This window comes from Aegilops tauschii, chromosome 2 (genome assembly GCF_002575655.3).
Source record: "Aegilops tauschii subsp. strangulata cultivar AL8/78 chromosome 2, Aet v6.0, whole genome shotgun sequence".
NCBI classification, from domain to species: Eukaryota; Viridiplantae; Streptophyta; class Magnoliopsida; order Poales; family Poaceae; genus Aegilops; species Aegilops tauschii.
Genome location: NC_053036.3, coordinates 298,610,524 through 298,682,612, shown reverse-complemented (window position 1 = coordinate 298,682,612; position 72,089 = coordinate 298,610,524).

The window sequence follows — 72,089 nt, the reverse complement described above, 5'->3', positions numbered from 1 at the left end:
TATTGGATTACTCCATTTTTCCATGAACTTACTACACTAGATGCATGCTGGATAGCGGTCGATGCGTGGAGTAATAGTAGTAGATGCAGGCAGGAGTCGGTCTACTAATCTTGGACGTGATGCCTATATAATGATCATTGCCTGGATATCGTCATGATTATTTGAAGTTCTATCAATTGCCTAACAGTAATTCGTTTACCCATCGTTTGCTATTTTTCTTGAGAGAAGCCACTAGTGAAATCTACGGCCCCCGGGTCTCTTCTTTATTATATTTGCCTTTGCAATCTATTTTCCTTTGCTTTTATTTTCAGATCTATTAAACCAAAAATACAAAAATACTTTGGTGCACTTTATATTATTTTGCGTTCGATCTATCAAATTATTACAACTTTACCCCGTCCGTTTGCCAATTTCTGGCACCGTTACCCGAAAGGGATTGACAACCCCTTTAACACGTCGGGTTGCGAGTATTTGTTATTTGTGTGCAGGTGATGTTTACGTAGTGTTGCTTGGTTCTCCTACTGGTTTGATAACCTTGGTCTCATCACTGAGGGAAATACTTACCGTCACTGTGTTGCATCATCCCTTCCTCTTGGGGGAAATACCGACGTAGTTCAAGCAGACATCATGTACCAGGATGTGGAATGATCTAGCATAGCAAGGATATAAAAAACGAACAAGCCATGGAATGCTAGCTATCTTACGATCATGCAAAGCAATATGACAATGAATGCTCAAGTCATCAAAACAGAAGCGGTGGAAGTTGCATGGCAATATATATTAGAATGGCTATGGAAATGCCATAATAGGTAGGTATGGTGACTGTTTTGAGGAAGATATAATAAGGCTTATGTGTGATGGAGTGTATCATATCATGGGGTTTGGATGCACCGGTGAAGTTTGGACCGACGCTCGGGGTGAGAAAGGACAATGCACGGTACCGTAGAGACTAGAAAATTGCGGAAATGTAAGAGTGCGTATAATCCATGGACTCACATTAGTCATAAAGAACTCACGTACTTATTGCAAAAGTTTATTAGCCCTCGAAGCAAAGTACTACTACGCATGCTCCTAGGGGGATAGATTGGTAGGAAAAGACCATCGCTCGTCCCCGACCGCCACTCATAAGGAAGATAATCAATAATAAATCATGCTCCAATTTCATAGCATAACAAGAGACCATACGTGCATGCTTCGGGAATCACAAACCTTATCACCAATATTCTTACTAACCACAACCGTTTACTAATACCTCCCACATATTCCATCTCTATATCGCAAAACTATTGCAAGGAATCAAGCATATCATATTCAGTGATCCAGAAGTTTTATGTAGGATTTTATGACTAACCATGTGAATGATCAATTCCTGTTGACTCTCTAAATAGATATAAGACCATGCTCTAATAAATATAAGTGAAGCAAAAGAGCATTCTACAACTAAGGGTTTTCTATGTGAAGAGAAACATGCAATCCAAACTTCAAATGATATAAGTGAAGCACATGAAGCATTCTATAAAGCCATACTCAAAAGGTATAAGTGAAGTGCAATGAGCATTCAATAAATCAACCAAGTACTATATAATACCAACATGGTGCATCACTAAAAGAAAAATAAAAAGCACAGGACGCTCCAAGATTTACACATATCACGTGAACAAAACAAAATCGAAACATACTGATACTTGTTGAAGAAAGATAGGATGCCTTTCGGGGCATCCCCAAGATTAGACGCTTGAGTCAACTTGAATATTTACTTGGGGTGCCGTGGGAATCCCCAAGCTTGAACTCTTGCCTCTCCTCCTTGTCCTCATATCGAGATCTCCTTGATCTTCGAACACCTCATCCACACAAAACTTAATAGAAAACTCGTGAGATCCATTAGTATAATAATGCAAATCACTACTTTAAGTACTGTTGCAAACTCATTCATATTTTGTTTTTGCATTATAGCTACTATATTATAACTTCTCCATGGCTTATACCACCGATACAATCGATAGTTCCATCAAAACAAGCAAAATAATGCATCAAAAACAGAATCTGTCAAAAATAGGACAGTCTGTAGTAATCTGAACATTGACCATACTTCTGTAACTCAAAAAATTCTAAAAAATTAGGACAAAATAAACATTTTGCATAGCAGTACCGTGTAAATTTTCAGAAACTTTTGGCTCCAGTAAAAAAATGTAAATTCACGCACTACAGCCAAAGTTTCTATTTTTGCACCGCACATACCAACAAGTAATCTAATCATCCTAAAGGCAAATCTTGGCACATTATTTTATAATACAATGGATTTGTACAAGGGGATACTTATTTTTATTGAAAAAGTTTCTGTAATTCAAGATTCACAAAGTTTCCATGGGCATGAACAAAGTTCAAGGCATGCTCCCGCTTCCACGGTGCTCGTCTTTCTTACTTTCACTTTTCCTTTTGTAAAGTTTTAAGTTCCCCTCTATATTTTTTGTTTTAAACTTTTTAAAAGCACACAATAGAATAAAATGACTCTCTAAAACCTCCGGGTTGTCTCCCTGGCAGCGCTTTCTTTAAAGCCATTAAGCTAGGCATAAAGTGATCAAGTAAGCAATCCACCCTGATCCCAAGGTATACAAAGCCAATTTTAATCAACAATGATTTGTAATTTAGTAGTGAGCACAAAGCAACATATATCATGAAATGACAAAGTCTAACCCTCTTCCTATGCATCGGCATGTCATAAAAGAACACTTCATGCACATCAAGTAAAGGCCAATGCAAAGTATAAACAGTTTCTTGCAATTTTATCGTGTTGGAAACATAAAGAGGCGGAGATATAGTTCCTCTCCCATAATAATTGCAAGTAGGAGCAGCAGGAACATGCATATTATACTCATCAAAATCATCATGTGTAGTGGTAAAACGCAACCCACCAATGTAATCCTTAATAAGAGCAAACTTCTCCGATATAGTGTAGTTTGGATAATTCAAAAAGATAATAGGACTATCATGTATGGGTGCAATAGCAACAATTTCATTCTTAACATAAGGAACTATAGCAAGTTTATCTCCATAAGCATAATTGAAATTGGCATCATGGCCACAAGCATAGCAAGCATCAATTTCATCAAAAAGGGATATTTCAAATGAATCAATGGGATCATAGCATTCATCCTTCAGTAAGCATGAAGGGAAATTAAACAATGTATGAGTTGAAGAGTTACTCTCATTAGAAGGTGGGCCCAGGAAGCTAATCAGCTCTTCCTTATTTTGTTCTTCGCTCTCCTCCTCATCTTTTTCATCCAGTGAGCTCACAGTTTCATCAATTTCTTCTTCCATAGATTCCTGCAAAATATTAGTCTCTTCTTGGACAGCGAAGACTTTCTCAAGAAATACATCAATATCGAAATTGTATTCATAACTCTCATAGCAATAATTAAGTATAGGAAGATTTTCAGGTTATAAATAGCATCATCATAATCTTCATACTTTGCAAACAAAGATTCATAAGCACCCTTAAAAGCAAAAAATTCTTCTATTCGTTCCACATCATAGTAATCATATCTACATTAGCATAAGAAGCCAAGGTTTCATTATCATTGAATTCACATGAAAAAGGAAGGTGTGGAGCCTTCATCCTAGAGCAACAAGTATAATCATATCCCAAGCATAAATTCCAAGCATACCATTGCAAATAATCAATTTGATCCCATAAGAGTTTCCCTTTTTGCGTCAAGCGATAATCCCTAAAGTATTCACGTTGATCCAACGTGTCTCCCATTATCAAGTTGAACGGGGTTTTATCAGGATTATCAAAGTAGTGTTTAATATTTTTCACATAACGAGCATCGATGGTTTTAGGAGGTTCCCCATCTCCATGAGTATCAGGTGCAACTAGTTTTTTTGGTATTTCATGTTCCATATCCATAACTAAAGATAGAGAACAACTTAGAACAGAGAATAATATCTACTTAGTGATAAAGCAAACAAGCACACACGAGAATATTCACCCCACGCTATTGCTCCTCGGCAACGGCGCCAGAAAAAGGTCTTGATAAGCCACAAGTATAGGGGATCATTTGTAGCCTTTTTCAATAAATAAGAGTGTCGAACCCAACGAGGAGCTAAAGGTAGAACAAATATTCCCTCAAGTTCTATCGACTACCGATACAACTCTACGGACACTTAATGTTTGGTTTACCTAGAACAAGTATAAAACTAGAAGTACTTTGCGAGAATAAAACTACGAATAACTTGCAAGTTAATAAATTTAGTAGTTTAGTAGAAAGTTTTTTGTCACACAAGAAAGTTATTTCTCCTGAGGTGACCGATAACTAGACCGGTGATCAGTATTGCAATTTTATATGAGGGTGATGCATGAGCTAACATACTTTCCGTACTTGGCTCATATGCACTTATGATTGGAACTCTAGCAAGCATCTGCAACTACCAAAGATCATTAAGGTAAAACCCAACCATAACATTAGGTATCAAGTCCTCTTTATCCCATACGCAAAACCCCCTTACTCGGGCATAAGCTTCTGTCACTCTAGCCACCCACCATAAGTGAATCATGAATGTATTGCAACACCCTATAGTGGGGATCCTGACATTTGCGCAACACGGAGGACACCATAGGACAACACGAAAATAAAATGTACAACTCAAACCAATCATGATCATCAATCAGCCCATACGACAAAACAGATCTACTCAAACATCATAGGATAACCACATATCATTGGAGAATAATATATAGTGTTGAGCACCAAGTTTAGGTAGAGAATTGCAGCGAGAATATAGAGGTTACACCGCTGCATGGAGGGGGAGAAAGTTGGTGTTGACAGTAGCAAGATTGTTAATGTAGATCGCCATCATGATCCTTGCCCCTACGGCACTCTGGCGCCACCGGGAGAGAGGTGGAGAGAACCCCCCTCCTTATTCTTCCTTGGCCTCCCCCTAGATGGGAGGTGGGTTTCCTGTGGCACCTCGGCTCGGAGAAACCGGAACGCCCCTATTCCAGCCCATAGATCGAGGTGAAGTCTTCTAGAATACGGCGCTGCTTAGCATAGAACAAACCAGCTCTCTATTACAACACGAATACGAATACAAGGTCTCCGATATTACAATCAATAACATCGGCATGGCGACGCTATGCCAACCACAGTTGCTCTATGCAAGCAACATAACAACTTGAGGAAGCGGAACCTCTACTGGCAGCGGAACAACGAACGACGATGATGGACTCCAATCCGCAGGGACTCTGGCTGGAACGTTTATCCTAGCTCGCGAACACAGGAACCACACCAAACAAGCAAGCAATCCAGGCACGACCTGCAAACTGGCATGACACGCCAGGTCAGTACATTGAATGTACTTGCAAGCTCAGAATAACCAAAAGCAGTCAAGACAAACAACATCATGGCATTTACAGGTTAACAAGGATTAACATGATACTATCAGACCAATCATAACATGGACATGATACAGCTAGAACCATACGAGCATGGCATGAACATATGAGCATGATGATACTAGCATGCAACATGATGACACTATCATGCACCAACTTACTCTGCCCGGGTTACCGCGTAACCATCACATGCACAAGCTTACCATCACGGACATCACACGATCATCTCAGGATCCAATCAAGCTTGGTATTATAATACTGCAGTAATCAGTACATGATCACAAGGAGCTTGACCTTTACCCGTGATTCTCGCATAACACCACAAATATCCAACAACTCGGTATCCTCGATACAACGGTGATCCTCTCACGATCACATAAAGATCAACTAACTTCGGTATCCATGATACCTCCGTGATCATCTCACGATCACAACCAATCTCTTTCTCATCCTCGAACCAAGGTTGTTATTAATCAGGTTATCATTATTACTGTTGACCCATAGTGTGACCGACTACGAACTAGGCCCATGTCCGCGGGCACGACTATCGATAGATTTAATACACACTCTAAAAAGGTTAGTACACTGTACCCACACTACGGAACCCATGGCCTCGCACTCCCATTCGGGTGGACCAACGGCATTATTCCGACAAAACCGCTCTACTGCCATGACACTCTCCCGGCCACTCCGACCAACTCCCCTCTTGGGCTAAGTCATGGGTGGCCCCGATGTCAACCAAAGATATCCAACGGCCACCGTCGTGGCAAAACAAATCAATGGTCCCAAACGAGGACAAGGTATACCAATCACAACAACGGGCACACAAGGCTTATGTCTGCCTACCTGATCAGGGTAGCGCGCGCCCATAACCTTCTCTCGTTGGAGGCACCGGCGCAAGGCATGACAATAGACCCAGTTAAGACCTTCCCATAAAAGGAAAATGTGGTTGCACTGGTTAGCTCGATTTGGTGGCACCATGACTCAGCCAACAGTTGTTCAAGTTTGATTATTATCCGGTTAAACTTGAATGCAAATGATGTTGAGTCATACAATATAACATGATGAAACTATCATGCATGATATCAACATAAACATGGGGGTGCAACATAATCATCAAGCATATCAACAACAATAAATCATATATCCGAATGAGCATGGCATACTGACGAGCATGAATATCACAGGTATAACACAACTCATAGCAAACATGACCACTATGTGACGCCTGGATAATTAAGCTACAGTAATCCCACGTTAACAATGCCATGTCACCTCCGTTGCTGTTGCCAATCTCGCGTTAGTTTGAAACCGATTCAAATTCAAATTCAAAATCAAGCAAACCATAAAAGTTTTCAAATAATAAAACTAAAATGTTCGGAGTGAACCAAATATTGCATAGGTAATTTTGGTGAAGAAACCACACTTTTATAAAAGTGTAAAATACTCTAAAATGTTTTAAAAAGTAGCAAAAACAATTAGTTGAATGCCTTTTACAATAAATAAAATATTAAACTATGTTAATTAGTTGCCCAAACTTATGTGGCAGTAGCCTATTTATTAACACTAAAATAGGGACTACTTTTATAGTTTATAAAACTAAGATAAAGTGAAACTAAAAATAAAACAGTAATAGAAAGATTAAGAAAAACAAAATAAAAAAAACATAAATAGAGAACACCCCCCCCCCCCCCCCGCTGGGCCACGGCCCAGATGGCCTCGGAGCCAACCAGGCCGGCCCAGCTGGCGCCTACAGCACCCCATGGGGCGACCGAACCCTAGCGGTCCCTCCCCACTTCCCCCACGTACCCCACTCCCCCTCTCGGTCCACTCCTCCCCTCCCCCGTTTCACTCCTCCCACGATCCCGATCTGGATCAGGACCCCGCCGCCCGCCAACGCCCGTCGCCTCCCCGACCCAGAGGCGGCGCCCCGCCACCTCGACGTCGTCGACCAGGGCCTCGTCGCCCCGTCCACGACTGCGCCGTCGCTGGATCCCGCTGGACTGCCTCGACCGCCACACGTCGTCCCCGTCATCCTCCTCACCGGCCGACCTCGAGCCTCGCCGCCCCCTTCTCACGGCGAACGCGAGCACCGCCCGTCTTCCCCATCCCTCCCTCTGCTTGCCGCTACAGCGCCCGGGCACGGCCACGCACGGCCGTGCACCCTCATGCACGGGCCCCACCCCGGTCCTCCCCTGCCGCACCCTGACCCTGCCGCTGCGTCCGTCCGCCCGCTGCCTCCTGCAGTGGTCACTGCTGCTGTCGCCCGACCTACGCGCCCCCCGTCACCAGCCTTGCCGCAGCGCGCGTCGCGCCCCTGCCTTGTTCCTGCCTCGCTCGGCTGCGCACTCACGCGCGCTCGGTCGCACGGGGCCGCGCCGACAACTGCTCGCTACTCCCGCCACCCGCGCATAGACGTTTCCGCAGCGGCTCCCGCTCCATGAGTCCTTCAACGCGTCCTCCCGTCATCGGAGTTGTGCTCCCGAGCACCTCCGCCGTCCCCTGTGCCTCGCCGGCGTGCGCAGTGCACACGCGCCTAAGCCAACGGGCTGACTCACTGACGTGTGTGCCCGCCCAGATTATTTTTGACCTAAACGCTAATTAGCACTAACCGGCACCCTAATAGCCACCAACACGTGGGGCCACCTCACTAATTAATCAGATTAGTTAAATAAAACTCTGTTAAAAAATGAACCACTGACAGCCTGGTCCCACCTCACTAATTAGATTAACTAAAACTCTATTAACAATCCCTGTCACTGACCAGTGGGTCCCACTAGCTAGGTTTGACCAGTCAACGCCCTGTTGGTTGCAGACTGGACCTGCTGATTGGGCGTTGACTTAGTCAACTGTCCCCACCTGTCAGCCTTAGGTGCACACTTCTGGGTACACTTCCTATGTACCCATAGCATTTAAATACTAATTTATTTTTGAATTAAATTAAATCCAGAAATTAGAAAATCATTTAAAACTTTGGAAATTAATATAAAGCAAACCGTAACTCGGATGAAAATACTTTGTACGTGAAAGTTGCTCAGAACGATGAGACGAATCCGAACACGCAGCCCGTTCATCCGCCACACACCCTTAGCATATCAAACAAACAACTTTCCCCCTCCGGTTCATCTGTCCGAAAATGCAAAACACCGGGGATACTTTCCCGGATGTTTCCCCCCTTCGCCGGTATCACCTCCTACCGCTTTAGGGCATATCTAGCAACGCTCATTGTCATGCATCGTCATGCATATGTTTGCATTATATTTATTGTTTCTTTCCCCTCTTCTCTCGCTAGACTCCGAGACCGACGCCGCTGCTACCCAGTACGACTACGGTGTTGACGACCCCTCCTTCTCGGCTGAGCTTCCAGGCAAGCCCCCCCCCTTGATCACTAGATATCGCCTATTCTTCTCTATACTGCTTGCATTAGAGTAGTGTAGCAAGTTACTGCTTTCCGTTAATCCTATTCTGCTGCATAGCCTGTCTTTGCCACTACTGTTGTTACCTTTACCTGCAATCCTACATGCTTAGTATATGATGCTAGTATTCCATCTGTGGCCCTACATTCTTGTCCGTCTGCTGTGCTATACTATCGGGCCGTGATCACTCAGGAGGTGATCACGGGTATATACTGTATACTTTATACATGATACATGTGGTGACTAAAGTCGGGTCGGCTCGTGGAGCACCCGTGAGTGATTCACGGATTGGGGGCTGAAAGGACCTTTGTCCCGACGGCCCTCTGGGTGGATCTTTGTGGCAGAGCGACAGGGCAGGTTGAGACCGCCTAGGTGAGAGGTGGGCCTGTCCCTGGTCGGTGTCCGTGGTTACAACAATTAACACGCTTAACGAGATCTTGGTATTTGATCTGAGTCTGGCCATTTGGTCTATACGCACTAACCAACTACATGGGAAAGATATGGGCACTCGACGTCGTGGTATCAGCCGAAGCCTTCTTGACATCAGCGACTGAGCAGCGCGCGCCGGGTTGGACCGCGTAACGCAACTTCCTTTGAAATGGAGGTTGCTAGGTCTGCTCTCCAGCCGCGTACGCAACATGCAGGTGTGCAATGGGCGATGGGCCCAGACTCCTGCGCGCATAGGATTTAGACCGGCGTGCTGACCTCTCTGTTGTGCCTAGGTGGGGCTGCGACGTGTTGATCTTCCGAGGCCGGGTATGACCTAGGAAAGTGTGTCCGGCCAAATGGGATCGAGCGTGTTGGGTTATGTGGTGCACCCCTGCAGGGAAGTTTATCTATTCGAATAGCCGTGTCCCTCGGTAAAAGGATGACCCGGAGTTGTACCTTGACCTTATGACAACTAGAACCGGATACTTAATAAAACACACCCTTCCAAGTGCCAGATACAACCCGGTGATCGCTCTCTCACAGGTCGACGAGGAGAGGATCGTCGGGTAGGATTATGCTATACGATGATACTTGGTGAACTTACCATCTACTCTCTTCTACATGCTGCAAGATGGAGGCTACCAGAAGCGTAGTCTTCGACAGGACTAGCTATCCCCCTCTTATTCTGCCATTCTGCAGTTCAGTCCACCGATATTGCCCCTTTACACAGATACCCATGCATATGTAGTGTAGATCCTTGCTTGCGAGTACTTTGGATGAGTACTCACGGTTGCTTTTCTCCCTCCTTCCCCCTTTCCATTCTACTTGGTTGTCGCAACCAGATGTTGGTGCCCAGGAGCCAGACGCCACCATCGACGACGACTCCTACTACACCGAAGGTGCCTACTACTATGTGCAGGCCGCTGACGACGACCAGGAGTAGTTTAGGAGGATCCCAGGCAGGAGGCCTGCGCCTCTTTTGATCTATATCCCAGTTTGTGCTAGCCTTCTTAAGGCAAACTTGTTTACTTATGTCTGTACTCAGATATTGTTGCTTCCGCTGACTCGTCTATGATCGAGCACTTGTATTCGAGCCCTCGAGGCCTCTGGCTTGTATTATGATGCTTGTATGACTTATTTATGTTTTAGAGTTGTGTTGTGATATCTTCCCGTGAGTCCCTGATCTTGATCGTACACGTTTGCGTGGATGATTAGTGTACGATTGAATCGGGGGCGTCACACATTAGCATCAACAATAAATGCCAAGCAAGAACATGTCAATCATACTACCAAGTAAGTATGTACCCAACTAGATGCAACGGAACATGCATAGCAACGGTACAGACCATAAGCATGCACAAGAACGAACATCACTACTACCAGCATGTACTACTACTAAGCATAACATGTGAATATGATACTAGTAAGTAGTTCAAGATAATAAAATGCATCGGAACATAGCTTGAAAGTGAACATGGAACCACGAGCATAACTGAAACAACGGCAGTAGTAGCAAACAAGCAGACAGACAATGGGCAAACTTTTATTAAATATTCAAGTAGAAACCATGACTTCTGCATGGCTATCATGCAAGTCGCTGTTATGGCTTGCCTGGGGTGACGGAGACTCCGGGAAGAAGTGCGGTGAAGCCACGGAACGAAACGCCGGACGGTTCTCTCTCATAGGGGGCTGATTAGAGGCAAGGAAAAAATGGTCATTTTCACTTTGGGACCACCTAGTGAAAATACTACCAACAGAAAGGTCTCGACGAGACAAAGAAGTGAGTGTTGGTTTCACCTCAATCGGAGTTATGGTTGCGGAGTTATGAGGTGATGAAGATCAGGGACCTATCTCTGAATATTTTCATCACCAATAAGTTCCTGGGAGGAAAAACCGAACACGCCTTCGGGCAGATTACGCTTTCTGCAAAGAAAAGCGTATTTTCAGCCGCAGTGCAAATGGAATACGCCTTTCAGAAACGAAGATGTATTTTTGGAAATGCGCCTCCACTTACGCTGACTAGACCTGGGGCTTCTGTGGCTGACTGGTGGGGTCGGGAGCGATGCGGGGCCCGCCTAGCCTTGTCTTCTTCCTCGCTCCTATCTCCCCGACGAGAGACAAAGAAGGGTCGAGGCAGGGGATTCCGGCGACGGGGTGGGCAGCTCCGGCCGTCCCGGGCTTAGGCGAGAGCACCGGCCGATTTGGGGAGGAGTGTCACGCCCATCTAGACGAGAAGAGGGCGCCGGGGAGGATCGGGGCGACGGCGATGCCCGGAGACAGAGAGCGAGCCTGAGCGGCAAACTGAGCTGGGCTCGCGGCCAAGGCGGCTCCAGAGGCAGCAGAAGGAAGTGGAGAGGCTCGCCAGAGAGAGGGGGAGAGGATGAGTGGTCAGGGGGTGGAGGAGGAGCTCGGCTGGCTCGATTGCCACGGTGGCCGAGAGGAGTAGGCGGCGGCTGGACGTGGAAGTCGTGGCCACGGTGCACTCCGTGAGGGGCAAGGGGATGGGGAGACGCACCGGAGAGAGAGGAAGACGATGGTGGTGGTGGAATGGCAAGAGGGTGGCTAGGTTCGCCGGAAACGAGCTAAGTCCGGCGATGGCCGAAGATGAAACGGCAAACTCTGGTCAGATGCAGCTGCTCTGGTGGACTAGAGAGGTGGGGAGGGAGTGATGAGCTGCGAAGGACCCGGGTCAGCTATATATAGCTGAGGGGAGGGCTCTAGAGCTTCACGGGCGAGCTCACGCCAAGCTCTAATGGAGGACAGTGGCTGGCGCGGCACGGGCATGGCTCTAGCAACGCATTAATGGCGAACCAGGATGAGGCAGAGGCACAGGGCGACGCAGGAGCTCACGGCGTAGCTACTAGGCATGAATGGAGGTCGAGCCGAGGAGGGAGACGACGGGGACAGCGGTGGATCGAGCCAGAGCGCGAGTTTGCCATGACGCAAGCGTGATCACCGCATGCACTGGCGCAAATGGCTCATTTTTGCCGGAACGACCATGTCCAGTAGATATTCCTTGGTGCCCTTAGTATAGATGAAGAAAGAATTCAGTCCAGGGGCAAAGAAGAGATTGGCACCTAGCTCCAAAATATTTCAACAGCAAGGTGTTTGTTGCCTCCTGAGGTTCACATGTGTGGAGATGGACTCGGACCTTTGGCACAGCATGATCAACCACTAAGATGATGCTGATTACCAAAAATGAGCTTAAGAGGAGAGGTTTAGAGGGTACTTGCTGTAGAAACCACCATAATGGCCAGAATTAGAGATGATGAAGTTGCACTCACATGAAGAGGCAAGTTGAGCTGAAATTGGGCATGGCCCAATGATTTGAAGATATGAACATGCCCAAAAAGTTTCATGCCATTTGGATGAACCAAACTAGCACTTGCTTCACATAGCATCTCTCTGGACAGAAACTTGGAAAGATTGCACAGGGCAAATGGATTGATAAAATGAGCCAAAACTTGGTGGAGAGAGTTGATATGGATAGGAGAATGTCCTGTTAAATTTGCAGCTTAAATGAAGCAATATAAAATATGGTTGCTTCGCAAACTGAAAATCTGACCAAAAACTAAGATTTGGAGCTGGGCTCACATAGACGATTTACATGAGCTCAAATTGGGTGGAGAGTCATGATTTTATCATATGAAGGACCTTGCAAAATTTCAACTCATTTGGATATGCCTAGCTAGTACTTCCTTCACAATGACTTCCCTTAGACAAGAACTTTGAAAAACTGCTCAGGAATATTTACTAGGCAAATTGAGTTGAATTTTGGCATGGGGCAATTATATGGACAGGAAAATATGTCCAAAAAGTTTGGGATCAATCAAGCAAAGATAAATGACACTTCCTTCTCAAACAGCCACTTAGGGCAGAATTAGAAAAGGAATATTTGTGAATTATCTTTGATGATGCCAGGGAAGGATTTTGACATATTTGAGGAAGATATGACCCAAACAATTTATGAGAATTATTCAGAAATTTTGGGAGTGACAGAAATATAGGTTGCTTCACAACCTAGGGTTTTAAAGGGTTATTCCTTTAATAGAAAAGAAATATTCCCAAGAAAAAGAATATTGAATTAGGTCAAGGATGAAAATGACATGATCTTGGGATGATGATGAGGATGACAAGCCACTATAAAACCTAGGAAGACATGATCTTCCCAAGTTTCAGAACCACATAGCCACGAAAGAGCAAAACAAATCAAGAAACCCAAGAAAATCATCAGAAAAAGAAAAGGGCAAAATCCAGGATGTTACATTTCCCATCTAGTCCATGGCCTCCATGGCAGCGGAGGGGCGACAACCACTCCGAGATTGGATCTCCCTCCCTGTTCTCTTCTGTTTCGCACTCCTGTTTTCTGGCCGAAAACCGTTTCTTAAATATCAGGAGATCCGTAACTCCGATTGCGCTGAGATTTTAACATGATTTTTTTTCCGGATATAAGCTTCCTTGTGACCGAAGTAGAGCCCTAACCAATTTACGGGGTGCTCACAAGGCACCACCGTGCGTCGGGGGCGCCCTGGTATCTTGTGGAGGCTGTGGGCCACGTTTGCGTTGATTCCACCTCCCAAAATTCACATATATTCCAAAATAATTCTCCATAAATTTTTATCGCATTTGGACTTTGTTTGATATGTGTCGGGGATATACCCCGCGGTATAACCCGGCCTGAAGTATGACCCGTCCAGGACTTAGCGCCTCATCGGTAACCCGCCCGAGCTTGGCGACTCATTAATGACCCGGTAGGCGGGTCAGACGAATGACAAGACCCAAGTGCTCAGAAGGCGTTCATGAGGAGGCCAGCTCATGTTATGGAACCTGGTGGGCCGGCTTGATTGGAAAGGCATAAGGAATATTTCCTTTAGAAAGGAAGCAAGATCTGGACTAGGATTCCACTTGTAATAGAGAATAGACTAGTCCTAATCTTACTAGGACTCTACAAGTAAGCCGCCCCTGCAACTTATATAAGGAGGGGCAGAGCACCCCAAGAGGGAGAAGTTGGAGACAGACGGACAAGTCTTAGACAAGATCAAAGTAGATGCTGTCGAGATAGAGGCAGCGAAACACTACCCTTGTAATCGAGATCATCATTATCATCAATATCAATCAAGCAGGATGTAGGCTTTTACCTCCACCGTGAGGGGCCGAACCTGGGTAAACTCGTGTCTCTCAATTCCAATCAACCATGTTCAAGCTACCTAGTTGCGATGGCCTCACGACTAAGTCCTCGCACTAGGACATCTGCTATGACAAAATCATGACAGTTGGCACCCACCATGGGGCCTGCGCACGGTGGTGTTGAGTTCTTGGAGGGAGCTCTTTAGGAATCAAGAAGATCGCGATGTACTAGATGGAGAAGAGCCAGTGCAGAAGGATCTACATCGCTGACGAGCGATTGGAACATCATGTACAAGTTGGAGGCTGAGAGATTTTAGGGTTGCGCACTGTGCGGCCACTGCACGCGCTGTGGTTACACTGAGACGCACAGGAAATTCCCATGGCAATCGTTTTGTCCAATCCGCCGAGTTGCGGTTACTGCTCCGCGCCTCGACGTCTGCTTGAAGTCCAAAGGCGATTTGCTGAATGTTGCTAGGGCACCCTACCTCGACCCGGCCTGGATCGAGCCCTCCACTTGCTGGAGGACCCCTCTTCCCCGCTCCTCCGATGGCTAGTGGACCATCTGCTCCACACACGATGGAGGGGAATGACAACTCGGCCTTCCCTGCTTGTTCGCGTGGGCTGTGCGCCTCCCCAAGGTCCAGCCGCAAGCCGGTATGCCCACATCCTTCTATTGACTAGCCAAGTGGCCCGAGACCAAATCAGACAACTAGTGCCACAATAACACGCGACATGGAGGTTGGTTAAAAAAAGCAACAACCGGGAGGAAGGTGCAGACACGGACTCGCCTCCGTCGATGCTGCCTTGCCTCGCCGGCTCGCCGCAGCTGCCTCGCCTCGCCAGCTCGCCTCTTCACCCGCGGCCGCGCCGAGCCACCGGGGCCGAGCCACCTCCCGCTCGGACTCGCCTCCTCCATCACTTTAAGCCGCCATAGCCGAGAGGCTTCGCCTCGTCGCCTGGTTAAAAACCGCTCCCGCGTCAAGCACTCGCTGAGCTGGATGCACGCTTCTGCCGACCGGGTCACTGTTGTCACCTCCAAGCCGTCGTCACCGGGTTGCCGTTTTCACTTCCAAGCCACCGTCACTGGATCGCAGTCGCCTCGCCGCGGCCCTCTTCTGCCACGGGCCATCCCCTCGTCTTGCCACAGCTGAGTCGCCGCCTCCGTGGCCTCGGCAAACCGCCCCGCTTCCGCTGAGCTTCGTCGCTACCGTCGCCCGCATCTGTAGTCGCGAGTCGCCGCCTCCGCAGCCTCCGCAAGCCACCCTATTTCCGCCGGTTTTCACCACTGCATCTACCCGCCTCAAGCTGCCCCGGCCAAGAGATCTTGACTCCGCCTCGGCCGTGCATTGCCGCGGCCCCGAGCAGCTGCTTCCGCGCTCACCTCGCCTCGCCAGGGGGTTCCACAGCCGCGCCAAGCTGCCCTCTCCTCGCGCGCACCACCCACCCTCGCCCCTGCTTCAAATCGCTGAGGCCCTACTGCTCCCGCTCCGAGCCGGCCGCTCGACCCACCTCGATCCACCTCCACCATCGTCGTCGCGCTTGAGGCTGCGCCACGAGCCGTTTCCCCCTGCTCTAGCCAGTGACGCCGACCCAGCCAGGCGTACCGCGTCACGTTGCTTGATACGTCTCCAACGTATCTATCATTTTTTATTGTTCCATGCTATATTATATTCTGTTTTGGACATTAATGGGCTTTACTATACACTTTTATATTGTTTTTGGGACTAACCTATTAACCAGAGGCCCAGCCCAGAATTGTTGTTTTTTGCCTATTTCAGAGTTTCGCAGAAAAAGAATATCAAACGGAGTCCAAACGGAATGAAACCTTCGGGACCGTGATTTTCGGAACGAACATGATCCAGAGGACTTGGACCCTACGTCAAGACATCAACCAGGAGGGCACGAGGTAGGGGGGCGCACCTACCCCCTCGGCGCGCCCTCCACCCTCGTGGGCCCCACGTTGCTCCATCGACGTACTTCTTCCTCCTATATATACCTACGTACCCCCAAACTACCAGAGACGGAGCCAAAAACCTAATTCCACCGCCGCAACCTTCTGTACCCATGAGATCCCATCTTGGGGCCTTTTTCGGAGCTCCGCCGGAGGGGGCATCGATCACGGAGGGCTTCTACATCAACACCATAGCCTCTCCGATGATGTGTGAGTAGTTTACCTTAGACCTTCGGGTCCATAGTTATTAGCTAGATGACTTCTTCTCTCTTTTTGGATCTCAATACAATGTTCTCCCCCTCTCTCGTGGAGATCTATTCGATGTAATCTTCTTTTGCGGTGTGTTTGTTGAGACCGATGAATTGTGGGTTTATGATCAAGTTTATATATGAACAATATTTGAATCTTCTCTGAATTCTTTTATGTATGATTGGTTATATTTGCAAGTCTCTTCGAATTATCAGTTTGGTTTGGCCTACTAGATTGATGTTTCTTGCAATGGGAGAAGTGCTTAGCTTTGGGTTCAATCTTGCGGTGTCCTTTCCCAGTGACAGTAGGGGCAGCAAGGCACGTATCGTATTATTGCCATCGAGGATAACAAGATGGGGTTTATATCATATTGCATGAGTTTATCCCTCTACATCATGTCATCTTACTTAAAGCGTTACTCTGTTCTATTGAACTTAATACTCTAGATGCATGCTGGATAGCGGTCGATGTGTGGAGTAATAGTAGTAGATGCAGGCAGGAGTTGGTCTACTTGTCTCGGATGTGATGCCTATATACATGATCATACCTAGATATTCTCATAACTATGCTCAATTCTGTCAATTGCTCAACAGTAATTTGTTCACCCACCGTAATACTTATGCTCTTGAGAGAAGCCACTAGTGAAACCTATGGCCCCCGGGTCTATTTTCCATCATATTAATCTTCCAACACTTAGCTATTTTTATTGCCTTTTATTTTACTTCGCATCTTTATCATAAAAATACCAAAAATATTATCTTATCATATCTACCAGATCTCACTCTCGTAAGTGACCGTGAAGGGACTGACAACCCCTTTATTGCGTTGGTTGCGAGGATTTATTTGTTTGTGTAGGTGCGAGGGACTCGTGCGTGGCCTCCTACTGGATTGATACCTTAGTTCTCAAAAACTGAGGGAAATACTTACGCTACTTTGCTGCATCACCCTTTCCTCTTCAAGGGAAAACCAACGCAGTGCTCAAGAGGTAGCACTGCTCCCCTCCTCCCATCCGCGCATTGGCCGTCTCTTCCTTTGCCGCTCAAACCGCCACGCCTAGAGCTGCCGGCCCTCTCTGCCTTCGCTGCTCAAACCGCTGCGCCTGGAGCCACCGGCCATTTTTGCCTCTCCAACCCGCCGCGTGAGTCGCCCATGCCGGCTTTGCACCGCCCGCGGCGGCCTCTACCTCCGCGTGTCCGTGCTAGTTCCACCCGCCGGCTCCGGCCTCCTGCTGACTATGCATGCCTGCCGCCTTCACCGTCGCGCATCGAGCCGGCGCCAAACTGGCTCCGCCTCTGCCTGTTACAAATCGCCGTGGTTTGCGCTGTCGCCTCGGCCTCACCATGGCCTGACACGCCCCTGCCGTGGCCCCGCCACCGAGCCGCCTCCACACCACCTCACAACAGCCCGCCGTCCCCTCTACCGTCGAGCAGTCGAGCCGCCCGCTAGCCATCGAGCCCCGCCCCGGCCGGCGCCGGGTCACCGCTGCCACGCCCGTGCTGGCCGGCCCGCTAGCTATCTCGCCCCACTCCGGTTGGTGACGGGTCGCCGCTTCCACGCCCATGCTGGCCGACCTGCCAGTCCTCTCGCCCCACTCCGGCTGGCGCCGGGTCCCTGCTGCCGCTCCCGCTGGCCACCTGCTAGCTCCGCCCTGCCCCGCCTCTGTAGCCCATCCGCACGAGCTGGTTTCGAGCGCCCCTGCTCCAACAGTTTGCTAAGGCAAAAAAGATAGAAGCAAAGAAGGCCGGTTGAAACAAAAAATGCATTGATCTACATATTGAAACTTGGTTTGCTCCGTCTGCATTCATCTGACAAAATACCAGGTGCTATCCACCCTATTTATTTTATCAATACACTTTAAAGTCCTCTGAGAATAATTATTCTGCCTTTAATATTTTTATACAGATGACAATTGTTCCATGTTCATGGTAGACACGACAAAATCTTCTGTCGTCCAAATACATCAGGACAATTATTCACTCGAAAGTGGCGTTATACCGCGGATATGGAGTACATGACAGCATCATTCTGCACCGACGTTTGTTCGTGTTGTGCCGCTCAATGGAAGCGCTCACGTTGCCGCCCTTGTGGATTGGTCTACATCAACACATCAGGGCCACGCCCGCTCACACAAGCTTCCCAATGGACATGCGCAAGCCGCCGCCCCGCGGGTACGGTCTGCTTCAGCATATTGAGAAAACAAAAAGAGTAGGCCACAAACGAAATATCCCTAGAGAGGTTGGGTGAGGTGGCCACTGTTTGAGCCGGCGATTCAAAAACCAGCAAAAGAAAAAAAGAAAAGAAAATGGCCCTGGAAGAGCCAGATGAGCCGAACCAAGAAAGAATAAACAACAATGTAAGGACATATGATGCACATCAACTCGCCATCTCGCCTCCAGTTTCAACAAATTTTCAGTGTTCCGCTGTCAAGTATATGTCGGTTTATGCCACGGCCTAGTATGAAGAATCTTAAGCCGACTACTCGAGTCATCTTAAGACTCAGGGGATACATAGACATGACTCGTCAGATGTGGCCGGGCGCAAAAAATCAAGAACCCCAGTCATTTCAAGGAAGACAACCTGGACCTGGGGGCTGCTGACTTACCGGGAAAAATTTAAAGGTTGCCAAAGAGGACTAGCTGCCTTGTTGCGCAGTTCAAACATGGGTATCCTGCCATATTGGTGAAAAATTTAAGGTTGCCAAAGAGAACTGCCACGATGCAATTCAAACATAGGTATCCTGCCTTATTGGCGAAAGGTAAGGTTACCAAAGAAGACTAGTCGCCATGATGCACAGTCTAAACATGGGTATCCTGTTCAATTTTGATCAATTGTTCACTTGGGGGCTTCCAACTCACTGAGTTTAGCTTTCTCACCCTCTTGGCCTGGCAAAAACGCCACATATTATTGGTTAAACCTGCATGTCTACTTGACACGACTCCGAAAAGGTGACCCCCTGTACTCTTGACAGTCAATCTTTATGACCCTAAACTTGCCAAAGTTAAAACGGCGGCTTGAGTCACGTGAGAGCCGGCTTACAGAAAGCGAGGATAAACCAACGCTATCATGCCAACTTCACTGAAGCAAGACTCGAGCCTCGAAAGCCGGTCTTTTTATACTCTGTTATCATACACATACATCATCATACATTGCGCCATATATTGCATCATCATTGCATCATCATACAATGCATCATATATGCATGGATATATTGGTTTATGTCACAGGAGCCGGTTTTCAAACCGGGTTACATTATTCAAATCTTTAAATAGCCAACATGGCTGAATTTTCATTATGGTTATCATAACCAGTATTGGATAATTGAGGTTAACTAGTATTGGATAATTGAGGTTTTCAAAGCTGCTTCGTAGAAATGGCTATTATTCCCTCATCCAAAAATACTAGCTTACAGTAAGGAGCATGGTTCAACATTGATATGCAAAGCATTCAGCAACATCATCCAGACAGTGGATATGGTTTTATTCTACAATGGAAGAAAAAGTCCCGAGTCGCCGCAGGCACACGACCTGACACTTAGGGACTACATTATTCAAATCAAGATTATATCAAATATGAAAGTCCCATCTCATTGCAAACATGCACCATTGCACTTGGGGGCTAATGCAAGTTGATTTTCAAATCATCACATTGTCAACAGACCCGGTTATCTCAGAGAGATGAGCCGGCCTTCCATCATTTTCTTAAGTTCCAGCCAAGTATTATCTTACATAGCCGGCCCTTGGGGGCTACATCATTCAGTTCTTTACCAAAGTCATAAAGGTCCAAATTGGAAGACCCGGCCCATCAATACTGATGACCCGGCCCTTGGGGGCTACACATTGCTCGTCAATTTTACATAATGAGATCTACAAAGCCCCTACTCATTATTGCATAATGACCCGGCCCTTGGGGGCTACACTAGCTAAAATATTCTGAGCATAAGACAATTATAAGTCCCAGGTTGCTGCAGGCAAGACAACTCGACACTTGGGGGCTACACATGTGAAATACAAATCATTCAGCTTATGACTGGCGACTCGGATGAACAACCCGAATTTCTCCAAAGTTGCAACATTTATATTGAAGCAAGTCTTAAGCTATCACTACATTCCCCTCTTAAGACTTGGGGGCTACATGGATATAAGGGAGGTACACCTTCAAGTTGACAGTTTTGGGCAAACCTGGTATCATATTCCTAGTGGAGAAATTTGCAAAGTTTATCTCCTCCAAGCTATTCATAAAAAAGCCTGGAGAGCCAACTCAATGATTGGAAGCTATATTTACAAAAGCAAGCACTAATTCGTCACAAGGTATAACGATTTGGCCTGAAGAACTTAGGAAGACCAATTATATGACCCAGCGCCTGTAACAATCATGACCGGTATCATCAATCTCTATAAACTCAACAGTTTTGACGATCATAACTCGACAAGTTTTACATCCTCAAGATGGCTAAAAATCAGATGAATATCTTCAATATAATATTTTTTGTCAAGCCAGAGTGTTTTAAGTCGACTCAAATGGATTGTTTTTCTGCAAGAAACCAATGTCAACAAATTGATTTTGAAGCTGGCCTACTGCTATAAGAAAGAGACACGGACTTACAGGAGGGATTCCCTTGAATATCACGAAGAGATACAGTATGGAATAATTCAAGAATTGCACGACCCGACAAAGATTGACTCAGTCGAGTGTTTTCATAGAAGGAAATGACAAGGACTTAATGATGAACAGATGCCGGCTCAGAAGAACCCTTGACCCGGTGCACAACCTGTCAAATTTGTTCTTGTTTTTATTTTGTAGGATAAGTTTAACATGGATAAATCCAAATTAAACTAGGGGCTAATATTGGGGATATACCCCGCGGTATAACCTGGCCTGAAGTATGACCCGGCTGGGACATGGCGCCTCATCAGTAACCCGCCCGAGCTTGGCGACTCATTAACGACCCGGTAGGCGGGTCAGGCGAATGACAAGACCCAAGGGCTTAGAAGGCGTTTCATGAGGAGGCCGAATCATGTTATGGAACCTGGTGGGCCGGATTGATAAGAAAGGCATAAGGATTATTTCCTTTACAAAGGAAGCAAGATCTAGACTAGGATTCCACTTGTAATAGAGAATATAATAGTCCTAATCCTACCAGGACTCTACATGTAAGCCGCCCCTCCAACTTATATAAGGAGGGGCAGATCACCCCAAGAGGGAGCAGTTGGAGACAGACGGACAAGTCTTCGACAAGATCAAAGTAGATGCTCTCGAGATAGAGGTAGCGAAACACCTCCCTTGTAATCGAGATCATCATTATCATCAATATCAATCAAGCAGGATGTAGGCTTTTACCTCCACCGTGATGGGCCGAACCTGGGTAAACTCGCATCTCTCGATTCAGATCAACCCCGTTCAAGCTACTACCTAGTTGCGACGGCCTCACGACTAAGTCCTCACACTAGGACATATGCCGTGACAAAACCACGACAACATGGATATTATGTGAAACAAAAAACATGCAACAAACAGGAACTGGCACTCGGCACTGGATCAATAAGTTAGTCCAATAGATCATATAAATTGTTGCCAAAAGTATGTAAAAGTTGTATAATATTGGCATGGAACAATCAAAAACTATAGATACAACGGAGACATATCATGGTCTACCTACAATATAACAAGACCACACACCAACTTTCAGCCCATTTTGAGATTATTTTTATCCCACTATAAAATAATATTTTAATGATGTCGCGGGCGTGTGCAAGTGTGGTTGGTCTCAGAATGGACAACAGAGGCAACGGGGAGAAGCATGAGTGGATGCAAGTTTTGAAAAGAATGATGGCATGGAGTGCCGATGCAATGCGAATGATGCGATGATGAATGCAACAAGCAAATAGAAGACACGGCGACAACGAAATAACTGGAAGGCGTCTGGAACATTGGAGTCAGGCTGTTACAGCCAACTCCCCATCGACAAGTGGCTGCATGCACCTGGCCATGTTGCACTCGAGCAGCGAGTGTCTCCAGGAGTCAATCGCGCCAGAAAGAGCGCAAGTACTGGTGGTCGACGTTTTCCTATGATCCTGTACATCCTCAGTTGGCAATGAATGCCTTGCTAGTCTCCAGAGAAACATACTTTACCTGGTATTCCACAATAGTTTACATGAGGATGCATCTCTTGATGAAGCCGAAGTACTTACACCACTCCTGAAAGGTTACGTTGAAATCTTCGTCCAGGAGTGTGAAAGTGATCCTGATGTGGAGTGGAACTCCTAGGGCCGATCTTTCACGAATTGGAGGGGATCACGAGAAGAACACGAGAGGGAAATCACTCAATCAACAAGATCCAAATCACACATGTGCTAAATCCACATACACAAGAGGATATAAAAAGATCCAAAGTCAACACAAGAGGATACATAAGGTAGCTAGTTCATCCCAATCCTTGGAGGAGAGAGGTCTTGAATCCTAGGAGAACATTCCCATGAAGGGGTCTTGAATCCAATTGGGGGATCTTCTCACATGGAGGCCTTAATCTCCGTGGGAGTAGGGGTAAGTGGATGAGCAAAGCTCTATCTCTATCTTGAGCTATCATAGTGCTAACCCTAAAACGTAGGTGGAGGAGCAGTATATATAGTCTAGGGGTAGATAGAGGTACATGGGCCTCGGTCCAAGTCATGCACGCAGGCACGGTCCGGATGATCCGGGAGGTGGTTCGGATGATCCGGGCATCAGAGGTATGGATGATCCAGGGCCGTCCAGATCGTCCGGCTATGTCATAGTAGCCATCGCGGATTTAGATGTCTGGGTGCATTCGGATGATCCGGGTGTTGGTCCGGAGGATTCGACTTTGCTCGAAGGGGTGTTGTGGCTTCGGGTGATGGGGAAAATTGCATGAAAATCAAAAAAGTTCTAAGAAACACCCAAGATCTAATCTAGGAGATGTATAACAACGAGAGGGGACTGTTTCTACAGACCCTTGTAGACCAAAAGCGTTAGCATCATAACGCGGTTGATGTAGTCGTACTCTTGACGATCCAATCGCGATCCAATTCGATCTAGTGCCGAACGGACGACACATCCGAGGTTAGCACACGTATGGCTCGCGGCGTCCTCCCCTTCTTGATCCAGCAAGTGAGGGAGAGTAGGTAGATGAGATCTAAACAAACACAACGGTGTGGTGGTGGTGGTGGTGGTGGCGGCGACGAAGTTCCGACAGGGCTTCGCCAAGCACTGAGGGAACGTGGGGGAGGAGTAACGGAAGGGAGACACGGCAAGCCCGGAAGGTTTCGCTGCCCCTTGCGCCTCCCCACTATATATAGGGGTTAGGGAGGGGCGTGCCATCCCTAGCTCCCCTCCCAAGGCAGGGGGCGGCCGAGGGGGGACAAGTGCCCTCCAAGCCAAGTGGAGGGCCCTCCCCCTTAGGGTTTCCCTTCCCCATGTGCACGGGCCTTGTAGGGGCTGGTGCACCTGGCCCAATAAGGCCAGGGTGTCTCCCTACCACCCATGCTACTCTGTGGGATGTTGTGGAACCCTTTACGGACTTCCAGACCCCTCGGCAATCCTCTGGAACCTTTTGGAAGCTTCCCGGTACAATACCCAAAAAAACCAAACTTTTTCCGGAACCCCGATAACAACTTTCCATATATGAATCTTTACCTCCGGACTATTCCGGAGCTCCTTGTGATTTCATGGGTCCCATCCGAGACTCCAAACAACCTTTGGACTTTCCACTATTAATATCTCAATACTACCCTAGCGCTACCGAACGTTAAGCGTGCGACCCTACGGGTTCGAGAATCATGTAGACATGACTGAGACTCCTCTCCGATCAATAACCAATAGCGGGATCTGGATTCCCATATTAGTTCCCACATATTCCACGAAGATCTTTATCGGTTGAACCACGATGTCAATGATTCACTTAATCTCGTATACAATTTCGTTTGTCCAGCGATATGTTACTTGCCCGAGATTCGATCGTCGGCATCTCCATACCTAGTTCAATCTCGTTACCTGCAAGTCTCTTTACTCGTTCTGTAATACAAGATCTCATGACTAACTCATTAGCCACATTGCTTGCACTAGTGGAGAAAAGCCTAGCTACGGTATGCCAAAAACAACCTTGGTGGCATGGACAGCCGACGCCACCAATATGGCGCGAGTGTTAAATATTAGCGCTGGCGTTAGCACCTACGCCATCAGTATTTTGGACAGTAATGGCGTGCCACGTTGTCCATGCCAGTAGTACTAGTCATCAGTTTTGACGTTCCATGTTTCCTAGACGCCAAATTTTCAAATTTGAAACAAAAGCTTTGCAGCAGCGATTTCAGCCAGAATGAGAGCATAATCCAGTTTAAGAACAATCACTAAATCAACTACAAATAGAACCATGACAACATTTAAGTTCAACAATGCTCTTATTGATATAGTTCAAGAAAGTAGGCAAAGTAACACACATATGAATGTACAATTTCAAATGAATAGAGGTGATAATAACATGATATCTTCCATGCATGCCAACTAGCTAACTACGACTTTACGGCGGGCGGAGTCAGGGTCATAGTCCGGAGTAAGTGCACCATCATCACTGCCAGCAGGCTTGTAGTAAACCATGATCTCGTCACGATCATAGTCGAGGTAGAACGTGGCTCTCTCCCCAGCTTCCATCTCATAAGCATCTGCAAGGGCTTTCCAACCAGGGCAACCGAAGTAGGTGCGGTTTGCGTCGTTGGTGACAAGACAATTGAATTTTTGGGCCGTCGTCATCTTCATGAGGGTGCACTAGAATGTGATGGTGGCATCAGCTGGAACTTTAAACTTCTCTAAGAAGTCACGCCTTGCCCCGCAAGGGATGACCTGAGCAAAATTGAAAGAAAGAAGTAGCTAGCTAGTTACACAATTTTGGGCACAACCATATACATCATGCATGAAACTCAATCAAAACATGTTCAACTGAAACACATCGTCCTAATGAGGAAGCCATTTGGCAGATCTATGAAGAACTTCTTATCCCTTTGGCATCTCACTAAACCACATGTCTCACATGGGGCATGCATTTACTGCTTTCATGCATGAAGTTGAGAAAAAGTAAGCATACGTAAGATGCACATAAATATAATGCAACATAAGCAGTTAGTAAAAACCAGCGCTATTCGCCCATCTAGTTACTAACACATGTGTTGAGGATATACCCCGTGGTGTGACCCGCCCAGGAGGGGCCGGGTTACATAGTTGGAGAGTTAACATGAAGAAGACCCAAGGAGGCCCAAGAAGGTGAAGTATGAAGACGACGACTCATAAAGGCGGGCCTGGTGGAGGCCCAAGACCCGAACGTGTGAACCGACATATGTTAGCTTGTCTGTTAAGGCAAGGCAACTTAGAAACCATGCCGGTCACGTTGTGTGATCTGGTTCGGACTCTTGTAAGCCACCAGGCTTCGACCTGTGTCTATAAAGGCGAGACTCGGCAGCGGGTTAACTTAAGAAACAATCGATCGAGAACTAGGTCAAGCATATCCGCTCCCTTGTAATCGAAACTCAAGCAATACAACTAGAAGCAGGACGTAGGCTTTTACCTCATTGTGAGGGGCCGAACCTGGGTAAACCCTTTGTGTCCTTTGTCCCGTTCAACCCCTTCGAGCTAACCTATGTTGCGATGGCTCCACACCTAAGTCCTTTCACTAGGGCATCTGCCGTGATAAACCTACAACAGTTGGTGCTCACCATTGGGCCAGAGCACGGTGGTTTCGAGTTCTTGAAGGGAAGCTTCTGAAGGATGAAAGGGTACGCCGTGGGCCGGATGACCAAGAGTCACTGGGGCAAGATCTACATCGACGATGCTGGCTGGGTCCCTGAGGCCGATTCAATTGAGTATGGGTAACGGGTCCCCTTCGGCGGAATTCACGTCTTCATCGACAAGATCAGCGAGTCAGAACCTAAGCCGGTTCTTGCACCGACATCATCGAGACGGCTCAGTGCGCACGACCCGCCAGGGCTCAACCCGGCCGGAAGCACGCTTTCGTTGGCTTTGTTCATGGGGAGGATCTTGAGGAAGGATCTATGTCTGGTGGAGAGACGGCCATCTATTCAGGTGATGAGTCCTCAACTGGCGAAACCGAGTCAATCTATCAACTTAAGACAGCGGGCTTGGGGCCTATTTCGATGGTGACAGTATTCTAGACCCCTATGAGCTGCCGAGCAGGGCCGCTATTTCATGGCTGGCACACAACCAGTGTTAAACTCCTCAACTGCAGTGGCCATGACGTCCGGCTCAACTGCCGCTGCGGCGGCTGGGGCGAGCGGCTCTGCGCGTCCGCCAGCTCAAGTTTTATCCGAACTCTTGGATGCTTTGGCGACTCTGTTGGGCATAGAGGTGACTCCGACGAATCAGGTGCAGCATAATGCGGAGGTTGCAAAGCTGCGGGATGAGGTGACCAAGGCCCGAGAGGACCTGGAGGCAGAGAATGTCAGGATGACCACGGAGCGAGCTGCCTTGGAGGCCGAGACGCAGTGGATAAGGGCAGAGGCCGTTCATTTAAATCTGGAACAGAACGCGTCAAATGTTGTCCTTCGAAGGAGGCACCAGAGCCACTTACCTTCGCAGTTTGAGGGGCGGAATCCTTTTAACACACCCAGGGTAGGACCGAGTAACTCGCCTGGTGTGACCTGGGCTGCTGAGGCGCCTGGGACTGGGGCGGCGGCTCAACTCCGTGTGCCGGACCCGCCTCGTTAGGACCTAACCCCCCCCCACCTCAACAATTTCCAACACCTTCTGGTCATTACTCCAACCCACTGGATAATATGATTGCCGCAGCTTCGCGATTGGCAGCTATTCCAATCGAAGGCGAGTCTCCAGTTGTGATAGAGACCCGGAACACCGTGGAGCTCCTCCAGACGGCTGTGGCTTAGCAGGAGGCTTACTCGTACAGCCGTGAGCGAATCCACTCAACACCGCGCCAAAGTCGAAGTTACAGCCGGCGCATTGAGTCGCCGGCGGTTTCCAGTAGCGAACAACATCGTAACCAGCCTCGCAACGATGACCCACCCCGTGATGACCATAGTACTAAGGTCCTTGTGGATCAGGCAAGAGCCCGTCATGAGGCAGAATTGGCGGCTGAATTGGGGGCTCATCAGCAATTTTAGATAAATCCCTCGGGGTCTGTCGAGGCTGGGATGACTTCTAGGACGGTTGGTGTACCGCGTCTAGCGCCAGCTCTACGTAATGAACGCCTGCCCAAAGATTTTAAGTGTCCCTGTAAGGTACCTAATTATACAGCTGATCTTCCACCTGAGGCTTGGATTGAGAGCTACGAGTTGGCTATGGAGATGTTGGATGTTAACGATGTCGTATGTGCCAAATACTTCACCATGATGCTGGACGGGACGGCTCATACCTGGTTGAAAGGGCTACCTACCAATTCCATCAATTCATGGGCTGAGTTGAAGGCGCACTTTATTCAGAATATTGAAGACACATGTAAGTAGCCTCTATCGATTATTGATATGGACGCTTGTGTGCAGCGAGAGGATGAGATGGCCCACCACTAGGTTCGCCGGGTTTCAGCTATTATCCACTCATCGGATAGCATTACAACCGGTGTTGGGGATATAACTATTAGGCATGACCCGCCTAGGAGGGGCTGGGTTATACCTATGGTGATTCATGAAGCCCAAGACAGCTCTGGAAGATGGCGGTTCAGTTAAGGGCCCAAGGCCCAAAGGCGACTCAAGGCCCGTAGAGATAAACCGCCATATGTACATAACTTGTATTGTAAGGCAGGGATAGTTAGAGACCGAGACGGACACTGTTTATGAGCCGGCCGGGACTCTGTGAGCCGCTGGGCGTCAACCTCTGTATATAAAGGGACGACCCGCCGGCGGTTCAGGGCAAGTAACATCAGGTCGAAAGCTAGGTCAAGCGGATTCGCTCCCTAGTAATCGAAGCATAAGCAATACCACCTCAAACTGGAGTAGGCCTTTACCTTCACCGCAAGGGGCCGAACCAGTATAAACCCTCGTGTCCTTTGTCCCGTTTTAACCCCTTTAAGCCTCCTAGTTGCGATGGCTCCACGCTTAAGTCCTTTCACTAGGACATCTGCCGTGACAATTCCACGATAGTTGGCGCCCACCGTGGGGCCTGCGCACGGTGGATTTGAGTTCTTGAAGGGCAACTTTGAAGGGCTCAAGGGATACGCTATGGGCCGGATGATCAAGAGTCATCGCGGCAAGCTCTACATCGACAATGCAGGCTGGGGCCCCGACGCTGGCTCAATTGAGTACGGTTACCGGGTCCCCTTTGGCGGAATCCACGTCTTCATCGGCCGGATCGGTGAGCCGGGCCCTGAGCCGGACATCTGCATCGACATCGTCGAGACGGCTCAGTGTGCGAGACCCGCCCGGGCTCAACCCGCCATGAAGCATGCCTTTGGTGGATGCATCCATGGAGGGGAATTTTCTATAGGATCTGTGTCTGGCGGTGAGACGGCCATCTACTCTGATGGTGAGTCGTCCACGGATGAAACTGATTCGTTGTATCAACTGCAAGACGGTGGGCTTGGGGGCTGTTCCGATGGCAGCAGTATTTCGGGCCCCTTTGAGCCGCCGAGCCGAGTGGGGATCTTCATGGCTGGCACGCAACCCGTTCAAAACTCTACAGCTGCGGCAGCGATAACCTCCGGGTCAGCGACAACCGGGGAGGAGGCCCTGCGCGCCCACCGGCTCAGGTGCTGATAGATCTCATGGATAGGATGACAGCCCTGTTAACCGCCGTGGTTAATCCGGCGGATCAGGCTCAACACGATGTAGAGGTGGCACGGTTATGTGAGGAGGTAGCACAAGCCAAGGAAAACCTAGCAGTAGAGGATGTCAGGATGGCTACAGAGCGGGCAGCTTTGGATGCTCAAGCTATGCAGATTCAATCAGAGGCTTTCCAGCTTACGATGAATCTAAACACATCTAATGAGGTCATGAGGAGAAGGCACCAGAAGGCTCAATCCCATCTGCCTCCGATTTATGATCCTAGAAACCTCTTCTGCACACCCGGTGCAGGCCCCAGTAACCCGCCGGAGGCAAACCGGGTTGCAACGACCGGGGATGGGACGCCGGTTCAACCACGGGTGATGGAACCCCCTCGTATGAATACTGCTCCACCTCATTATGTACCAACACCACCGGGTCATTATTCTAACCCTTTGGAGAACATGATCGCTGCGGCAGCATGGTTGGCGGCTCTCTCGGTGGAAGGCGACCCTCCAACGGTGATTAAAACATGAAGGGTCAGAGAACTTCTTCAGACGGCTCTGGCGCAGCAGGAGGCATATTCTTATAGCCGAGATAGGATTCATTCGACCCCTCGCCCAAGCCGGAGCCCGAGTTATAGCAGGCATATAGATTCAGCTGCCGTTTCAAGCAACGCCTGGCGCCGTGACCAGCCGCACGGGCATGACCCGACGCGTGATGGAGCTCCTAACTTGGTTGATCAGGACAGGATACGCCAAGAGGCTGAGCGGGCAGCTGAGCAGGCGGCTCAGCGAGTAGTTTACCAGTCTTTTCCGGTTTATCCGACGACTTCTATTGAGGCAGGCGTGACCACGAGGACTGGAGGTGTCCCTTGTTTGGTACCGGCTCTGCGTAATGAGTGTTTGCCCAAGGATTTCAAGGGGCCTCGGAAGATGCCTAATTACACGGCCGACTTACAGCCCGGGGCATGGATTGAAAGCTATGAGATGGCCATGGAACTACTGGAGGTCAGTTTCGCAGCAATGGCCAAGTACTTCACCATGATGTTGGATGGAACGGCCCGCACTTGGTTGAAGGGGCTGCCACCTAATTCCATTGGTTCATGGGCGGAGTTAAAGGCCCAGTTTATTCAGAACTTCAAAGACACATGCAAGCAGCCCATGTCAATTGTGGATTTGATTAATTGCAAGCAAGAGGAAGGTGAATCCACGACCCATTGGGTACGCCAGGTCAAAGCCATAATACATTCATTTGATAAGATGGATGCCAGCTCTGCAGTCTTAATGTTGGAGAAAAATTGCCGTTTTACACCTCTGAACTAGAAGCTGGGGTGGGTCAAGCGCGATTGTAATGACATGGGCAACCTAATGGCGGCTCTAGTCAAGTACGCCGACTCTGATAGTACCAAGGATCCCGAGTCTGACAATGAGAAGACAGGGAAGGGAAAGAAGAACGGCAATGCCAAGGGTCATCAGCATAACCCGGCGAATCAAGGAGGCAATAATAAACGTAAGGCTGACGGTAGCTCGGAGTTTGTGCCTAACACCAATGCGCAGGGCAACAATCAACAACGAAAGGGGAGACCACCTCCTCGGTCCGGCGGGTCAGGTCCCACTCTTGAGCAGTTGCTAAATGAGCCCTGTCCAAGGCACGGTACTCGGGAGAAACCAGCCACTCACCTATGGAAGGACTATACGATCATGAAGGCTTTCAAGAATTCTAACATGTTCGACGGCAATCATGGGCCGGGTGGCAGCTCAGGTGGCGGCGGTTTTCATGGCCCGGGCGGCGGTTCAAATTCCAACTTTCAGAGCTCTCAAGGAAATCAAGGTGGCTATAATCAGCAATCTGGCCAGGGAGGTCAGCAACAGCAGCAGTCTGGATATCAGAGCAATCCAAAGCAGCCGAATAGTGGAAAGTATCATGTGTTCACCACCAGTTTGTGCAAACGGGACCAGAAGCTTCATAAAAGGGCTGTGAACGCTGTTGAGCCGGCAGTTCCTCGTTATTTGAGATGGTCTGAACAGCCTATTCTATGGAGTAGGGAAGATCACCCTCCCCGGGTTGACAATCCGGGTCACTTGGCCTTGGTGGTGGCACCACAGGTTGGTGGATATAAATTCACTAAGGTACTCATGGACGGAGGTAGTAGCATCAACATCCTCTATTATGAGACTTTTCGTCGCATGGGATTGACTGATAAAAATCTTAAGACGTCCAACACTGTTTTCCACGGAGTGGTGCCTGGTAAGTCGGCATACCTAGTGGGTAAGATTGAACTGGAAGTAGCCTTTGGAGATGAGCATGATTCTAGGGCTGAGAAGTTAACTTTTGAGGTGGTCAAAATTAAGAGCTCGTATCACGCCCTGTTTGGACGGCTGGCTTATGCCAAGTTCATGGCACGGCCGTGTTACGTTTATCTACAGCTCAAGATGCCGAGTTATAAGGGCACCATCACAGTGCATGGGAGTCAGAAGATAGCCTTGGAATGTGAGGAAGGTGATGCCGCTTACGCTGAATCTGTTTGTGCAACAGAGGAATTCTACAAGGACAATGTTGACCCGGCGGACATGACGTCTTTGAAGAAACCAACCACGGAACATGAGCCGGTGCTGAAGTTTAAATCGGCCGATGAAACCAGGCTTGTTGATTTTGTTCCAGGCGACTCATCTAAATAGTTCAGTATTAGTGCTAATCTGGATCCCAAATAGGAAAGCGCGCTCATCGAGTTCATCCGTGAGAACCGGGACATCTTTGCATGGAAACCTTCTGACATGCCAGGTGTACCAAGAGAACTCGCTGAGCACACTCTCAATATTGATCCAAAGTTTAAGCCGGTCAGGCAGTTTCTTCGGCGGTTCAATGAGGAGAGGCGTAAGGCCATTGGTGAGGAAGTGGCCCGGCTCTTGGCGGCCGGGTTCATTATTGAAGTTTTCCATCCGGAGTGGTTGGCTAACCCGGTGCTCGTGCTTAAAAAGAACGGCACCTGGCGTATGTGTGTGGATTACACGGACTTAAACAACGCTTGTCCGGCTGATCCTTTCGCTCTCCCTCGTATTGATCAAATCATTGATGCTAAGGTGGGTTGTGAGCGTTTGAGCTTTTTGGATGCTTATTCTGGTTATCATCAGATCAAGATGGCAGTTAAGGACCAGGAGAAGACGGCTTTCATTAATCCGTTTGGAGCCTTCTGCTATGTGTCTATGCCTTTTGGGCTTAAGAGTGCCCAGGCGACTTATCAGTGATGTGTGCAGAACTGTCTTCACAATCAGATTGGGCGCAATGTTCATGCTTATGTGGCGATATTGTGGTAAAATCCAGAGAGAAGGAGACCTTGATAGGTGATCTGAAGGAAACCTTTGATAACCTCTGGGTCTACAAGATGATGCTTAACCCGGCCAAGTTTGTTTTTGGAGTGCCAGCGGGCAAACTTTTGGGTTTTCTGGTTTCTAAGAGAGGCACCGAGGCTAACCCGGAGAAGATTAAGGCAATCACTTCTTTGGCTAAGCAGGCGTGTATCGATGATGTTCAGTGTTTGGCGGGTCGTATTGCTGCTTTAAGCCGGTTCATAAGCCGGTTAGGTGAGAAGGCCATACCGCTGTATCAGATGATGAAAAAGACAGATGACTTTGTCTGGAGTGATGCTGCTAACACTGCCTTTGAAGATTTGAAGAGAGCTCGCTGAGCCGCCGGTCCTTGCTGCTCCTATTGATAAGGAGCCATTATTGTTATATGTGGTTGCTAACACACATGCTGTCAGTGTGGCCATGGTCATAGAGCGCAAGGAGGTGGGCAAGGAATATCCAGTTCAACGACCAGTTTACTACGTCAATGAGGTGCTTATTGAGTCCAAGCAAAGATATCCACACTGGCAGAAGCTCGTTTATGGGGTGTTCATGGCAAGCCGGAAGCTTAAGCAATATTTTCAGCGTCATCCCATCACTGTGGTTAGTTCTGCTCCTTTAGGAGATATCATTCAAAATAGAGAAGCCACAGGACGAGTCGCCAAGTGGGCCATTGAACATGGGCCTCATGGTTTAAAGTATGTGCCACGCACTGCTATCAAGTCTTAAGCACTAGTGGACTTCATTAACGATTGGACAGAGCTGCAGATGCCTGAAGAGAAGCCGGACAACACATATTGGACTATTCATTTTGATGGGTCCAGGTAATTGGAGGGCTCGGGGGCTGGAGTTGTTTTAGCTTCCCCTCGAGATGACAAATTTTGTTATGTGTTACGGTTGATGTTTCCCTATACTAACAATGCAGCTGAGTATGAGGCCTAGCTCCATGGTCTTCGGATGGCTAAGGAGATGAGCTTAAGCCGGGTAAGGTGCTTTGGCGACTCAGATTTGGTGGCTCAACAAGTATCAGGCAAGTGGGATTCCAAGGACCCTCTCATGGCGGCTTATCGCCGTGAAGTTGATGCCATTGCTAGACACTTCAAGGGTTACCAACTGGAGCACATTCGCAGAAAGAATGAGGCGGCTGATGCTTTAAGTCGGCTGGCGTGTCAGCGTAAGCCGGTGCCACCGAACACTTTCTTAGATATTTTGCATAACCCTTCTGTCAAGTGGCCTACAGAGGAAGACTTGGTTGTTCCAGACCCGGAAGCACAATTGGTGGCGGCTCTTCACGTCATCCCAGATTTGACAGTGCCATATTTGGCTTATATGACCCGGGGCGAGTTGCTTGAGGATGAAACCTTGGCTAGACAAATAACCCGGCAGTCTAAGTCAATGACAATTGCCAATGGTGAGTTGCATCATCGCAGTGTCACTGGGGCGTTTCAACGCTGTGTCTCTCCTGAGGAAGGTCAAGAAATTCTTTGTGAGATCCAGGAAGGAGATTGCGGCCATCATGCCGGTTCAAAGTCTCTTGTGGCCAAAGCTTTCCGTCATGGTTTTTATTGGCTGACGGCTCACGCTGATGCAGAGGATCTAGTTAGTAAATGTGATGGTTTCCAGAAATTCTCACGACGGGCTCACGTGCCGGCTCAAGAATTGAGGATGATTCCAATTACTTGGCCGTTTGCAGTCTGGGGGCTTGACATGGTTGGGCCTTTCAAAAGGTCCAAAGATAAAAAGACACACCTTCTGGTGGCGGTTGATAAATTCACGAAGTGGATTGAGGCAGAGCTGGTTAGTAAGTGTGACGCAACCACGGCGGTTCAATTCATGAAAAAGGTGACCTTTCGTTTTGGCTTTCCACACAGCATTATAACTGACAATGGTACTAATCTGTCCAAGGGTGCCATGGAGGAGTTCTGTCAACGTGAGCATATCCGGCTTGATGTTTCATCAGTAGCTCACCCCCAATCCAATGGTCAAGCTGAAAGAGCCAATCAGGAAATCTTGAAAGGTATCAAGCCCCGGCTTATGGTTCCTTTACAATGGATGCCGGGTTGTTGGTTGGAGGAGTTACCCTCTATGATATGGAGCATCAATACTACCCCTAACAGGTCTACGGGTTATACGCCTTTCTTCATGGTTTACGGAGCACGGTTCTACCTAGTGACATCCGTCATGACTCGCCCCGCGTGGCGGCTTACATTGAAGCTGATAACGAACAAGCCTGTCAGGATGCACTTGACCTGTTAGATGAAAAACGTGACTTGGCAGCAGCCCGCTCGGCGATTTACCAACAGGACCTGCGCCGTTATCACAGCCGTCGAGTTAAGTCCAGAACCTTTCAAGAAGGTGACTTGGTGCTCCGGCTCATCCAGGATCAAACTGATGCACACAAGTTATCCCCACCTTGGGAAGGGCCCTTTGTGGTCTGCAAGAACTTGCACAACGGGTCATACTACCTCATCAATGTTCGAGAGCACAAAGACTCACGTAAGTCGGAGGAAGAGACCCACCGGCCATGGAATATCGCTCATCTTTGGCCTTACTATACTTGAGCCACCGGATCTCATGATGTACATATTTTGACGATGTATATATTATGATAAGTAATAAAGCATGATCTATGTCCTTTTCATCCTCAATGATCATATGTTTTCATCATCATAATTTCAAAACGACCAATTGGGGGCTGATCGTACTCGAATCCAAATTAACCCTTTGGTCCGGCTCATGATCGTATTCGAATCTAGCCGTTAAACCTCATGGTCACTAGGGGGCTTCCTGTTCAAACATAGGTCGTATTCGAACCAAAGAGAACATAGCTGTCGGTACCCTCTTGATCAACACAATGCCAAACTCACTAGGGGGCTTCTTGATCGTATTCGAATCATAGCTTAACCCCTTTTGGGTCCGACTTTGATCGTATTCGAATCAGAGTTGTTAAAAAACTCTCAAGGTCATTTGGGGGCTTCCTGTTCAAACATAGGTCGTATTCGAACCAAAGAGAACATAGCTGTCGGTACCCTCTTGATCGGCGCAACGCCAAAGCCACTGGGGGCTACATGATCATATTCAAATCCTAGCTTAACCCCTTTGGTCCGGTTTACTGATCGTATTCAAATCAGAAGCCTCAATTTTTTCTTTCTATTTTGCTTAAGTTTTTTGGAAGGAGTCTTTGTTTTTGTCTTAAGGCTTTTGTCCAGATCTAAGTATAAGTGTGGTTTAAATTTAACCTGGCTTGATTTTGGATGATAAGTCGCCAGCGTATGACAATCATCGTACATTTGGAAGTCTTGGTTTCTAAAGGATTGGGTTATCACCCTTACTATTTAGGTCACATGAACCGGCAGTGCAAATTCAAAATCACAGGTATGATATAATAGTTGTGTTTCAAAACTATGATTCATAACAGGCTTATCTGTGTCTCTTCTTTCAATATTAATGGTCGTATGTAATATATTATGACCCGCCCTGTGGAAAGCCACCAAAGGGTTATTGTGATTTGTTTCTGTGTGCAGGACAGTGCAAAGACTTTCTTATCCATAAAGAAAACAGATGATAAGTTTAAAAAGGGGAAAGTATAAGGCGGCGGCTTAACAGTGTTGAGCACCAAAACATGCACAATGGCATGACAAAGCAAAGTCATTTGTACCCTATTACATGACTCGCCGAGTCCAAATGATTAAATTGTTTTCCAGCAAGGTATAAAGATGAGCCGCCCAACGGGTCAATCCTCTTGTCAGCCTGAAGCTTCCGGATCAACCCTTTCCGCTCCTCTATCCTGTTCCCTGTCTTGGAAGGTTAATGATGACCAGTCAATGCCATTCAAAGCTTCAAATTCAGCTTCATCATCAATTAGTCCGGCCGGGTCAACTTCAGGGCCGAAGGTACGCTTACGGATTGGAGGGATCAGGCTGGTCACTTTATAATGCGGCGTTGGAATCCTCTGATTTTCCGCGTCATAACCCGGCTGGTACTTGGTGAGATCTGCCTCATCAGCAATCAAGGTGGCCACGGGTCGTATTTCCTTTACACAAGCGGCGAAGTCCTCCTGTTCAAATGATGTGACATCCTCCTTAAGGCTTGGATATCCAATGGCGATGTCGGCCGGGTCTAACTCCGGTAGCCACGCTTTGGCCCGGCTTAAAGCAGCTACGGGTCCGGCTCTTGCAGCTGATCGCCTTAATTCATTGAACTGCTGGGTAGCACAGAAAGCCGCTTTAGCACATCCGCCAGGAGTGTGGGGACTTCATTTGACAGGGCAACTGTAGCCAAGGCATGCTGGGATCCAGTATAAAGTTGTTCCACGAGCGTGTAAACCGCCTTCAGCTTCACCAGCATGTCCTTGTTGAGGTTGGAGCTCCTGGGGTCTGCATAGCAATATCAGGTGAGTTAATGTCAATTCATATGATCACTAGAAAGATTCACTATTTGACACTTACAGGGCGACTTACCAAAGATTGCTGAGACCATCTGAGATACATGACGTTTTAAGCCGAACAATTCAGTTGTCACCTCTTCAAGAGCCGTTTCTGCTATTTCACCTTGTTGGGTTAAGGCAATTTTTTCTTCAGCCCAGGCCTTTTTCTCAACTTCAAACTCAGATTTCAATTTCTCTTGTTCAGCCACACTGAACTCAAATTTGGAATTGGCCTTCTGAGTTTCAATCTCCTGAGCCTCCAGGCAGTTCTTCAATTTAGCCAGTTCTGATTGAAATTGAGTAGTGGTGGCCTGGACAAAGCTCGGGTCAAAAATCATGAATATTAGCATACAATATTAAGTCCCAAGCCTTTTGCAAGCAACAACACTTGGCACTTGGGGGCTAATGTCTAATGAAGGTTTTATCTAAAGTGGCGGTTCATGAAAGTAAGTCCCAGGCACTTTGCAAGTAAGAGTACTTGGCACTTGGGGGCTAATGCATATTGCTGTTAAATCTACACAAGGACTACATTCTGTACAATCATGTGAAGGACCGGCTAATTCATATTGATTAAACCGGCCCTTGGGGACTATGAGTTAAGCCGGATTTTTTACAGGTTTGACCAAAGGATATTACTAATGCTTATACGTCTGTTCTAAGTCTACAGCATATTCATCATAAGCTAGACTTGGGGGCTGGCATAGTAAAGATAATTCAGTGAAGGGAAAGAGTTTATACCTCAAATTTCTGGTGCATTTGCTTCACCATATCAACTTCAAGGTCACGACTGCTGTGCACTTGGCTAAGATATCCAGAAAAAACTTCCCCAAGGCTCATGTGAGTATAATCAGCAATGTCAAATCTGACCTTACGACGTTCCAAGTGCTCTTCTGTGGCAGAACACTTGGCTAGCACAGTAGGTCTCCCCGACTCAGTGTAGCCAATCTTGGTGATTTCAACATCAGCATCTTGTGGGTCGTCTGTCTTGGCCGGGCTAGAGACTTCAAGGTTTTCAGAGCCATCGGCGGTTTGATCGGCAGGCGGGTCAGTAGTTGATGTTGGCGTGTCATGCACCGGTTCAAGCGGCAGCTCAGGAACAGAGGCCTCAGGAGTAGCCGTCTGGAGTTCCGGCTCTTTGAAAGATGGATCTTCGGCCGACTTGCTCTTCTTCACCTTCTTGCTCGTCTTCGCTTTTCCGCTACATAAAGATCAAAATGTCAGTACAAATATAAAAATTGAAATGAATATAGGATAAGTAAATTATCATTACCCTGGAGCGGTCTTAAAGGCCGGCATATTGGATTGGAGCGAGTCGCCGGAGGAAGGTGAAGTTTCCTGATAATTTGAGTCAGAAGAGTTGAGTGGTTGACGAGTGAGACCCGCCAAAGGATAAAAAGGAGTTAAGTCAGAGGTCACCTCTTTCCGGCGTTTCCTTGGTGTATTTGGTAAGCCGGAGGAGAGTTCTGTGTCCTTGCTGGTCCGGGTCTGCCTCCTGCTCTCATGAATCTGTCGCTTCAAAAGAAATTGAGGATCTTGATAAGCTAAAGGATGTGAAAATCTTATTTTTCGGGTTACTCTTCGGATTTTCTGTCTTGGCAAAGGCTCGGAGTCGGAGGAAATAATAGTCACCTCTTCATCCACTCCGTGACTCGTTCCCGTGTCCTCCTGATGATAATAAGTGTCAATAAGGTGGTTAAAAAAGGAGCCTAGAGAGTCAAGGGCTACCTCCGACTCAGAGGTATCTTCTAGTCGAAGCAAGTCTGAAGCACTGCTTTTGTTTCCTTTCTTCTTGGCGGCGGCTTTCCTGGTGGCTCTCTTGGCCTTCCGGGCTCTCTTTGTAGCTTCATTATTTGCTTTCCCAAAATTGTGATTAGCCAGTGAAAATTGGCAAAAGTCTGAGTAAAGACAAAACATCAAGGATGAAGATAAAAATGCTCAATTTAGCGGCTTACCCCTGGAGCCGGGTTAGCTTTGCATAAAGGGCTTAAGCCCACCTTACCACACTCTACTAGGCTTTCGTTCAAAAGCGACTTTGTCATATCATCAATGACGTCGTCAGGTAAATCGTCAGGGTTGTGCCGCAAAGGATGATTTTTCTCGCCTGTGTAGGTGCACATCAAACCAGAATGGCGGCTCAATGGGATGATCCGCCAGGCAAGCCAAACCCGGACCAAGTCGATACCACTTAAACCATTCCCCAAAAGAGGCTTGATTTTAACCATGGTAGGGGCGAGTTTCTGGCGTTCAGCAGCGGACAACTTGTCTGGCAGAGGATGAGTAGACTCGAGGCGCTGGGCGCGAAAGCCGGGTAGAGGGTTCTCATCAGCCGGAGAAGTGTCTTGACAATAGAACCATGTCTGGTTCCAGTCTTTGGGGTGACTTGGTGGGTTCGCATAAGGGAAAATGGCATCTCTCCGTCGTTGGATTGAGACCCCACCAAGTTCCAAGCTAGGCCCGTTGGCACGTTCATTCTGGCGGTTCAAATAAAATAACTCTCTGAAGAGCAGCAAGCTGGGTTCTTCTCCAAGATACACCTTACAGAACACTTGAAAGTTGCAAATATTAGACACGTAATTGGGTCCGATGTCTTGAGGACGGAGGTCAAAAAAGTGTAGGACGTCTCTAAAAAACTTTGAGCCGGGTGGGGAAAAGCCCCGGTTCATGTGGTCAGTGAAGACGATGACTTCCCTCTCTTTGGGCTGAGGCTTTTGTTCGGTTGGATTAGGTGCACAGTAGGACATGATTTCCTTCTTCGGCAGATATCCAGTCTTCACAAAGTCATCAAATGTTTTATCTGTGACGATGGACTTGACCCAATTGCATGAAGTGGGTGTTTTGGGCGGCATTATGAAGATGGAAGCCAAACAAAGAGTGAAATTGCCGGTTCAAAATTAAGCCAGAGAAAAAATATATTACAGTACATATTCAAGGTGGCGGCTTACAAAGGGGCCTAATGGTATATGACTAAAATTATGTCAGGTTACGTAACCGCCATGAGCAGTGCAAATTATTTAAGCCGCCATGATAAGTTGGATGATGTGTGTTGAGCATTTCAATTTAAGTCGGCGATTTGAACCGCCATGGCTAGATGGATCTAACAAATGCAGTTTTTGCCTAAGTGTTACATAAACAAGTTTCACAGACTGCAGATATTATTTTGGATCAACGGCTGCTCAGGAAAAGAAAAATAAATCTAGACCTAAAAACCAGTACAGATGAGTTCATGAGCTTTCACAAGATCTTTTCTTCCAGGAAAGGGGATCTACGGATATCAAAGGTGGAAATAAAACAACTACCGCATTGGTTGAACACCATTTTCAGATCAAAAGAATCTTGAGGTACAGCCTGGAAGATGAACTACGAAGAACACAGGAAAACTCGCAAACCCTAATGCGGATCTGAGGTATGGGCAGGCAGAAACTTACAGCTGCAGATCTGCTGCAGAGGGTCGCCGCCGTTCTCTGGATCGACTCAGGTTGATGCACGGACCGAGGTTGAGGAAGACGAGGTGCTCTGCGGCGACGGCGAAGCTCAAGCGGCAGAAGGGTTGCGAGAGGAAGAAGACGCTGGAAAGGGGGAGAATGAGGAAAGACCGGTCGTGCCTATTTATAAGGAAAAACTCTTAAGTGGGCGTGAAAAACGAGGAGGCCAAAAATATGGTATCCAGCTACCAGGACGCCTCGATTCTCGGGATGGTGATTAATATAAGGATCCGTTGGGATCCGTTGGATAAAGTGTGAAATAATGGCAGATGATGTCATGGCAAGTTATCACAAATCCAGAAGATGACGTCATGGCGGGTTACCAATTCTTGCACAATGAAGAGCAGAAGATTTTCTATAAGTGTTGAAGATTGACATGAACCAGTTCAAATCAATCTGGGGCCTAATGTTGGGGATATAACTATTAGGTATGACCTGCCCAGGAGGGGCCGGGTTATACCTATGGCGATTCATGAAGCCCAAGACAGCTCTAGAAGATGGCGGTTCAGTTAAGGGCCCAAGGCCCAAAGGCGACTCAAGGCCCGTATAGATAAACCGCCATATGTACATAACTTGTATTGTAAGGCAGGGATAGTTAGAGACCGAGCCGGACACTGTTTATGAGCCGGCCGGGACTCTGTGAGCCACTGGGTGTCAACCTCTGTATATAAAGGGACGACCTGGCGGCGGTTCAGGGCAAGTAACATCATGTCGAAAGCTAGGTCAAGCGGATTCGCTCCCTAGTAATCGAAGCATAAGCAATACCACCTCAAACTGGATTAGGCCTTTAGCTTCACCGCAAGGGGCCGAACCAGTATAAACCCTCGTGTCCTTTGTCCCGTTTTAACCCCTTTAAGCTTCCTAGTTGCGATGGCTCCACGCTTAAGTCCTTTCAGTAGGACATCTACCGTGACAATTCCACGACGGCCGGCTCTGCTGTTCTAATTTTAGAAAAGAATTGCCACTTCACACCCCTCAAGCAGAAGTTGGGGTGGCTTAAACGTCACTACAATGACATGGGAGAGCTCATGGTGGCTCTCATCAAGTATGCTGACCCAGACAACACCAAGGACCCCAGATCTGATGATGAAAAATCCAACAAGGGGAAGAAGAATGGTAATAATAAGGGTCAGCAACAAAATGTGACAAGTCATAGCCAGGGTAATGGTGGCAAGCGCAAGCAAACCGATGGCGGGTCAGATTTTGTGGCTAACACCATTGCACATCAAAACAATCAGCGTCGTAAGGGAAAACCACAGTTTGGAGGACCAAGATTTAACCTTGAGGCGATGTTGAACGAACCTTGCCCGAAACACAGTCTTCCGAATAAGCCAGCGGTCGTTTGTGGAAGGATTGTTTTATTATGAAGGAATACAAAAATTCTGGCTTTCATCAGAACCATAATAACAATAATGTCCTACATGGCGGGTCAGGATCCGGCTCACATGGGTCCGGCTTTGGGAACGGGGGCTCAAATCCTGGATATCAAGGACAGGGTAATCAGAGTGGTTATACTCAATAGCCCAGCCAAGATAACCAGATACAACAGTCAGGATATCAGAGTAACCCGAAGCAACTTAACGGTGGCCAGTATCATGTTTTGACCACAAGTCTTTGCAAGAGAGATCAGAAGGTTCATAAGCGCGTGGTCAATTCAGTTGAGCCGGCGACACCTCAGTACTTGCGATGGTCAGAGCAGCCAATCACATGGAGTAGAGAAGATCACCCGCCCCGGGTTGATAATCCGAGTCAGCTAGCACTGGTGGTAGCTCCTCAGTTGGGGGTTAAAAATTCACTAAAGTCCTCATGGATGGTGGAAGCAGCATCTATATCCTTTATTATGATAACTTTCGCCGAATGAATTTGACTGACAAAGATCTTAAGCCGTCCTATACAGTCTTTCACGGCGTGGTACCTGGTAAGTCGGCATACCCAGTTGGTAAGATTGCCTTAGAAGTGGCTTCTGGCGATGATTATGATTATAGGGCAGAGACATTGTGGTTTGAAGTGGTTAAGATCAAAAGCCCTTGCCACGCCTTATTTGGACGGCCGGCTTATGCCAAGTTTATGGCACGGTCTTGTTATGTGTATCTGCAGCTTAAAATGCCAGGACGTAAGGGTACCATTACAGTCCATGGTAATAGAAAGATTTCTTTGGAATGTGAAGAAGGTGATGCCGCCTATGCTGAGTCTTCTTGTGCCACGGAGGAGCTTAAGTTTTATAAAGATAATGTTGACCCGGCTAATATGACCCCTTTAAAGAAGCCCACCACAGAGCAAGACCCTTTGCTGAAGTTTAAGTCGGCAGATGACACCAAGCAGGTTGACTCTGTCCCTGGTGACTCATCTCAGCAGTTCACTATCAGTGCTAACATGGATCCGAAATAGGAAGGCACGCTCATCGAGCTCATCCATGAGAATCGGGATATCTTTGCATGGAAGCCTTCAGATATGCCAGGTGTACCGAGGGAACTCGCTGAGCACACTCTCAATATTGATCCTAAGTTTAAGCTGGTGAAGCAGTTCCTTCGCCGCTTTAATGAAGAGCAACATAAGGCCATTGGAGAGAAGTGGCCTGGCTCTTGGCGGCCGGGTTCCTCATTGAAGTTTTTCACCCTGAGTGGTTGGCTAACCCGTTGCTGGTACTTAAGAAAAATGGGACTTGGCGTATGTGTGTGGATTATACAGACCTCAATAAAGCCTGCCTAGCTGATCCTTTTGCTCTTCCCCGTATTTATCAGATCATAGATGCCACAGCGGGTTGTGAGCATTTGAGCTTCCTGGATGCTTATTCTGGTTGTCATCAGATTAAGATGGAAGTTAAAGACCAAGAGAAGACAACTCTTATCACACCTTTTGGGGCTTTCTGCTATGTGTCTATGTATTTTGGGCTCAAGAGTGCGAAGGCGACTTATCAACGTTGTGTCCAAAACTGTTTTCATGATCAGATCAGGCGCAATGTTCATGCTTATGTGGATGATATTGTCATGAAGTCCAGGAAGAAGGAGACTCTGTTGGACGATTTGAGAGAAACCTTTGACAATCTCCGGGTCGACAAGATGATGCTTAACCTGGCCAAATGTATTTTTGTTGTGCCTGCAGGCAAGCTTTTGGGTTTTCTGGTCTCCGAGAGAGGTATTGAAGCTAACCCGGAGAAGATTAAGGCTATTACTTCATTGGTTAAACCGATGTGTGTCAATGACGTCCAACGCCTGGCGGGTCATATCGCTGCTTTAAGCCGGTTCATAAGCCACCTGGGAGAGAAGGCAATTCCTTTGTACCACATGATGAAGAAAACATACCATTTTGTTTGGAGTGACGTGGCTAATGAGGCATTTGAGGAGCTCAAGAAGAAGCTAGCTGAGCCGCCCTTCCTTGCACTACAAAAAAAAGACACATCCGTGACATGTTGGGCCGAAAGAATTTTTTCTGTCATACATATGACACTTCTATGACGATAATTGTGACAAAACCCGGTATCATCGTAGATGTGGTGGGCTCCTACTTCTATGACAAAAAATCATGACAGAAAATGGGCTTTTCGTGCTGGGCGGGCCGGAGACGCAGCTGCATGACATTCTTTGGGCCGTCCATGACGGAAAAAACCATGGTAGAAGCGAGGGCGAGGAAAATTTCGGGGAGTTCCCGGTTACGGTGGGAGGTCGGGGGCCGAGCGATGCGCGTTTCTCTCGTACACATACGCGCGTGTGTGCGAGGCGTTGGCTCTAACTGAACCCGAGCGAGGCGTTGGGCTCTAACTGAACCCGAGCGATTGCACTGCAGGCTACGCGTTACTGAACCCGAGCGATCGATCGATGGCTGTTAACTGAACCCGATCGATCGATTCCGTCGCTACTGCTGCTAACTAAAGCCGATCGATGCTGCCTCTGGGATGAACAATGAGCGTTGCGGGGGGGGGGGGGGGGGGGGTTGGATGCACAGTGAGCGGTGGCGTTGCCTCTGGATGAATAGGACCCTGTGGTGTGGTGGAGGGCTGGATGAATAGTAGACGGTGGAGGGGTGCCCGTGGAGGGGTGGTTGAACAGGACCCCATGGTGTGGAGGGTTAGATGAATAGTAGACGGTGGAGGGGTGGTTGAACAGTAGACGGTGGAGTAGCGCGCGTGGAGGCTGGATGAACAGGAGCCCGTGGAGGCTGGAGGAGGTCGACGGTAGCCCGTGGAGGCTGGAGGAGGTCGACGGTGGAGATGAACAGTATCCCGTGGAGTCCCATTTTGTGGTACGCCACACCCCTCCCGATGAACAGGACCCCCGTTTCGACCGTAGGAGGTCCGTTTCGTCCGTTTTGCGGTACGCCACACCCCTCCCGATCAACAGGACCCCCGTTTCGACCGTAGGAGGTCCGTTTCCTCCGTTTTGCGGTATGCCACACCCTTCCCGATCAACAGGAACCCCATTTCGACCGTAGGAGGTCCGTTTCCTCCGTTCTGCGGTACGCCAGGACTCGTTTCCATTGCCTGTTCCGTCCAAGCCCTCCCGATGAACACGACCATGCATTCCGTTCTGACCCAGCCGGTTGGCTCCCACGCGTTCCGTTGCCTCCCGATGAATATGACGCATTCCGTTGCCTCCCCATGAACACGACGCATTCCGTTGCCTCCCCATGAACATGACGCATTCCGTTGCCTCCCCATGAACACGAGACGACGCTGTTTCTCCGTTCCGTCCGAGCCATGTACACGAGCCCTGGCCGTACGTATGCGCGAGTAGGCGCTCGAGACCCCGCCCGTATGTACACATACGTGGCTGTATTTTCTTTCTTGCACCCTGGCCGTTGTACGTACGTGTACATGCTACGTGCGCGCCTCTACTACGACACGTACGCGCCTCTACTACGACACGTGCGCGCCTCTACATCCACCAGTATATATGTACGTACACGTTCGCGACTAGAATGACAACGCTACGTACGCTTCGACCGGGTGGGTCCCGACTGTCAGGCACTTCCTTGCGTGCGAAGATGTAGCTGGTGGGTCCCAGCAGTCAGGGGGGCGAATCGTTTTCTTTTTTTGCCCTGACGCACTTCCTTGCGTGCGAAGGTGTAGCTGGTGGGTCCCAGCAGTCAGGGGGGGAATGTTTTTTTCATGAAATACGGTGGCCAATCCGGTGGGTCCCCGCTGTCAGGTGGAGGAATAATTATTTTGCACATAAGAAGGAGGCACTTCCTTGCTGCGGCCGTGGACCCAGCTGTCAGCCTCTCCACGTACAGTCCACGTTCGATGGAAGCCGTTCCTTGACCATGTTGACCACGCCGCGCTGAGAGCACCAGGGCGGTGGACGACGGCGAGGCCTAGGAAGGGGATGACGCGGAGCCGGGGAAGACGCGGCAGTGGATGCCCATGCGTAGAGGAGTACGAGGGTTCACTGGTTCACTGCGGTGTGAGGCTGCCGTCGCCGCAGAATAATAGGGTGTGTGGGTGAGTAGAGGGATGGCCTGGCCAGCGGTGGGAGTAGTAGGGGGCGGTGAGGCCTCCGCCGCATCACAGCCGGCCACGGGAGGCAGGAGCACGAGGCACGACCGGCGCTGGTTTGGGCGGCTGGAGCAAGAAGACCAGAGGTCGAAGAAGCACTACGGCCGTTGGATGGACATCGTACGGTCACTGGAGCTAGAATCGTGCATATTGAGTAAGTTGATAAAGCCTTCCATCCCCGTCAACTTAGTAGGCCCACAAGTCAGCCTGCCACTATACTGGGTCCCAGCTAACAGGGGGAGTATTCATTTTTTTGTGCGTAATAAGGAGGCACTTCCTTGCGTGCGAAGATATAGCTGGTGGGTCCGAGCTGTCAGCGGCGGTAACTTTTTTTCGTGAAATACAGAGGCCCTTTCGGTGGGTCCCTGATGTCAGGTGGAGGAATCATTATTTTGCGCGTAATAAGGAGGCATTTCCTTGCGTGCGGCCGTGGACCCAGCTGTCGGCCTCTCCACGTACAGTCCACTTCAGATGCATGTCGGTAGTTGACCACGTTGACCAGGCCATGCCGAGAGCACCAGGGCGGTGGACGACGGCGAGGCCTAGGAAGGGAACGACACGGAGGCAGGGAAGACTCGGCAGTTGTTTCCCACGTGGAGGGGAGTACGACTGTACGAGGGTTTACTAGTTCGTCTGCCGTCACCGGAGAATAACAGCAGGTGTGGGTGAGTAGAGGGATGGCTAGGCCAGCGATGGGAGTACGGTGGGGCGGTGAGGCCTGCGCGGCAGCAGAGCCGGTCGCGGAGACGAGGGAGCAGGCAGTCCCGCCGGCGCTTGTTTGAGCGGCTGGAGCAGGAAGAGCAGAGATTGAAGAAGCATGACGGCCGTTGGATGGCCATCCAACAGTCACTGCTTGTGCGTCAACCTTTTTTTTTAGGAAAGCCTCAAATCTGTGGAAAACAGCATACAGCCCATCTGCCATTATTTCTAATAATTTACAGCCCATTTGCTAATTATTAAGTTTTTTTTGGAGCCCATATTCTTTTTGTTAGCATTACAGCCCATATTGTGGCCACGGTTAAAAAATTATACGAAATTTTGCATATTTCGGTGCGGTCCGAACTGTTTTTAATCCCGAAATTTCGACTCACATTGAAACTGATTTTAAAAATAAATGTATATCAATATAAAATCCAACAAATTCTCCACGCATAAAAATTAATGTAATTTAAAATCTCAAAATGAAAAAAAAAGATATTTGAAACTAATTGCCGGTTTGATGTGTTTTAAAAATGTACAACCCATTTCTCATTACTGATGGGCCATTTTCTCGGCCAGCCGAATGAAAGCTCTCCTCGTCTTGAAAGATTTGCAGCCCAACTGGCTGACAAAGCGATTTACTTGGCAAATCACAAAAAAACTGGGCTGTGGCCGTGGACCCAGCTGTCAGCCTCTCCACGTATAGTACTCTTCCGATGGAAGTCGTTCCTTGACCACATTGACCACGCCGCGCGGAGAGCACCACGGTGGTGGATGACGGCGAGGCCTAGGAAGGGGACGACGCGGAGCCGGGGAAGACGCGGCAGTGGAAGCCCGCACAGAGAGGAGTACGAGGGTTCACTGGTTCGGCTGCGGTGTGAGGCTGCCGTCGCCGCAGGGCCTGGCCAGCGGTGGGAATAGTAGGGGGCGGTGAGGCCTCCGCGGCAGCACGGCCGACCACGGGAGGCAGGAGCATGCGGCACGACCGGCGCTGCTTTGGGCGGCTGGAGCAAGAAGACCAGAGGTTGAAGAAGCACTACGGCCGTTGGATGGACATCGTACGGTCACTGGTGCTAGAATCGTTCATATTGACTAAGTTGACAAAGCCCTCCGTCCCCGTCAACTTAGTAGGCCCACAAGTCAGCCTCCCACCATGGTGGGTCCCAGCTAGCAGGGGGAGTATTCATTTTTCTGTGCGTAATAAGGAGGCACTTCCGGTGGGTCCGAGCTGACAGCGGGGGGAATGTTTTTTTCGCGAAATACAATGGTCCCTCCGGTGGGTCCCAGCAGTCAGGGGCAAACGTTTTTTCGTGAAATACGGTGGCCCATCCGGTGGGTCCCAGCAGTCAGGGGGAAACGTTTTTTTCCGTGAAATACTGGTGGCCCGTCCGGTGGGTCCCTGCTGTCAGGTGGAGGAATAATTATTTTGCGCGTAATAAGGAGGCACTTCCTTGCGGCTGCCGTGGACCCAGCTGCCAGCCTCTCCACGTACAGTACTCTTCCGATGGAAGTCGGTCGTTGACCACATTGACCACGCCGCGCCGAGAGCACCACGGCGGTGGACAACGGCGAGGCCTAGGAAGGGGACGACGTGGAGCCGGGGAAGATGCGGCAGTGGATGCCCACGCGAAGAGGAGTACGAGGGTTCACTGGTTCGGCTGCGGTGTGAGGCTGCCGTCGCCGCAGAATAACAGGGGGAGTGGGTGAGTGGAGGGATGGCCTGGCCAGCGGTGGGAGTAGTATGGGGACGGTGAGGCCTCCGCGGCAGCACAGCTGGCCACGGGGCAAGAAGACTAGAGGTTGAAGAAGCACTACGGCCGTTGGATGGACATCGTTGACCACGCCGCGCCGAGAGCACCAGGGCGGTGGACGACGGCGAGGCCTACGAAGGGAACGACATGGAGCCGGGGAAGACACGACAGTGGCTGCCCACGCGGTGGAGAGTACGAGGGTTGACTGGTTCGGCTGCCGTCGCCGGAAAATAACAGGAGGTGTGGGTGAGTACAGGGATAGACAGGCCAGGGATGCGAGTATGATGGGGCCGTGAGGCCTGCCCGGCAGCACTGCCGGCCACGGGAGGCGGGAGCAGGCGGTTCCGACGGCGCTGGTTTGGGCGGCTGGGGCAGGAAGATCAGATACTGAAGAAGCATGATTGCCGTTAGATTGACATCTAACGGTCTGACGCTGGTAGAGTCGATTGTTGACTAAGTTTCTTTTTTGAGAAACCTTGTGTACGCATGCACTTAGTAGGCCCACAAGTCAGCCTCCAAATCTGTGGCAACAACATAAAGCCCATTTTCTATTTTTTATAATTTGCAGCCCATTTGCTAATTCTTAAGTAATTTATTACAGATCATTTTCTGCCCAGGACCACGGTCAAAAAGTTCAACCTTATTTTTCATATTTTGGTGGAGTCCGAACTGTTGTAATCCCGAAATGATAAACATTTTTTGAAGAACTTATTGATTTGCCAAAAAATCGTTTTGTTTTTGTAAGCAAATAAGACGTGGGACAATTGAGTTGGTTTAAGGGAAAACCAGTGGTAAAAAAATCAGTGCTGGGTGGGAAAAAACAACAAAAATAAGGATGTAAATATGAAAAGGGAATTTTATGTGTTTTCAATATAATGATACGTGTATATGAACTAGTAAAACTATAGGTAGAGATTAGAAAACGGATGTAGGACATGCGTTTCAAGAGGAAAATAGAACTGGGCTATGTGTTTGATTCAGTAAAAAAACTGCCTCCGGATGTTGTAAGACAAAATATAACTAACGCTGGCGGGCCAGAGGCCAGTAGATACCTGCTGGATCTTTGTGCCCCGTTGTCATCATGGGCTGGGCCTGTTAAAAACAAAACCAACCCTGGGCAGTCGACAGCCCAGTTGAAACTTGCTCGACCTGAAAAAACAATATACATGCTCAATAAACGAGAGAATTCTGCAAGTACAGACTGATAACTGGGATGCAGCATGGATATTGTTTTTTATCGTGATAATAAGTGCATGCACTTGTTTCGAAAAAATTGGAGAACTGGGAATTCGAACGGCGGGTGCTTATGCTACCCATCAAATAAAAATCAGGTGCCTGAAAATTCGTTTCGAAACAAATGATCCAGCTTTATATCCACGTCGACCCTCGGCATGATGGTTGGAAGCAAATGCAAGTTCATACCAAAAGATCGTTAACAACAATACCAACTTGCGGATGACAAGGTAGTACAACTACCAATACCAAACTAACTTATAATCTTTTTACTCCTGACCCTAGTGTTCGTCTGGTAGAAAATCTTGCAGAGGACCAGCTCCCGCTACTTATTTTGTTCCAGGTCCCTGAGGTGGTACTGGTGCATCACCCAGTTGGTCCTCTGTTGGTCGAAGTTCTTGTTGGTGTGCAGCACCAGAACCTTTTTTGCTGCCCGTCTTGCCGGCCGTTGACCATCACCGGCAAGGTATTGCCGGTCTTGTGCCACATCGCGTGCATGCCGCACTCCGACTGTATCTTGTGACGCGTCCACGTGCCCCTTTTGAACGCCCTGGAATTGCACTGGAAGAAATGCTTCCTTAGGCCACTCAGTGTGATACCTGCAGTATTGTGGAATACAGGTTTTAGTGTACCTAGTTGGCATTTTCATAACATCTTTGGCATGTTGCAGTCACTTGTTTCACTTTTTATTAACTGTCAAATTGTAATTGCTTCACCAGGTCTGCGTCTAAAAAGAAAAATTGAGCTATAAACAAAGGAATATGTTTGTGCAAGTAGACGGCCAATCGGTGTCTTACCTGGAAGTTTCACAGGTTGGGTGTAGCATATGCCGTGCTCGCTGTCGATGGTTGGTATGAACAAATCGATGAGAGACTGAAATCTCGCGCTGTCAGCACTCACTTTGGCCTCAAGGTGCTCAATCAGCTCCTGATCCGTGGGATCGAACTTGACGCCAGCCGGCAGCACCGGACAATCCTTCTTCGACTTGCATCGGTAATTCCAGTTATATGGTACTCAATGTATGATCAATCGACTGTTTTAAGTGAATGATGAAAGATTTCGACAGATAACTGGTACTCCAAATCTGAAGTCCAGAATACCCGAACACGCCGCCGGGATTCTTGTGTCACCTCACGCGCAGCGTGTTGTCATGTCAATTCATTGTGTGGACATGATGAATAATTTGACCGACGTATACTAGTACTGCTACTGTACTACTTACTAGTTGTATTTAGTGTCACAATTTATACATAGGTTTAACTAACAAGTACGCACTTGAAGCCTAACTGATATATATATATATATGGCTTCTGCACAGCATCTCCATCATCATTATCAGTACATCCGACGCAGGTGAGTTAGGATGCACTTGATCCTAGGAAGGTATCTATCCTTCAAACCAGAGGAGTGCTTCAAACTAACAACAGTACATAATATCCAACAAAAGAGGGTCGTGCTACAGCAGCAAAATACATGGCTCAGTCTAGATATCAGCACGAATCAAGTTGTGCATATTTGCTGTTGGCATGAACCACATCGCCGCATGTCAGGTTTGCAAAAGCCATCCATCGCATGGAAGCTTGATGCCTTTCACACACTGAAGATTATCTGGCAACAAGCTGTGTCGACAAATCTCTAGATATGGTGATTCATGAAACCCATGGTATGATGTGTAAACACAGCCCCCCTCGCGAATGGAAGTTGCATAGCACAGTAATCATCGCCGGTGATATGATCGATGATTGGTTGGATGATCGGATAATTGAGCCCGAGGAACAAGGAGTGGTTGCCGAGGTTGTAAACCCGCCTCTAGTTGAATACGCCTGGCCCAACGGAGCTGGGATCTTTCTCGAACATGAAGCAGCCAGAGCCATCAATGTCACGAACGCCCCACGCATTGTACTGCATGTGGTTTGATGTAATGGTTTGGTCAATTTGGTATGTACGAATGAGCATCAAATGACCGCCGTCAGCTGAACGAGCGATAAACCACCACCCATCGGCTGGTATGATTCCAGGTCCTGGAATCTTGAAGGCCAACGCATTTGCGTCTACTGCAACAATTCAAATTGGACCAAAAGGACAAAAATAAACAATCATGTTCAGAGTATGTGTGGAATTAAGATTATTATGACAGTGACACATATCATAGACAGAGAATTGCAATGCCTTTGTCATAATCATACCCCAAGTTAAAAAAATAAGCCAATGGCTTTCATATTCTAGCAATATGTCATGGTTCAAACATCATGTAACAATGAGAGGAAAACATCTATGACAGCGCCTACTCATATTCTACCATAGCACTTACTACTACTGTTCTCATATCAACTCTAAGCAATAACATGCGTTGTTATAAAAATCTTGTAAACGAGAGTAACATATAGCAATCATGATGTTATGCTCATAATATGTATTCTAACAATCATTAGATGCCAATTGTTCTCATATCAACTCTAACAATAACATGTGTGGTCATAAAATCTAGGAAATGAGAGGAACATATAGGAATGATGTGGTTACAGACATGCTATGCATTCTAAATTTGTAACAAATGAACAGGCAGTCGTATTCATAAGGTAAAGATGAGATGAGATAGAACAATTACACGAAGATAGATTCCACCAGTATAGGCAGCCAATCTGTGCGTTGACCGCGTAAACGATGCCATCATGCACTATAGCATCAGACAGAAATGTTGCCTCAACAGGATTGATGATGAGCCATAACCATGTATGGCGACCGGATTCCGGATAGACTAATCCCATGTTGAACAAGGCAATGAGCTTGTAATCCATGTAGTCTTCTGATGGTGTGGGCACTTCGCAGATTACAACTTTCTGCAAACAGAGGTCGAGCCAAAAGCTTGGCGCGTCTCGTGCGTAGTAGGCAGGAGTGTCCGGCGGGCCGCGAGGCTCGATGGCGGCGGTATCCAACGATGGAAGGGTGATCTCTTGCTGGGTGTAGATATCCACGAGACTCAACGGACTACCGGTGTGGTGGATGAGGACGATCCAGTTGGCCTTCATGCCCGCCCAGTAGTGGCCGCGCATGAAGGACATGTGGACGGGTAGTGGTAGCATGTCGAGGGGAACCACGGCAACCTCCGTAGGATCGTCAAGTCGGTGTCTGGGCCACCTGCGAGGATCGGGCATCAGCAAGCAGGGTGTCTTGAAAAGAGCCGGCCGGTTGCAGACGAGTAGACGGTACAAAGACACCGAGCATGCGGCCAGACGGACGGTGCTGAGTAGGTCCATACGACTACAGATCTGCTCCAAGAGAACATCGGGGAGGGAATTCCAATCGCGGCTCTGCGTGTCAGTCGGTTCTGCTATTGGGGTTTTCGGTGCCTGTGAGCCAGCGGGGAAGTGGATTCGGGCGGGCGAGCGAAGAAGCTTCTCCTCGTGTGGCTGAGCAGTGAGCGGGGGGATATGGTACGCGCGAGCTACCAAGGAAGATGGCGCGGGCGGGCGAGCAGTGAGCGGGGGTAAATGGTGTGCGGCCGACGATGGGGAAGAGAGGAGGAAGAAGAAGAGAGGAGGAAGAAGAAGAGAGGAGGAAGAAGAGTGGAAGACGGGGAAGAAAGTGCATTCAATCTCAATTCTACTAATACTACTACCAGGATATACCGTCCTTCGGAGTGTAAATAGTTACACCGATGACATGTGGGTCTACCACAACAGGGCCCATATGTCAGTTAATGGAGGACAGAGGTGCGTAGGCGTATTTGCGGAAGCGTGCTCTACTAGCAAACATGATGGCTGTACTGGGTAAGGCTGATTTAGTAACACCAACACGCTGGTTCAGCTTATTAATTACGTGTCCCATCTGCTGCAGCGTGTATTGTCACTTCACTGCGAAGACTAGTTGAATAGTTCTCTCTGACCGAGATGGGGAATAATGGATCGCGAGGACTTCCTTTCTACAGTATCCCTATGCCTCTACGCTCACTTCACTCATTTTGCTCCGTACCTAGTCACTTGTTGAAATTTGTAGAAAGACAAATACTCCGTATTTGGGAACAGAGGGAGGCTTTTACTCTGTACTATTTGGGAATAGAGGGAGTATCACCATATGGAGGGAACAAAGGAAGCTTGAAATATGAACATGTCAATGGGAGGGAGTAAGCCCCATGCATGCATGCATGCATGCATGCAACATGCAACACTCACACGTACACATGGACGCACGCAACACTCACGCACCCATGCGGCACACAGCACACGACGCAACACACACGCTCACGCTCAAGTGCTCAACCTACTCCCTACGTCCGTGAAAGACTGTACATTTAGAGATTTACACATTGACCAGGGCATAATTAACGCCCAAAAGTAGCAGACTTATGTGTGCATGCGACGATTGAGATAAGAAGATTAAATGAAGGCCGTTGCATGCTGTAATTAAGGATAGACATGTAGCTTATACCTACAGCACAAGTTGGTGCATTAGTCAATCAATATCGATTTAGATTAAAGGCTAAATGCATTGGAAGTGTAGATGTACATCATGTACTACACTCTTTGTTTTATAGCCGATGTACACTCTTTGTTGGAAGACCGAGGGAGGACACGTGCATGCACTCACATACACAGCCAGGGCGGTTCGCGCGCAAGGGTTGGACTCGTGTCACACCGGCGTAAAGTTTTGTTTAACTGATTTCTTTGCTCTGCCAACTGACAGGTGGGACCCAGAAACTAGGTGACAATTTAACCAGTCAACAAAGTGCCACGTCGACTATGTGGCCGGTCAGTAGGGTGCAATACGGTGCTCTACGATGAGCTAGTGATTGTATAATCGCCGCAAAACTATATGTAGTGACCGTAAAGAGCGCGTTGTTACATACGTTCACCGCCAGTGTATTTTTCTCGTTTCAAATTAAGCCATATTAATCGAAAAGGACGCAGTATGGACTACTAGTACTACTACTAGTACTGCTTTGATGTGTCCCGTCAACTCGCCGAACGAGGAGAAGCTTGCTTACTACGCCTCTCCCTCGCCCACGCGCGTGGTGGTTCGCAGGACGAGGAGAGGGTTTTGACTACAGCGCCCTCTCCCTCTCCCTCTCCCTCTCCCTCTCCCTCGCCCTCGCCCTGGCCCTCGCGGTGGACGTGCAGCAGTTCAATCGGTGTCAGATTGCCAGAAGCATATTGTACTGTAGTATCATCATTGTTGGACCTTCCGAAGAGGCGAAGCCAAGTGCAATGTTCACACGAGTACGAACTGTTGAACCTCCCGAAGAGGCAAAGAGCCAAGCGCAAGGTTTTATAGGAGTTGTCGTCCTAGTAGGAGTGTACTACAACTATAGCGAACGATGCTACGGTATGATGCCGCCACGTCACGTATATCCAAAGCTGTGCCACCTTTTTTTCTCAAAGAGCGTGTTGGAGCCCGTGCAACAACCACACAAGTTACACGTACACATAACACATTTACTAGTAATAAATTCTAAAGGACAAATGCTAGTATGCCACACAAGTTCATCTCCAATTCATGCGATAAATTTGTGCACGACTAGTCTACATATATTCACAGCGCTACCGTTCACAATTATCGAACTCCACTTACACGTTATAGATGGGCTACATGTCCTCCTCCAGGTTCCAGTCCCAGGTGTTCTTCATGGATGGCACGATCCATAGCGGTGGGCAACGGGAATCATTGTCGCAGCTTTCTAGTCCGGTTCCACATGATGGAGACTTATCCAAGCTGAAGCGGCATAAATCAGGGATAGCGTGTCCCAGCATGACGTTCATCCGGCGGTGCCTACTGAAGACACAACCATGCTTCATCAACGGCAGGCCTTCTGTGTCATGCACGGAAGGTGGCATCCGCTTCACAATGGGGTAGCTGTCCCCGATGAAAAGCGAGTACTCTCCAAGAGTGTTCCTCGGCACCCACGTAGCATCACGGGGGTCGAACTCGGCGCCGTTCATCTGGTACACGCGGCATCCCAGATCTGGACACATGGTGACGTACATAGTAAAGGTCCATGCATAATAATGTTGTGCTCAAATATGGTGGTCAGTAATACTGTGCAGCAAATAGTACTACTCCGGTATAGAGGAAGTAAAATAACCAGCTTATTATATATAGCCACTCTTGGCTAGATGGATGAGATAGTAAGACATGGAAAAACAAAAATGGTGGCAGCTAGTGGGTTCAAGTCTTCAAGGGCCTAGCTAGCTATACGCGTCCTCCAATGTAAAAAGTACTCCTACTAGTACTACAAAGTATACTACTAGTACAACAATGAAAGAGAAGGCGAGAGGGTTAAAAAATGGAATACCTGGGTAGATGGTGACGGTCCGATCGTGGTAGATTGTGTGACCATGTTGCACATCTGTGGTACCATGGGTAACGACTGCTAAGATAGTTGATCCCAATATGCCAAAGTCAGCTACAAGGTTCCAGGTTAGACCGAATCGTGGATGCAAATGCACAACCAGGATCGGCGATCTTATTTTGATCGGGGGATGACTGGTCCCTGCAAAATAATGGAGTACCGTTAGGGATGCAAATGATGGTTTGTGCATTCTGTTTGTAATCTCCTGTATCGTAGGATGGCAACCAGATGAAAAAAGTCCCCTGGCTTGTCACCGCGAAGATGCAGCCTAGATGGCGCACGGCGTCTTCGAACGTGTAGGGGTACAAATCTGTCGCCGCCAACATGCGCCAGCCTCTGCCGTTACTGCCTCTTGCATTGATGGCAATCCTTATGTCGAACACCGCGATGAGATAGTAATCGTCGTAGCCGCGTCACTTTGTCGGCGGGTCCGCAATTGCTATCTTCTTCAATCTCATGTAGGCATCATCATACGTATTCAAGCACAGCCAGTCCGGAAGGCCGATCCCAATGGTGGAGAAGGGGTCTACCGGAACGGCCGCACTGCTGTGGATGTTGTGCAAAATGATGGTGGTATCCGGCCGGAGGTATGCAAGCCAATCTTCGTTGGCACCGACCCAAACCTATATATAAGACGGTGGGCAGTGAAGAAATTACGGGATGGAAATGGAATAACTAAGTACTACATGATCAAACTCCATTACTGACCTGCTTATCGGACAAAATCTGACTACCTCTCAACGTCGGCAACTCTAGCAGAGTCAACGTGCAACCATGGCCAGGGAGCGGTGGACTGTTCGAAGGATTGTCCCATAGAAGAACCTTCTCCTCGAGGACGCATGGAAGACCAACAGGCATGGCCTTTTCCCAAGCCTGTTTAAGCAGCGTCTTGAAAAAGTTGGTGCAGGAAGCACCGAGTCTTGCGGCGGTGAGGACGTCGGAGCGGCGTGCGATTTCTCCCAGAGGATCGTCGTCCAAGGTCTCCCAACCCCAATGAGGAGGAGAACCACTTGGCGAATCCATGGGTGCAGCGACGAACTGCCTTCTCTTCGGGGGGAGGGGAACTGGTGAGGAGGAGATAAGAGCGTAGTAACCGCAGGGCCCCGTCCCTTCCAACTGTAGATCGTTCTTCAGCGAAGGGGTGCGGCTATTATTTACTACTAGTACTAGCATTATGGAACGTTATGGGATTGCATTATACTGTAAATAATAGCACTAGTAAGAAAATTTTGGCACTAGGTAGTAGTTTTTGGCGTGGATTAAGAAATTTTGGGTATGTTTTTGCCATTTTTTGTACACGCCAACTAGTGTCAAAAAACATCTTACATTATGTGACGGAGGAGTACGTACTCGTACTGTAGCAGTACTAGTACTACTTTTCTCAACTAGTAGTGTGATGTACTGTACTTCTATTCTAGTCTAGTATAGTGCACCAGTTTTGAACTCTTGAATCTCAGGGCCAAGGAGCTACAGTTGGAAGTGGAGGGTACTACTGTTCCCTAGAACCATCGATGTTCTATCAATGCAGGGGAAGTACACTTGCGTAGTGGCCTAGTGGGTACTCTCAGTGCTCTATTCAGCCGCTCCTCTCACGTAGCTGGCCTACTCAGCCGCTCCTCTCACGCACACACTAGCAGCCTGTTTATCAGCGATGGTTACTGCGGGGGCAGAACATTTGAGTTATTTGATACAGCGAGACTAGGCTTTTCGCTTCCATTTGTGGAGGTGTAATGGATCTCGTCGAACTTTGTTAGTAGTTCCTTCTTTATGAATGAGATGAAGCAAAGCTTTTGCCTCCGTTTCAAAAAAAACACGTCAAGAGGAATTTCTTTCATAGTAGATCCGATAATGGAGTGAAGTCCATGCGTGCAACGCCACAAGCTACAGAGTAGTAGTAGAGCACTTTACGTACAGAGCCATATTGCACAGTTCCCAATGCCCCGCCAGGCTTTTCCAGCTCCTCGGGCTTAATTGGGAGGCGCTAGTTTAAATATGCTACTAGCTGGAAGCTGCAAGCGAGGTGCGGCTAGGGCGAGCACGCGAGCCATGGGATGCTGGGAAGGAAAACCCGTTCACGTGGCTAGGCTATCCAGTGCACCCAGATTGTGGGGCCGCACGTCCGTTTGACTTCAAAACTCAAACTACCCATGTAAAATATTGGCTCGGAGCGAAGTGTAGTAGTACTATTTAAAAAAAAAGGCCGCCGTGCGTTCGGCCGGGATCGAACCCACAAAACGAGGATACACTCCCGCGACCACTAGTAGTACTCGTTGGAGTACAACGCAACCTAGAATCGCCTTTTGTCGCTAGTAGTATGTACAATGTTCCTTACAAGAAACCCCTAATGGTTAATAGTATAGCCAGCTGCTGGCTATAAGCCAGTGCCATGTCATGTACAGCCCATCTTATAGCCAACATGTACAATAATAGATCAAAAGAGTGTACTACTTTTTTATTGTGGCCCACTTCTCATTCTCACAAAGTGCCTAGGAGCACGTGCTAGAGCTGGCTCTTCACGAAGAGCCCGCGTACCTTCTCTCTCCTCTTCTCTTTCCTCCAACTAAGCAGAAATATACTAGTTTATTTCTTATAGCCCGCTGACTCAGCTCTATTGTACTTGCTCTAATAATGCAAGAAACCACTAAAATGCCAAGAAACTACTACCACTTGCATACGTGGCAGACTTAACATAAGACTACCTTATCAACCATTGTACATGCTCTTACCAGCAAAAATCCTCGAGTGACCTCCTACCTCCGGCCCGTCCACCTAGTCATCCTCGGCCATGGGACGCAGCTACCGCCGCCGGCAGAAGGCGATGTCAAAACCGCCGGCGGTGCGGACCCCATGTTGCGGCAGCCCGGATGCCAGCTCCGTCCGGCGCTCGCGGCCGCTATCTAGCCATGATAGCTCCGTCCAGCTGCTTGTCTGCAAGGTTTGCTAACTAGATTGGCACGGCAGCGCGGCGGCTTGCTCGCGCGCGCCGCGCTAAGGCCAGCCATCTGGCTCGAGCGAAGGCCAGCGCGGCGGCTTGCTCGCTCGTGAGTCATGCTCGGGCCAGCCTGCCAACCCGTGTGGAGGCCAGCGCGGCGTCCGGCCCGTCCGGTGGAGCGGCGGCCAACTCGCTCATCACCGGCGCCACCGACGAACACGCATCAGTACTGTTTGAAGTAATGTTCAGGAAAAATAATGATTTGAGGGGGAATAACAGGATAGAAGGTCAGATGTGGGTCCCTCGTGTCAACGGTCAAAGAAATGTGTTGGTTTAAGCTGCCTCTCAGCACAGACGTGTGGGCCAACCCTGTCATAAATGGGTTTAAACGAACCTAATCGGTAGGAGTACTAGGTAGTTTTTGGCGTGGATTGAGAAATTTTGGGTATGTTTTTGCTATTTTTTGTACAATAAATTCTTCCTAGGGCTGGTTGAAAGTGGTAGTTTTTTGTTAAATACTCTACATATTGTAAGTAGGAGTGCAAGTTAAGCTTTGGAAGCCAATAAGCAAGGCTAGTTACATAGTGCATATGTGTACATGATTGAAAGTAAATATCAACCATGAGTGACTAATATCTTGATGGAAAACTCGAAACTATGGAATACTAGGAAAAAAATGCATGGTTGGAAATACTAGCAATGTTCATGTCCGTTGCAATGAATCATAATTAGAATAATACTTATTCACAGACTTGGTACAAAACACTCTAATTTTGATATACATATGTCACTAGAGATATATTATGTTTCAATTAGAATATATTCCTTGGGCTGTTTTGGTGAGGTCAGGGAGGGATGTGGTTGGTTTTAAGATACTAATTATGGGTTTTTCTGCAAATTGGTAGACAAGTGGGATGTTGGTGAGAAAAGGCAACAACTTACCTCACAATCGTTAGATGTAGATCTAATGGTCAGAAACGACGGATGGCAGACACACCAGCATCACCAACTTAGTCTTGTGTAGGAGTACTAGCAAGATCCGTGCATTGCACGGAACATCAAGATGCATTTTTTTTATAAAAACACTTGTTGTGATTGACCCTTGCGGGAGTAATCCCATGTGTAAAAACTAATGATATCTCGAGAAATATGAGATAAGGTGAAGAGGAGTGGGGTGTGGTGGTGGTTGGTGGTCGGACTAAGCAGAGGCATAGGGATTGACGACGCCGGCAGCGGCCACCAGGCCAGTTTGTTCCAGAGGCTTCCTTTCTTAATTGCTCAACAATGAGGTTTGTTGGAGATAAGGATGAACGAGGGAAGGCCTTGTCTGCAAATGTGGAGAGGGGTGCGGGTATCTTTTAGTTTAGTTTCCATCCGTCAGATATAGATCGGACGGTCTATATTGCAAGATGGCACATGTACCATCATCACCAACTCGGTTTTTTATAAGAGAAGAAATATAGGTATGGAGATACAAACGTATTATCGATACTTGCTTCCGTAAACTAGCATCTACATTCTATTCAACGCCTCGGCATGTGGGGCCTTAGCACAATGACTTCTCGACTGTGTAAAACAAAGATTTTCCCGTCGCCGACAAGGAGGGGGTGACGGCGGCGCGCTTTTTGGCTTGCTCTAGTCCTATTAGTCATACTAGGTGGTCTAAGCACGTGTAGATTTATTCTTTTTCACGTCTCGTGTTCACCGTACTGCCACGACTGTTGATGAATAGACGGTAAGTTATTCACGGGGAAACCCTTGTTGAGCGTGTTTGCGAGAGAGAGAGAGACAGTGTGCGTTTGTGATATGTTAGAGACTGAGGCAATGATAACAGATTCTTTGTGTCTATGTGTGTGTGGAGGATAGAGAGAGACATGTACATGGGGCTTTGTGTTGTGTAACGTGGAGACACATATACATAATTAGAGAGTGAGTGTGTGAGATACACATGCGGACATGAGGAGAGATGAGGATCCAGATAAATGGGTGTTTGTGCGTGTCTGTGTGTGTTTGTGCACGCGTTTGTGTGTGAGAGGGAGAGAGTGTATGTGGAGTAGAGAGACCACAGATGATGTAAACCTAGTATAAGGGAAGGGGGAATGGTGTGACATGTGTAGTAGCGAGATAGCACGGGTGCGGGCGGGGGAGCAGACTATTTGGAAGAGACATCGAGTGTGTGTGTGGGAGAGGGGTGTGAGAGCGAGAGAAAGAGAGAGCTAGCGACGGAGAGAGAGAGAGAGAGAGAGAGAGAGAGAGAGAGAGAGAGAGAGAGGAAGAGAGGGGGCGAGAGGGGTCGTTTGTGTCCATAAATGGCGTATAGATAGGGAGACAATGTTGATGTTGTCCGAAATTGGCCTATGAACCGAGACGCAAGGGAAGCGAGTCATCGTGTGTGTGATAGGGACTTCATGAGAGATCTAGAATAGATAGTGTAGAGAACAATGTGCGAAATCGAGAATGATTATACATTAGGGAGCTATGCAAAGAGTCACGACATATATGTATACAGGGAAGGAGCTGGGGCGGGTCCGCATGTGGGAGAGATAGAAAGAGGAGAGTGGTGCACAAGGAGACAAAGTGTGCTTGTTTGCAGTGGGGGTGGTGTGTGAGGTGAGTGCGCGAGAACCACATGACTAGGGAGATAGACGTTTGGGGGCGACGTTTTGTGTGTATGGGAAATATACACTCTACATAGTGCGTGTGCTTGGGTAAGAGAGATAGCGGGAGACCTAGAGACTGAGGGAAGAGATGTGTGCATGCCCGAGAGACAAAGTGATAGAGACCTATGTTGGGGTCCGGACTTTACAAGAGAGAGGGGTGTTAATGTGCTCGTGTGTTGGTGTTTGGGGGAGAGAACGACTTCTCTATGTGTGTGTGTGTGTGTGTGGTGGGGGGGGGGTTGACTTCAGATAAAGAGTGAGGTGTCTATATTTGAGGGACTTTAGCGTAATTGACATATTGTGCACTCATGGTTGATCAATTTGTTTCACAGTTTGTACTATGAGATAACGATACTTTTGAACATGCGTGATATACCTTGATGTACCAGAATTACAAACCTAAGATTGGAATTTTGGAATTCGACTCCATCTTTAGATTTTGTAATTCATTTAAACGGAGGTATATTTTTTAAGCCGGGATTTCGTGATTTCAAATTCATATATCAAACCTAGAGATATACACATACAGGCATGTTCAAACTTTATAATCATCCACTTTATTCATACACATACACATTTTTGCTTTTGTCATCATATTTAGGATAAACACATTTGGAATTTCATTTGAATTGGACCGTATGATGGAATTTTCTTGTAGTAGCTCAATGATCCATATTTGAATTGAATGGACAATCTAAGTTTCGAGTTGGAGACATTGATTTTCAAAACATGCACATTTTTTTGCATGCAGAACAAACAAATTGTCGGTCATGATATCATAGTCGGCCGTACGAGAGCAGAATACTTATAATTTTAGGTGCCAAAAGCATTCAAACTTCCCGCTCACATCGAAATATGCGCCCGAAAGTTTAGCCCTCCGATATTCCTGTTTTACCCCTGCCACATGAACAGAAAAGGGCTGCTTTGGTAACTCCATTGTTTTCCCCTCTTTGCCCCCAACATTCTACCCCAGAGCCCCTCCCCTTCCCCTCCCCGACCCCCCCAACCACGGCAAGCCGCCGAATCTAGTCCTCCGCTGTAGCGGTGGACCTCACACCCCCCCGGATCTACCTTTCGCACCTTGGAAGCCCCAACTGCCAACTCACCACTTCACCGGAGCCGCTTCAGCGACTGGCTTGTCCACCGCTCCAAATCTCCTTGACCGCCATCATGGTCCACCGCATCGGATCTGCTTAACCGGCGCCCTCGTCCACCACAGCGTAGGCCCTTCACTGACTCCCTCGTCCGCCCCTTCGCTGGCCCTTCATACAAGCCCTCGTCCGCCGCAATAGATCCGCCTCACCGAAAGCACTTTACAACGCGCCCGCCGAAGCCTTCGTCCACTGCACCGGACCCGCTCCACAGACGCCATATTCAACTCCACCGGCCCTGCTTTAACGACACCGCAGCCTCATCAGGTTATTTAGATTTGTACTCCTTCGGTTTTTCTCTTTATCGTGCAACTGTTCACTTACCACAGATGAGCTTTCTTGTATGTCGACAGGCGCCGCAACCGTAGCACCGGAGCCGCTTCAGCGATGGCGACAGCCGGCCCAAACTCAACCGCAACACGAGCACCATCGACGATCCTTAGCTATCAAGTATGACAACGATACCCATACGCCACCGAGAATCAGGTACTATTATCCAACGGCCGGCGCCTACGTTCACTTTCCTAGCATAAGCACCGCACCTTTGAATTTCTTCAGGGCATCATTCAGTTTTTCTTGAGACGCGTTATTCTGCTTGCACCTGTAGGGCCATACTTCTGGCAGTGAACATGTTACATGTGTTAAATTACATACCAGTGCACATATAGTTAATATGCTTTAGTTTTGTTCTGATGCCACCTGTTTGTTCCATCAGACTGCTTAATGTTCTCTATGCTTAATTACACATCAGCAAACTAGCATGTGGTTCCGCTGCTTTTTGTTCGTTTTACCCTACATTTTCTGATGCTAGCTATTACATCACTGCTCCGAGCCTCTGTTCATTACTTGTTTGTGTGTTCTTGATTTTCCCAAGTTGCATGACTAATTTGATGCTTCTATTAATTATGGAGCTGCCAACCCCATCAAGCAAAATATTTGTTCTTTTGGGGCTGGCACCTCGAACAAGCATACAAATAGAGGGAAGCAGATATATTGTCATGTATGCACACACCCTTCTTTCATTAGTTTAGATGAACCATTGATGATCAATTCGGACCAGTGCATGCGATTAAAATTAATTTTACCTAAATAGATGGTGCAGAATAAACTACAACAACTAGATTTGCAACCACGGGATGCTGACGATATCTTCAAAGAACATTGCAACAGCAGCTAGGCTTCACAGCAACATATGGTAAGCCAGTGTGTTTTAGTACATGTGAAATGTAATGCGAGTGGGCTGCTTTCTTGGCTTGTGCCCTCAACGTGTAATCCTACCGCATTACAAATAGTTCAGTTGTCTGCTTTGCTGTATTGCTTGATTCGAATGCTTATTTGTTGTTACGCTATACCTGAGTTGGCCAATATGTTAGCTGTGCCTGCTGTACTATCGTAAAGAAATGCATGCCTATTTCATTTGAGTCCTTAAATGTTCCTCTCAACTTCATCACAAGACTGTCTTCGTAGTTTATATGAGGCCACACTGTTAAGTGCTTTCTCAGATTATTTCAACTGCTTAGATGCCTTGGCAACTTAAATATAGCGGTTGTACACTCCCTTTCAACTAGGGATGTCAACTGGGTCCCGTTTAATCCCGATTAAAGTCCACTAGTGGTATGATAGTTCAAAAGAGTTTTTGTTTTTTGAGGAAAATGAACTAGGGAGGTAGCAAAAACTAACTAGATGGGACTGGCGGATGTCGTTTATTTGCCACTTAAATCCCTAGGTTCATCTTACCATTTTAATTTATTTTTGGCTGATGCTGCTTCGAACCATTTAAATATAGTTTGCCATGCTCGGCAATAATTCGTCCGTCGTTTACCATGTAAGCTTACTGCCTGGATCATACGATAACTATCTCTTACTGATGTCCAGCAGAAACCTTTCAGGATGCCATTCACACTAGGACACAATGTACAAACCCAGAATCTATTTGTGGAAGCAGTGCGCCATCCATGTTACCAAATGGTAGCAGTTCAGAGGCAACACCGCTGGAGAGCAGTCTGAGCACAGATATTATAGTGCTTGAGGCTCTACTAGAGGCAGAAAGAGATGGTGTGGCTGCCATGAATGAGGTAATCTTTATCTTGACGTTGGAAATTACGGAATTAGCATCACGCCTTATGCAAGCAACCCAAGAATTGGAGGAAGTAAGAATGTTGCATTTGAAGACGTAGGAGGTCCTGCTGTTTCTGCTATCTGAAGCCCAAGGTAATCCCGGTTCTTCTTTAGATACCAATTGAAATTGTCATTAGATTATTGTACTTGCATGTTGTGTCATGTCTCTGAATGGATTATGTTGCAAGACCCCCTATGTTGTCCATGTGTTGTAATGATCCGAATTTTTTAGGCGAGGTAATCCTCAGTACTTGTATGATTGACATAAGGTGAACTGTTTTTCGTGTGAGCATATTGTATTGGATGAAATAACTGTTTGACTCAGAGTGTATCCAACCTACTGAATTCGAAGATCACGGCATTTCTAAATCATAATCATATATAAAGGTGGAATAAATCTTTGTTGTGGTTTTGAAGAAATAAATAACAAAATGTATAATTATCTGTGGATATTCGTAATCGAATACAAATTGGATTTGAATTTAGTTTGCCAGGTCCCAGGGCAAACGTGAATGCTAATTCTCCCAAGTTTTGAACGAAGCGGCTAAACACCCACTATAATTTGTGGGCTGCCCGAAGCAAGTGTTTGCAATTACTGTCTACCCCTGACACTTGACATCCTTATCGACCGGATTTACACGGCTGTCGATAGGGGTAGACTAGTAACTTCAATCAGACGTGACACGACGGCCTCTGAGCCCATTCAGACACGGTGGGCGCCAAACGTGGGCGGCAAAACACATTTGATTCAAGCTCGTCCAAAAGACATTGTCTCTTCCCCCATTTCCCCATTCATACACGGTGGGCGGCAAAACAAACTCTCCTCGTCCGAAATCGATGTAGGCTAATATTTTAAATAGGGGCAGATGTGTAACTTCCATCAGACGTGACACAACCGCCCTACCTGTCAGGCCCGTTCATACACCGTGGGCGCCAACCGTGGGCGGCAAAACACCCTCTCCTCGCCCGAAATAGTTACCGGCAAATATTTTGGAGATGCGAGATTACCGTCCTATCCCCAACCGATGCGATGTCCGAAATTTTAAACGGGGGATAAGTTCGTAACTTTCCCCCATTTCAGAGAAGCGCGTCCCAAAGTTTGAGATCCCCCCTCCCCTCCATTTTCCCATTCATACACCGTCAGCGGCACGACAACCTCCGCACTGCGGCCAGCCTCCTCCGTCCGCCACCCCATCCTCCACCTTGCCGGAGCCGCTACCCCTACCCCGTCGTCCACTGCAAGAGATGGACGTCTCTCATCCACGGCGCTGGACCAGGATCCTTTCATCGCCTCCTCTCACTTCATCGGCACCGTCGTCCACCTTGCCGTTTCCGCTCCTATGACTGCCTCGTCCACGGCAACAGGATATATCCCCCGACCCGGCCGTCTGCCGTCTAAAGTCTTCTTCCCCGCCGCCGACAGCCATCGCACCCGCGGCACCCTCAACGTATCAGCATAGGCCTACACGGCGTCGCAAGAGAGGTGGTACTCTTCCATATGTGCTTAAGTTATTGATCTCACCCGGAAAATAGATCGTAATTTGTTTACTGTACTTTTCTTGTCCGTACCAAATCGTAGTGGCTAGTTGAAAGCAAACATTGGTTGCAAAGTAGCTTTGTCCGGTTTGCACCTTTAGATCCGCCATGGCACGGGCACTATACTCGTAAAGCTTATGGTTTCCCCCATTTATATTCACTACCATCATCGTAGGTGCTTCGTGTCGTGCTAGCACTGCTCCTCAAGACCTCAACCCAAAGCTTACGTGTTGAAATACGAATCTGATATGATGCTCATATCACTAAAACAGATAATGTTTAATTGGTCACCTAATGTTCCTATATTCGTTTCGAAAAGCATGTGCGCCACCCACTGGTCCAGCTAGTTCCACTTTCCTGATTTTTCTCTTGATGCTTAGGGTTTCCCCTTTTATCTACTCTACTATGATCTGCGTAGGTGCTTTCTGTCTAGCATTACTCCACCTTTCAAGCTAAACAACACAACACTCAGAATTCGAAAGCTTAGTTGTTCAAATATGATTGTGATATGATACTGATATTAGTTAACCGACACATTTAATTGGTTAGCTAAAGGTCCCACTTGAGTTTCCAAATGCATGTCGCGGCATATAGAGAGACAGCATAATTGCATTTCTTTGTCACTTGTTGACCGTACTTTCTTGTCCATACCAAATCTTAGTTGTTATTTCAAAGCAAACATCGGTTGCTAACTACCTTTTGCACGGTTTGCAGCTTCAGATCTGCCATCCCACTGCCACGGTCAACACTGTACTCATCATGCTTATGTTTTCCCCATTTTATGATGACCACAATCAGCCTACGTGGTTCGTGTTGTAATAGCACTGCTCCACCCATCGAGCTAAACAAGCTTAGTTGTACAAATTCATATCTGATATTATTGCTGATATTAGTAAAACTGAGAGATGTTTAATTGGTTAGCTAAATGTTCCTACTTTAGTTTCGAAATGCATGTGAGCCACATATGGAGAGACCGGAAAGAATAGTATTTCTCTGTGTGCTCTGGTTCATCATGGGTGGCCAACCGACATTGTATTGAAAGACTTGTAATATCTTCAATCTGCTTGCTCTTCTGCTCTTCTTTAAGATGATACTCTTCTCTTGCGGTCGACTGGTCAGGTCGAGTTGTTCTCCCTTAGTATATGTTGAAGTTATCATATGCGAAGTGTCATCACTTCTGGAGCTCTCATATTTTGAGTAGTAGGCCACATTATATTAATGCACACAACAAATTACAACATGCATGGCATCTTTTAAAAGAATTGCAGAGATAGCACAAAGGGGTTTACAGGGAGGCAGTATTGGATTAGAATCACTTCTGCATTACAAAGAAAATCTCACTTGTTTTTATGTTTTCATGCATGTCAGATATTGAACATTATCAAAATAAATATGAGAATGGGCGCACGAGAGGAATATTGCGGAACGATCCACTGGCTAACAAACTTGGCATGGTGGAGGATGGCCTATCTTATTCACCCATCAAGGTGCTTGCTCTAACTTTGCAAAGTTGTATTGGTCGCACATATTTTGCATCTTACCTCTTGCATTACTTCTACTTTGTTACACCATCTGCTTAGTTTAAGCATCATATATGAGTATATGCCATACCTATCCATTTTTTTACCTATTCCATGTGTCGTCACACTATGTTTTTCCAGTCAAATGTTGTTCTTTCGTAATAGATGTCCAAAAGGAAGAGGGTGAGTGCAGATCCTCAAGGAGTACAAACTAGGTATTTGGAAAAGGTAGTGATACCTGTTAAATCAGATAGATCAGCAGCCACAGAAAACACAGGCCCAACTGTACCACACTTTACCCCTACTCCAGTGGCCAAACCCCTATTAGAACTGCTGGGGGCCCAGCGTCAGGTACTGTCTATGATATCAATTCAAAATTTGAACTCCTAAATTTCTGCTTGTGCCTTACCTTCTCTCTTGTATGAAAACTAATTTCAAATGAATCTCCTTGCTCAAAGGATCATACGATCTCAAAACAATAATGGGCTCTGCATTGCTCTTGTCAGTACCTCTCTCCCTTTTGCCTTGTAACGTTGTACTTAATTAATTGCTATTTGATTATGTATCATCAGTCTGCACCTGAGCTTCATTATCCTCTGTTTCTTCCAATATTATTTGATCTATATTTACTCTTTGCAAAATGTAGAATAATGGCAACGCATATAAAGAATTTTCTTTGGGGAATTTATTGAATTATCCTTCCATCAACATGGAGAAGGGCTTTGTCCAGCCTGTGTTAACATGTAATGTAAGTTCATCCTTCTCAAGCCTTCAAACTTTGTTCTAGTATAGATTTGGATAGGCATCATTTCCTCCACTGCTGTTTGCTTTGCTGTTTACATCTGATTGGATGTTTGCAACAACTACCAGTTCCAAATTGTAGTTGTAAAAACATGTTCCTTATGCAGAACAGATCCATTTATTTGCTTATATAATTGTGAAACCTATTACGTGTCTCCTTGTTTCTCTTTCAGACTCGTATCTCTTACGCCAGGCAGAACTTTAGGGAAGATAGTGAGCCAAACCATCTTGAGGACAGCCAGATGACCCCAAGGTCCTGTCTTGATGAAGACAGTGAGTTGAAGCTACTCACTAGCAGGTGTGAGACAACCTTTGTGCAGTTGCTGCCTCAATCAGTTCGACTTCTTCAGTCTCAACTTAAAGCGGAAAGGCTTGCTTCAGCTCAGCTCCGACTTGAAGTCAAAGATGCAATGAAGATGTCAGAGGACTGCCGTGCGCACCATCATGCCTTAAATCTAGTGTTGATGCATCTATCATTGACACAACTGAGGTCTACTCAGCTTCTTCAGCTGTTTGGGGGGGCCCGGCGTGGCCAGGCCTAGTGCCTTCTGAAGTGCTCTCAGTTTTGTATATTCTTTTGTCGGCGCGTTTATTTGCACTGGTGGCGAACTTTGATGCCCAGTGGATGTAATATGTGTGATAGCCGTGATAGCCTAGCGTAAGTTGCTTGCTTATTTATTTCCTTGTTGTCTTGTTTATTTGTTTGCTTGTAGTCATTGTAGTTCTTTTTCCGCGGTTTGCTAGTGGCTGCAATAACCTATTTTTTAAAACTAGGCCACAATAACCATGGGCTAATATTTACTGTAGTGACACTGGGCCTACTATGGGCCGTAGAAACAGTGGGCCTTCTATGGGCCGTAGAAACAGTGGGCCTTCTACGGGCCGTAGAAACAATGGGCCTTCTACAGGCCATAGAAATAATGGGCCTTCTACGGGCCGTATCATCAATGGGCCTTATACGGGCAATATGATCGATTGGCCAAACATGGGCCAATAACAGGCCGCATTATGGCCGTAAACGGGCTAGAGTTGGAATCGTCCGTTCATGGGCCGACCATAACGGGCCATTGCTAATAGGTCGTATTTGATGACGCTATGAAAATGGCCCAACGTATTAACGGACCACAAACGGGCCGACTGTAACCATGGGCTGAATTTGGCCCACAAGCAGAAAATGACAGTAACGGGCCGTAAGTAAACGAATGCTGGAAATGAGCCCAAGAATAAATGGGCTCTGAGAAGGCCGAAAGATAACATGGGCTGGAAACGGCCCAACGGAATAACGGGTCGTTAATGGGTATAAAGTGATACACTGTTCATTACGGGCCAGTTTCACCACAGGCCGTTAATGGGTGTAAAGTGATACACTGTTCATTACAGGCCAGTTTCACCACGGGCCGTTAATAGGCCAAGAGTTACATAGGCCTCATACGGGTCGAAAGACGTCATGGGCCATACATGGGCCAGAAGTGAAAATGGGCTGGAATCATATTGGATGGCCCAGATGACGCTACTGGGCCTAATTCAGATAGGGCGTAACGGGCCTTGGGTTAGCGGGCTGTAAATGGGCTATATGCGAACAGGCCGTTAACAGGCTTTCCATGGGCCGGCCTGCCACCTTTTGACCAAGTCCAACGGGCCGGCCTTTTCACAGGAATGGGCCTCTGTTGGGCCGTGCCACGTGTCGTGGTATCATAGGCGCCTTCCGTCCAATGAGTGGATGACATCTGTCCCAACGATGAGCCGACACGTGTTTCCTCCGGCCAATGATGATTTTACACGTGGAAAATCCCCATTGGTCGGGGCTGTTAACGGGTTATCGGATCCAAAACCCGACCCGATAGCTTAACGGCGTTCCGTTACGGTGGATGCCACGTGTTGGTCACCCTTGACGAAAGCACTTCTGTGACGCGCGATTTATCGTCATGGAAGTGGACCCTTCCGTGATGATAATTTTGGCAATGTCATGGAACACTTCTACGACAGCACAGATATGACTATCTTGATTCTGTCATAAATTTGTCATGGATGTACATGCATGACAGAAAACGCGACCTACTATGACAAACACGTATCATCACGGAAGTGTATTTTTTTGTAGTGTTGTAGCTCCCATTGAGAAAGAACCCTTTCTTTTATACATGACGGTTAACAGCAGAGCTGTCAGTGTAGCGATTGTAATAGAACGAAACGAGACGAGTAACTAGTACCCAGTCCACAGGCCGGCTTATTATGTCAGTGAGGTGTTAATTGAGTCTAAACAGCGATACCCACATTGGCAGAAGCTGGTATATGGGGTGTTCATGGCCAGTCGCAAGCGGAAGCACTATTTTCTTGACCATCCCATTACAGTGGTCAGTTTTGCTCCTTTGGGGGATACTATTCAGAACAGAGAGGCTACATGCTGAGTGGCTAAATGGGCCATTGAACATGTACCCCATGGTTTGAAGTATGTGCCAAGGACAGCTATCAAATCCCAGGCTCTTGTGGATTTCATCAATGGCTGGACAGAGTTGTTGACGCCAGAGGAGAGGCCTGATAACACATATTGGACTATTCACTTTGATGGGTCCAGGCAATTAGAAGGCTCGGGGGCTGGAGTTATTTTGACTTCCCCATGAGGTGATAAATTTTGTTATGTTTTAAGGTTGACGTTTCCCTGTACTAACAGTGCGGCTGAATATGAGGCTCTGCTTCACGGTCTTTGGATGGCCAAGGAGATGAATCTAAGACGGGTCAGGTGCTTTAGCGACTCAGATGTGGTGGCTCAGCAGGTGTCAGTTACTTGGGATTCCAAAGACCCGCTCATGGCGGCTTATCGCTGGGCGGTTGACAATATTGCTGGTCACTTCAAAGGTTATCAGGTGGAGCATCTTGATAGGAGGAAGAATAAGGCGGTTGATGCATTGAGCCGGCTCGGGTCTCATCGTAAGCCGGTACCTCCTAATGTATTTCTTGATGTGTTGAATAATCCTTCAGTCAAATTGCCGTCAGAAGAGGATCTTGCTATTCCTAACCCGGAGGCGCAGTTGGTGGTGGATCTCCATGCTATTCCTGATTGGATAGTTCCATACTTGGCTTATATGACTCAAGTCAAATTACCTGAGGACGAAACTTTGGCCAGACAAATAACCCAGCGATCTAAGTCAATGACTATTGTCAATGGCGAGTTACACCGATGCAGTGTCACAGGCGTGTTCCAGCGTTGTGTTTCTCCTGAGGAGGGCCGTGAGGTTTTAAGGGAAATCCATGAAGGTGATTGTGGTCATCGTGCTGGCTCTAAATCTCTTGTGTCTAAAGCTTTCCG